This window comes from Pogona vitticeps, chromosome 9, assembly GCF_051106095.1.
Source record: "Pogona vitticeps strain Pit_001003342236 chromosome 9, PviZW2.1, whole genome shotgun sequence".
NCBI lineage: Eukaryota > Metazoa > Chordata > Lepidosauria > Squamata > Agamidae > Pogona > Pogona vitticeps.
In genome coordinates this window covers 8535167-8607255 of record NC_135791.1, presented here as the reverse complement: position 1 = coordinate 8607255, position 72089 = coordinate 8535167, and the positions used below count along the sequence as shown (strand labels likewise).

At 44.0% G+C, this 72089-nt stretch overlaps 2 protein-coding genes and 1 long non-coding RNA gene across 3 annotated transcripts in view; 1 reads left to right on the top strand and 2 right to left on the bottom strand.

Annotated features, from left to right (window-relative positions):
- ASAP3 (ArfGAP with SH3 domain, ankyrin repeat and PH domain 3) overlaps positions 1–23520 on the bottom strand; it is a 56163-nt gene extending 32643 nt beyond the window's left edge. The window contains exons 1-4 of the mRNA XM_072980261.2: positions 23306–23520; positions 5978–6050; positions 4274–4419; positions 3633–3707 (exon numbers count right to left, since the gene is read on the bottom strand). Coding sequence (XP_072836362.2) covers positions 3633–3707; positions 4274–4419; positions 5978–6050; positions 23306–23431 — 420 coding nt within the window. The 5' untranslated portion in view covers positions 23432–23520. The remainder of the gene's footprint in view (positions 1–3632; positions 3708–4273; positions 4420–5977; positions 6051–23305) is intronic.
- A 12577-nt stretch (positions 23521–36097) lies between these two features.
- E2F2 (E2F transcription factor 2) lies at positions 36098–69290 on the bottom strand. Its single transcript, XM_078380043.1, has 8 exons — positions 68916–69290; positions 67902–68311; positions 53186–53291; positions 52611–52830; positions 50606–50764; positions 49377–49491; positions 44628–44775; positions 36098–41749 (listed from the first exon to the last, which is right to left on the bottom strand). Exons 2-8 carry the CDS (start codon positions 68181–68183, stop codon positions 41502–41504), a joined length of 1278 nt encoding a protein of 425 aa, XP_078236169.1. The 5' UTR covers positions 68184–68311; positions 68916–69290; the 3' UTR covers positions 36098–41501.
- On the top strand, positions 50758–52374 carry LOC140701944 (uncharacterized). Its single transcript, XR_012080965.2, has 2 exons — positions 50758–50866; positions 52126–52374. It is a non-coding gene; the product is annotated as an uncharacterized LOC140701944 (long non-coding RNA).
- Positions 69291–72089: the final 2799 nt, after the last annotated feature.

Sequence of the window (72089 nt, the reverse complement as noted above, 5' to 3'; positions counted from 1 at the left end):
TGCCAAGGCCTTAGACAACAGACCCTTTCAATTACAGCAAGATGATATTTCCACCGTTTCAACGTCTCGAGGAGAAATTTACCGGAGCTGAAATGCCAGAGGCTGGAAATGTGAATCTTCTCTATGCACTTTGATTTTTGTGCACCTTAATTATTTCTGAAATGCAAGACCATTCAGCCAAACGGGCAGAAAGGGGATCTGTCTGGGAGGCCCATACGAGTTGGAATGTTGCCATGTTGTATGGAAAACAGGCAAAAAAAAGAGAGTAAGCAGTAAAGGCTTGCCAGAACGGCATCACGATGGTGAATGCTGATGAAGTTTCTTAAAATCCGAAAAAGCAACTACGTTATCAGTCTCATGGCGGTGCTTTTTAAGCTTTTCGGTCAAACCACTGAAAAATGGAATAAGATTGAGTTCTTAAATTAACCATTACATACAACATGGCTGAGGGAAGTGCGGAACACCAAATGTTGTTGGACTACTGCTTCCAGTGTGTCCCTCACCCTTAGGTGTGACAGTTAAGGGTTGTTGGGAATGTCTAACAACATGTATGTATGTATGTATGTATGTATGTATGTATGTATGTATGTATGTATGTATGTATGTATGTATGTATGTATGTATGTATGTATGTGTGTGTATGTATGTATGTGTGTGTGTGTATGTGTGTGTATGTATGTATGCGTGTGTATGTATGTATGTATGTGTGTGTATGTATGTATGCGTGTGTATGTATGTATGTATGTGTGTGTGTATGTATGTATGTGTGTGTGTATGTATGTGTGTGTGTATGTGTGTGTATGTATGTGTATGTGTGTATGTATGTATGTATGTATGTGTATGTGTGTGTATGTATGCATGTGTGTATGTATGTGTGTGTGTATGTATGTATGTATGTATGTGTGTATGTATGTATGTATGTGTATGTGTGTGTGTATGCATGTGTATGTATGTATGTATGTATGTATATGTACGTACGTACACGTACATGTGTACGTATGTACATACATACATACATACATACACACACACACACACACATACATACATACATACATACATACATACATACATGCATGCATGCATACATACTGTACATACATACATACATACGTACGTACGTACATATATATGTTTGCTGGATCCTTGGAGAGGTGACACTCACCACACATATGCTTGATCTTTGCCCTTCTTGGTTTATACCAGTGGTTCTCAAATTGGGATCACTAGAAGTTCTTGGACTGCAGTTCCCAGAAGCCTTCACCACTAGCTGTGGTGACCAGGATTTCTGGGATCTGTAGTCCAAGAACATCTGGGGACCCCAGTTTGAGAACCACTGGTTTATACAAGCAAGCAAGAGAGGACTGGCAGAGTGAGAAAGAATGGCTCAGGGCACAATTCCATCTTGTTAAAAGAGGCAGTTAAAAGGCTTCTTTTGGGGAGGAAACCCACTCTTTGGACCCCACTATGTTGCCCTACTATCCGCCAGTCTCCAAGGTTCCATTTCTGGGCAAGGTGCTGGAGTGTGTGGTGGCCTCTACAGCTCCAGGGACTGCCAATCAAAAAGTTCATCTAGATCCATTTTAGTCTGGCTTTAGATGTGATTATGGAACTCCAGAAAGTTTTGGTTGCCTGTGTGGACAAGCTAAGCTAAGAACTGGGCAGGCAAGTGGGTGCTTATTGGCTCTGGTGGCCCTCTTGGCAGCTTTCAGTACCATCAATGATTGCATCCTTCTTTCTCTCCCTGGGATGGAACCTGGAAGGACTTTCTCGGTTTCAGTTCTTTTAGGACCAAGAAAGCTATCTTGGTTCTAAACCAGTGCATGGGATCTTCAACTGACTGGAGGAGAGTGAATAAATTGAAGCTTAACCCTGTCAAGACACATGCTTTAGTTATACTCTTCCTGGATCACCGTAACGCAGTCTACGTGGAGCTGCCTTTGAAGGTGGTTTGGAAGCTTCAGTTAGTTCAAAATGATGCCGCCAGATTGCTAACTGGAGCTGGTTACAAAGATCTTATAATCTCCTTGTTACAATAATTTCACTGGCTGCTAGATCTGTTCTCAATCATCCCAGAGTGCAGAACACATGATAATGGGCTCAAGTTACAAGAAGCCAGATTTAGATTGAATATCAGGAAAAACCTGACTGTTAGAGCAGTACGACAATGGAACCAATTACCAGGAGAGTTGATGAGTGCTGCAACAATGGAGACATTCAGAAGAAAATTAGACAACCCTCTGTCAGATCTGCCTTGATCTGGATTTCCTGCATTGAGCAGGGGGTTGGACTTGATGGCTCCCTGCAACTCCATTATTCTATGATTCTATGACTCATAGCCTGCTTCCAGTAGACTCCTGCAAACTACGTCCAAACTGCATAAACTGCTAAGTACAGTGGTGCCTCGACTTACGAACGTCCCGACCTACGACCATTTCGAGTTGCGACCAGCTCCGGCCGCAAAATTGTGCTTCGACTTGCGGCCAGAGCTTCGAGTTGCAAACAAAAGAGGCAGGGAAAAAAGACGGGGAATTCAAATTAGAGGGCTAACTGTTGGTCGGCAAAGAGCTTCTTTGTAGCTCTTTCAGTGCGCGCGCGTCTGCAGAGAGGCTTCAGACTGGTGCTGCTTTCTGCTTCTGGGTGAATACATTTACAGGGTTTTGCAGGATGGGTTTGGGTTTGGGGGGTTATGTTTCTGTGCTGTGATTTTTTGTTTATTTTTTGGTGTGTGTTTTTCCCACCCCATCGTGTTCCAATGGAGCTGGCTGTGTGTGTGTGTGTTTGATTTTTTCCCCCCAGCCCCATAGCATTCCGATGGAGCTGGCCGTATGGGGGGGGGCGTTTTTTGATATTTTTTTCCCTGAGCCACATCGTGTTCCAATGGGGCTTGGAGTGGTGGTTTTTTGGTGGCTTTTTGTTGTTGTTGCTGCTGTTGGGGTTTTTTTTTTTTTTTGGTGATTATTATTTTTTGTCTGGAACGGATTCATCCCATTCCAATGCATTCCTATGGGAAATGGTGCTTCGACTTACGACTATCTTCTGGAACGGATTATGGTCGTAAGTCGAGATACCACTGTACATGCACACTAACACTGACTTGATAACTGCCAGAAAACTGAAGAAGGAGGGGAAAAGACTGAGGCAATATATGAGGTTGAAATAATTTCAACAAATGTGTCAGGGAGTCCCAACTTGAAAAAGTTGAGAAATTCTGATTTAGGACATTTGGAAAAAGGAGAAACATTTAGAAGCAACCACGACGGTGCCCTGGATGTTCCTCCTGAACTCCTGGCCATTTCTCTCTGCTGAAGTTCAGACCTGTGTGTCCTACGCGGTCCAACCTATTTCCTAAACTGGTCTGCTAAGATCAGGGTATAGTGGAGGACTGTGTCTCACTGTGGGAACGCAAATGTCCATCCAGTCTTTGAGATCTGGGCAGGGGGAATCATCTGTTTCCTCATCTCAAGGAGCAAAATGTTAATAAAATGGTTGATTATCACTGAATGAGAGTTGGAACAGAAGTGGCACGTGTACCAAAACATTGTGCCTAATATCCCTATGGCATAGATCTGCCCCCAAGCCCGCTTTCCTGCGCCTCCCCCACAAGCAGCATCTCCTTAAAGAATGCATACCAGCCGGCTTTCTTTAAGCTGCCCTTTCAACAGGTTGTCCAGTGGGAAGGAGACAATATTGTTCAAATTCTGCACCTGAAAGAGACAAAAAATACGATCACTTCCAAACTGCTCAGTGGTTTAAAGTCTCTGGCTGTGGAGCCAGAGGTTGGAAGTTTGATTCCCCACTATGCCTCTTTGACAGGGGCTGGACTTGATGACCCACGGGGCCCCCTTCCAGCCTTGCTGTTCTAAGATGCACTGCTACAAGGGAGGAACTGTATTTGTGGGACTGGCCCTGATCCCTCCACCTGCGAGAGTGGACTCTTCACCTCCCCCAAGAGTCAGGGTGAGATCCTCGACCCACAGATCCCCTAAGTGGAGCCTACAAGCACTCTTGCACAAAGAAGAGAGTTCGGCAGTGTGAAAAAGTTACTTTTCAGAACAGCATGTTTCAGCATCCCCCAACCGAAATTGCCAGTGGCCGTTGACGGCCAGGAGACTCCGTAAGTTGTAGTCCAAGAGTCAACATTTCAAACTCTGTGTTAATAAATAGTCCTCCAACTAGAGGGCTGCCTAATGTATGACAGGATAAATAATCACCCTCTTTTTGAAATGAGAAATACAACAGGCCGTCTGCCCAACCTAGCCCTTCCCCTTACCAGGTTTTTGAAAAGAGCCGTAACTTCCCTGGTGAAGACAGCCAGATTCAAGAAGCCTGTAGAAAGTTCATGATTGCTCTGCGAGAGGTGGTTGTTGCCGAAGCTTTCAAGAGTCTCGGTGTATTGTTCCTCGTTCTCTGCATGTACTAAGGGGACACCAGCATGAAAGACCATCAAAATGATTCTAAATGTCTACTGGCCAATGTCAGAATGCATGTACGCTGGAGAAAGAATTAACTAATTTGGACAGCGTTGCAATTAGCAATCCTGGCATTCTGGGGAAGCATCTTCAAGTCAACTTCGTAATTCATGACATGAAAATGATACAAGACATATTACAGCACTGAATACTTTGCTAGCGTCTCCCTTGCTCTACGTGGAATCAGCAGTACTGCCAGAACTATAAATATAAATCATATGTGTGTTAATTAAATAAATAAAGCATGTTTCACATACTACATATATTAACAGGATGACTTTCTACTCCAGTCCAGAGTCCTGGTCTAGCGAGCCTTTGGTAGACCTTCCCTCCATCGCCTCAGTGGGGACTGTTGAAATGACAATACTTTCCCTGATAGCCTGGTCTACTAGCTGTTTAATCTGCCAAAGACTGGCAAACTTCACCATTTAGGCCTGGTTAACCGATGACTTTTCCTACGGCAAACAAACAGACTGCTTGGTCAACTGTGGGCGTTGGGGGAAGGAGTGTGCCTCTAAATTTGGTGTCTTGGGCAAAGCCCAGTTGTCCAGCCCTATTTATTCTGTGGGTCCAAATTACCTACTCCCACAGTGGCCAGACATACTGAACCTCTGTTAAACCCATGAGAAGTGCATGAAAGCAATCTTTTCCTCTGACTGCCTAAACATGAGGCATTCCTGTTCATAGGAATACCATCTCCATTTAATCCCACTTTAAGGTAAGAATGGAAAAATAGACTTTTCTGAACAACAGCTCCCTCTTGTTGGTTCTGGTATTCTGGAAGCTGTAATCCAAAAGGTAAGTCTTCTGAACTCAGCATACGATAGCAACATGCTCAGATCTTGAGGTTAGCCTTTAATACCCTGCTTTCTGCTGAACTTTTCTAACTTTTGGGTTAGACATGGCTTTCAGGGAACGTTTATAAATAGTACATACTAGGGAATACTATACTATGGAAAGCAGAAAAATGAACATGATGGGCAAGGGAGAACACAGAGGAAATTTGATGACAGCGGATCTCTAGCATAATTTATAAAGAGACTAATATAAGAAAACAAAAGAAGACAAGGCAGCAGGAGTAATGGTCTTTAGCTAAAAACTCCAACCAAAATAAGTATTTAATCGCTGAATGGGAAATATGTGTCATGCTTTGTTCTATCACTGTATAGATCACTGGTTTCCAAACCTGGGCCTTTGGTTCTTGCTGGAACGCAATTCACAAACTCGCCCTCCCCACGTAGGCTCAGGATTGTGAGGGTCGTTTGCCAGCAGCAACCCATACACTGTCTACAGCTTGTAAAAGCTTTTATTTTGGGATTATAATTCTCAGAGTCCCCTCAATCGGTGGCTAGGGTATTCTAAGAGCTGGAGCCACCCCCCTAAAAAAGTAATCTTCAGATTTCTGACACAGATACTAGCCAGCCCCTCTCTGTTCCCATCTGGTCTGCACCTCCCCGCCTTTTTTACTGCCATAAACCAGAATGCAGAGGGAAATATCCACGTACTGAGTCCAGAAGCGTGAATTGCTTTCATATATTTTCTGATCCGCTGGAGAATGGCTTGGTCTCCTTCCAAGCTCTGCAAGGGAAACAAAAACCCACAGAGGTTCGTCAGATTTGCTGGCTTTTGCCAAGGGCCTGGAGGAGGGAGAGGAGGAAGAGAGGGATTGTTCTTGGAGTGTTCATGTCTCTTCGGCAAAATGCTCAAGGCAACTGACTGAATACTCACCTGGAGTGGTGATAGCACAGCTTAACAAATAAAGGAAAGCAAAGTGTGATGCTTATATAGCGCCCCACGGAGCTTAAAGCACTGTCTGGGTAGTTTACCATTTAAACATGCAGGTGAGACAACTGGGTGACCTCTCCAGAAGTTCTAGATTTCATTTCATAGATTATGCAACTTTCATCATCCTTGACCACCGGCCATGCTGGCTGAGACTGATAGGAACTGTAGCCCAAAATATATAGAAGGGAACAGGCTGACTAGATACCCAGTGTGGCATAGGAGACAGAGTGATGGACGAGAACTTAGGAGACCTGAGTTCGAATTCTTACTCAGCCATGGAAGCACCCTGGGGGTGTGGAACTGGTAAGGCCATTTTTAAAATCTTTCAGTTACCTTGAAAGCCCCATTAGGGCTGCTATAAGCTGTATATTCAGCTCTACAGCTACCCTTATCAGAAAGGCAACAACTATACAGTGAAGTGCATTGTCACTAGAGATGTGCTCAGTAGAAACTGACATATTTTCCCCAACATCTAGGTTAGACAGACCCATCTGATAACAAGCTGCAGTGGAAAAGCATGATGTTTGTGTGTGAAGTAGCTTTAAAACCTGGACACTCGTTTCCACTCATTCTCAGAGTTTCAGCAGAAAGATGTCTGTGTATGTCTTGCGCTTGCAGAATTTCAGTGCATTGAAAAGCCAGAAGAGAGGGGAGGGGACCAGGATGACAGCAGGTGCATGCATGCCCTGGGGTTTATCATGCCATTTGGAATAAGCTAGGGAGTGACGCATCAGTGTCAGGACTTGTGAACTATGGTTTGTTTTTTTTTTAAAAAAAATCTCCTTATGGGCTGGCAGTGAGCCTTCCAGAAGCTCCAGCAGCAGAACAATACTTGGAAAATCTCCCCATACCACGTATGCTGTATGTTAAGGCAATGCATAACGCAAGACTGTCTACAGTTGCTGGATACTTTTTGCCATCAAGCCAACCATGATGCCAACCTTCCAACCTTAGCAAATAAAGGATTTCAGTTACATTTCAGTTCAGTCATTTTCACTACCTGCATCTTGAGAAAGAAACTGTAGATATCGGGATCAAATGAGCAAGCCTGCTCAGGACTGAAGCCTATCAGAGAAGCTACAGAAGGGATGTGGAGCGGCTGTCCCTGGAAGACTAGGTGCCAGCGAGATAAAAGCACAACTGCATTCCACAACACAAGATCCTACAAAGGAACCAGAGAGGTAAGAACGAGCCAACTCCATTTCTTTTTTGGAAGAACCATTCCTTCCATCACTTTCCTAATGGTAGACAACTTGAGCAGGCTGCAGATTTGTAAACAGCTTAAGCTGTTTGGGAAAGTTGTTTTGTTGGTCCATAATGCCTAGAATACCCCAGTCATCCTTACTGGAGGATTTGGAGATCTGAAGTCTCCTCCCCTTCCAAGTGGGAATTTTATATAGCTGGGGCCAGCACTGCAAACCCCCTATCCATGGTGACCCCCAGCCTCCCAGATCTTAATAAGAAGCCAGCGAGTTCTTTAAGTAACTTTTCTCCCTTTCTAGAACCTTGGTTAGTTGAAAAGCTTTCTTCCTCTAAAGGAGAAGAATATGTGGCTGCCTGGATATTAGATTCCAGCTCCAATGAGACCAGCCAGCATGGCAACACTCAGGTTCTATATATCCCCAAACTCGGAAAGCTAAAGAGTCCCCATACATGACCTTCACAAAAAAAAAACCCTAGCAGCCTCTCGTCCAGCACAAGACAGGGATTATAGCCTGGTTTATTCACCAGGTCGATGCAACCAAACTAGTACATCATATTATTGTTCTAGTCCAACAATATTTCAAAAGCCATGAATTTCTCCTGTGCGATCTACTCAAATACTTTCATTCTTTGACAGTCTCTACAGTTTTAAAATCCAAGATATCTCCATTAAAAAGAAATAGGTTGTGGGGGAAACCCTTACTCTTTAACAATTCATCAGCAGCATCGATGTTTCAGAAGGAGACCCACCACCATATTGAATGCATTTACAGATGATGATGATGATGATGATGATGATGATGATGATGATGATGATGATGATGATGATGATAATAATAATAATAATAATAATAATAATAATAATAATAATAATAATAATAATAATAATAATAATAATAATAATAATAATAATAATAATAATAATAATAATAATAATAATATTTCGCTGTCAACTCAGTTCCAATCAATGGCCCTTTCTAGGGTTTTCTAGGTAGACAACAGTTCACCATTCCCTTCTTCTGGGTATATTCTTTGACTTTGCAGCTTGCCCAAGGTCACATAAAAGGTAAAGGTAAAGGTTCCCCTTGACAATTTTTGTCCAGTCGTGTTCGACTCTAGGGGGCGGTGCTCATCCCCATTTCCAAGCCATAGAGCCAGCGTTTTTGTCCGAAGACAATCTTCCATGGTCACATGGCCAGTGCGACTTAGACACGGAACGCTGTTACCTTCCCACCAAGGTGGTCCCTATTTATCTACTTGCATTTGCATGCTTTCGAACCGCTAGGTTGGCAGGAGCTGGGACAAGCGACGGGTGCTCACTCCGTCGCGTGGATTCGATCTTGCGACTGCTTGGTCTTCTGACCCTGCAGCACAGAGGCTTCTGCGGTTTAGCCCGCAGCGCCACCACGTCCCCCAATCCAAGGACACATAGGCTGGCTTTTCTCCTGAGAGGCACAAAAGAGAATCGAACTCCCAGCCTCTGTGTCAGTTACCTAACTCGCCGATTTATCCAGTCAGACTACATTCCTCAGATGTGCAAATGTGAGTTATTTTCCTCAAGATCTCCCTCAAACTCTGCCCCAGACTTTTGACAGCAGATGTCAAGCAAGGCAGCTGAAAAGGCTCAAGTCGTCCCCGCTGCAGGACAATCAGCTCAGTGAGGGATACTGAGATCTGAAATAAAGGAGGAGATTAGATCCTCCCTCCCACACGCACACACACAAAGAGAGCACTCTGAGAGGGAAAAAGAGGACATCTATGACTGCACAGAGCCCTCAAGTGATTTTACAGGGTTTCCCTGTGAAAGAATCTAATTTACCCCCTCAAAGCTCCTAGATGCAGCCTTGAATTCAGACCACATTGGTCCCCATGAGCCAAAGAGGATTTCTGCCAAGTGTCGGAAGAATGCCATCTTTCTTTCGGAACTCTCCTTCAGCCTCATCTACTGGGCAGGAATTAAAATCAATTCTCTCCTTTCTTCTGCTCAGCGAAGTGGGAACTGGTTGGTACGACGGGAATAGGGCCAACTGGCAAGGAATGGGAGCCCAAATTGTGTAGCAGTGAAATCTAACATTGGAAGCCATGTGAAGTTTTTAAACATTTTTTTTTTAAGAAGGAAGTCCTCATAGATAGAGACGGACACGCATCTTGGCAGAATGAAAAGCTCAGCCAGCAAAGAGACCACGAGTACATAATGAGAGCCAGAAGTGGCGGTAGAGGATGTTGTTCCTCCTCACAACAAAATCGTCCAAATCCTGACTCTCTTGCGCCACTGCCAACAATCGCAGCCGAACCTAGTGCATCTGAGATTGCTCAGACAGGTTTGGAAATGCAGCAATTAATTGCTGGCTAGTGTCCATGTTATACTAGTCATGTTCCCATGACGTACTAGTTGCTATGAAAAACCATAACAGGAGGAATGCCAGATTGTGTAAAGTGGTTTTATTGCAAACTCAGCATATTCAACAGAGGATCAAAATAAACTTCTTTTATGTGCAGTAACTTTATTCCTACTTTTTACATTAGTTTTTGAAATGTAATGTGGCAACACCCAGGCCTTTTCCCAAAACAGCTCATTACAGGTAACTATATTTCTTGTACTTTGTGTCTTCCAAACGCTGCTCCCAATGCACTTGAGAACATCTTTAGGCCTACTGCGAAACATTTGGATCAGGGCTGGATTATGTATCATCCCATTTTTCATCTCTATACAGTGATGGGTTACGCAAACAGAACTACTGCCTAGGCTGCAAAATCAGTTTATCATTTCCGTAAGCTTATTCTTCTTCCAACATCTCACAGTGCTTCCATGGCACATGGAGGCAAGCAGGGACACTTCACGTTCATGCAGACTCTGTAGAGGCATGTACAGCAGAGTTACAACAAATACCCTGTCATTATCTTAGCCACATCAGCCTAACATGAAAGGCAAGGATGGTTTGCCTCTACAGATGTTTGGACTTCAAATCCAAGATGCCTCAACCAGCATAGCCAAAAACAAGGACATGCGAGAGATGTGGGCTCAAATATTTGGAGGGATCTTCTAAACGCAAAGCAACTATCGCTTCCCTACAGTGAGATGAGGTAAGAGTTGGAGAACTTCAACCTTGGAGCTGACTCTGGTCCTCTAAGCGAGTGGTCCCCAACCTTGGGCCTCCAGATGTTCTTAGACGTCAACTCCCAGGAATCCTGGCCAGCACAGGTGGTGGTGAAGGCTTCAGGGGGTTGTAGTCCAAGAACATCTGGAGGCCCAAGGTGGGGGACCACTGCTCTAAGCAACCCCAGAGGGCCACATCCTTTTCCAAGATACAATGATTTAGGGATTTCGTATTGATTTTCCCCACTGTAAAAAGCCAAACAGAGATCCATTTGTAAGAGCTTAAAACTAAAATACAGCAGCATTTTTGTCCTACCCATTGGACGTAGGGTGCCCTCCGCCTGCTCAGATGTACTACACAAAATGCCTGGAATTATTTCCAGATATGTAAATGCATCCATAAATATGCATTAACAAATGCTATGCAAAACTGTATCTTCTTCGTTGGTATTGCACCTGTGGGATAGCTTGCTCAGATTTGATTATTTCTGTTTACTGCAAATGCTTATTATAACAGAAGACAGAAACCTTCTTTTACAAGAAGACATTTCTTAGCAGTAAAAAACATTACTAAGTATTGCAAACTGCTGATTCCAAGGGGAGTTGAATGGTTAAGGAAGTCAATAGAATCCAAAAAATCTCTTACTGAATATGACACAATCTATGGTTACACAGATGGGACATGGTGACACTGTGGGTTAAACCGCAGAAGCCTCTGTGCTGCAAGGTCAGAAGACCAGCTGTCATAAGATCAAATCCATGAAATGGAGTGAGCTCCCGTTGCTTGTCCCAGCTTCTGCCAACCTAGCAGTTTGAAAGCATATAAATGCAAGTAGATAAATAGGTACCACCACAGTGGGAAGGTCATGGCGTTCCGTGTCTAGTGGCGCTGGCCACGTGACCACGGAAACTGTCTTCGGACAAACGCTGGCTCTGCAGCTTGGAAACGGGGATGAGCACCACCCTCTAGAGTCGGACACGACTGGACTAAATGTCAAGGGGAACCTTACCTTTATGGTTACACAGACAAAAACTCATTGTTTTGTAATGATTCACACAATATTAATGTCTGTGGAAAAATCAGATCAAGTTTGTACAAAGATGCCTCACATTTCTACTATTTTGGTTTTTCTTACTTTACACTCCATTTCTCAGAGTGTAATTGACATAAGTCTGTCCATCCAGAGATGGATGGATCACTCCAAATCCTTCTACCTGCTGCAAAGTTCCATCCTGCTTCCTGATGGCACTGTTAGAATCGAGTCTTTATGAAGTAAGGGAACTATTTAGAGGAGCAAAATAGAAATTTTGCACTGAGAGCTGCTCTAACCATGTATGTCTGTTCCGTTGGAGCATCACCTGAAGGCTAGTCGCTGGGTTTCCGTTGTGAAAGAGATCTTGATTCTAAAACACTAAAAACCCACATGATATCCAACTTTTATATTGATTGCTTTTTCTCTGAAAGTAAAAGAGGAGGCAGAGATGGGGCCAAAAAATTAACCCAGGTCTTCCGTGCATTGCACGTGGCAGCTGACAAAACATTTCCTTGTTTACCTGAAAGCAAGAAAGCTAGATAGCAATCAATCAATCAATCAATCAATCAATCAATCAAGTGTATCCATTTTACAGAAGGGCAGATGGTTGAGTCAACCTTGAGCTGGCTGTCAGAATCTGTTCATATTATATGCTAACTGAGAGCAGATTTCTGGCTGCAATACTATAGTTTAACCACTGCGCCGTGAGGATCTTGTCAATATCAAAATACTGTTCAATATCAAAATACTGATATTTAGGTAATGTACAATGGTTAGGGATGAAGAAATTATTGATTTCCACTTTATCAACAACAGTAAGACTGCTAATAGCAAAAAAAAGAAGGTAAAGCATGAAATCCCTGAATTGTACAATGAGATTTGAAATATAACTATTAATGATAGGTTAACATGTGACTGTTACATAAAAAGATTATTTACCTTTTCAAGAAACACAGCAACTTTGGAGAGGATAAGGGGCTTTGGAACATTAATTGAACTGAAAGTAGTCATATTGGTCAGGGTGAAGGGGTGCACTATGTTCTAGTTAAGGAAATCAGCTTTGTTGTGAATATTATATCAAACTGTTATTGTTTATTTGTTCATTGTTACTCTTTGTTTTATATATGTTATAAAGATATGTCCAGTAGTGGTTTGTTGTTGTTTTTGTTGTTGTTGAAAGAAAGAAAGAAAGAAAGAAAGAAAGAAAGAAAGAAAGAAAGAAAGAAAGAAAGCCAGCCAGCCAGCCAGCCAGAAAGAAAGAAAGAAAGAAAGAAGAAAAAGAAGAAAGAAACAAAGCCAGCCAGCCAACAAGTAAGCAAGCAAGAAAGAAAGAAAGCCAGCCAACCAGCCAACAAGCAAGCAAGCAAGCAAGCAAGCAAGCAAGCAAGCAAGCAAGCAAGCAAGCAAGCAAGCAAGCAAGAAAGAAAGAAAGAAAGAAAGAAAGAAAGAAAGAAAGAAAGAAAGAAAGAAAGAAAGAAAGAAAGAAAGAAAGAAGGTAATTCAGCACTCAGGATGAGCAGACACTGGTCAAGGGCAGTACAAGACATATGACATTTCAGAGAGCTATTAAGTAGTACGCTTTATTTATTTATTTATTTATTTATTTATTTATTTATTTATTTATTTATTTATTTATTTATTTATTTATTTTTCATCTTTCTCTCAGTACAGTGCCCTAAGATGGTTGCCAAATTGCAATCATGTGCAACATGGTAAGCTGTAGTTTATTTTCATTTAAACTATGCTAATACAACTATGGTGATAGTTGCCTATATTAGTTTAAATTACCATATGCAAATATAATGCAAAATGACTCTGTTTTATTATTCCTGATCCTCTTTGCCCTTTTTGGTCATGTCTGTCCTCTTTGCTGGCAGTAGTGATGGCCATATCAAATCCTAATTCAGGACTAGAGATGGGCATGAACTCATCTTTAATTAGGACCAACATAGTGGAATGCACACAGATTAAAAGCAAGTGTTCTAAGACTTAAGCAGTCACATCCCTGACCTAGAAAGATGGATCTGGTAGCTTCCATTTCTCCTGCATTCATTCTTTTTCTGTTTCCAAGTTTTCTCTGTTTAGAATATGATGAATTTTGCAACTGGAGCAAATTCTAATAAAAAAACAAACTGAAATAAAATCTTGCTTAACTATCATTCAGCACCTGAGTTTGGCATTAGAAGAAGATTGCAGCCTCATCAATATGATGGCCAACAGAACTTCTGATTATTACAGCAAATGAAGGCAGGCATTTCAAGAGCTAGAGCTTCTCGCAGTCAATATCTTAATCAAGTTTGGGGTGAACAAGATTGCATGTAGTGACACAGCAGAACAAAGGCTTGCATGTTCAAAGTACCAGGAGTTTTTGATTAGCAGGGAATCAGACATCATCTACGCGTCTCCCAAAATTCGGTGTCCTCTCTGAGTTTAGCTGTGGTGTGGGTATTGATTTTCCCAACAACAATTCATTTTAGACTATCCCGATTCTAATACAAAGCATGTTAGGGTGATCAGATCTTGAACTAGAAATTAAGACCTATTAGCTTCACAAAAGCCAAGGTCCTGGTGGAGACCGAAACGGCTGAAACTTCTTTCTTGACATAGATCAACATATCTGCCTGCATTTTTGGACTCTTTTTTGGGGGGAGGTGGCTATCAGAACCATCATAACAAGCTCCTGCATGGCAAAATTTAGCAACACAACAGTGACTGAGATTTGTATTCTCAAAGGCTTTCACAGCTGGGATCTGATGGCTGTTGTGGGTTTTTCGGGCTCTTTGGCCGTGTTCTGAAGGTTGTTCTTCCTAACGTTTCGCCAGTCTCTGTGGCCGGCATCTTCAGAGGACTGGAGTAGGAACTCTGTCCATGCTCTGTTGCTGTTTGTTGGATAGTGACAGAGATATTTTGGCTAATTAGGGGCACGCTGAAAGCTGTTCAGACTTAGGAAGAACCTATGCCCCTGGGATACGAACATGACAGCAAGACAGCTCACAATTCCAAAGCCAAAAATCTTTCACAACAGTTTCTTATATGAAATGGATTTCCCAGATTGAGTACTGATACTAATGACGAGTGTCACAGTAGACAATCCCCATCTAATTGTAGCATCAGGAAGACAACAGGAGAGGGAGCCCTTTTTTCTAGTCCCTGATTTGTTAACGGCGTGAAGTCAACCAAGAGAGAATGTCAACAGCAAGCTTAGAAGTAGGTCAACAAGGGAGGAGGACAGCAAGAAGCAAAGTCCTGTTTGGCCATTAAATGGCAGGGAGCTGTGATTTCTACAGGACTATGTCAACGACTCCACAGGACTATCATGGGGCCTGATAAAAGCACAGCAAACGTTAGAAGTTTCAATACAGTTGGCATACCAAGCATGTGCCAATGTCTTACTGAGCACACCGGTGCTTTCCTGACAGCGCACAGAATTCCCGTGTGTAGAAAATAGCTTGTTGCAAGACTTCTGCTACACAATTAAGCCTCTAACATGCTGCATTTTGCACGCTCAAGACAATATTTTTAGCACTGATCCATTTTGATGCTTAGTAGTGCCAGGCTAACATTAGTAATTAATTTAAACTAATGGACATGTCCCAGTTAAAGGGGATACAAGTGTACTGTATTACCTGTAGAGGACAGATGGAGATAGCTAATACCTTGAAATTAAAGGCTGAATATGAGTGATTTGATTTCAGGTAGATTACAGGAGGCTAGGATGATGCAATGAATAAAGAATGACTCAGAAGATGTGAGTTCAAATTCCTGACCAGCCATGGAAACTTAGTTTTACTCCCTAGTAAAAAGACTCCTTAAATGTCCGACATAGCTCTAAAACCCTACTAGGGTCACCATAACTCAGATGGGTGACCTGAGGGCACATAGCAACAACAACAACAACAACAACATGGGGAGGATAGGGGACGAGAAGAGCAAGACAGAAACAGATGGCAATTGCAGAAACAATGGGACCATCACATTAATTTCTCATATAATGCTCATTATTTTACTATAGCTACATTTTCCACGCATGAAGTGAGGAGTGACAGATGTTCAAGCTGGATTCAGAAAAGGAAGAGGCACTAGAGAAGTATATATGCAAATATATTTTGACTACCAGAATGTTCCATAGGTAATCATACTGATTACAGTGAAGCTTCTGACAATTCTAAAATAAATGGATATGGTACAACATTAGATTTTCCTGATGCATTTTCAGTACAACCTGTACCCTGGGCAAGACCCTACTATTAGGACAGAATATAGTGAAACAGAGTGGTTTCCCACGGGCAAAGGTGTCAGACAAGGCTGTATTTTACCTCCCTATCTGCTTAATCTATATGAAGATCATATAATATGGAAAGATATATTCAAATCAGATAAAGGATAATAAAAATCCATGGATGAAGCATAATCAATTTAAAATATGCAGGGAATGCCAAATTACTAGTAGGAAACAGCTATTGCTTGAAACAAGTCCAAATAAAGGTTAAAGACAAAAGTGCAAGAACAGGATTATGACTAAAAATGTAGAAGTAGGGATGTGCACAGTGAAAACACTCATGTTCGATTCATTTTGGGTTCTTTTGGGGGGGCTGGTCTTTTTACTCACTAGTCTTTCTCTGGTCTTTTATTCACGGGTCCTTTATGTGTGATGCGAAATGGACCTGCTCTTTCAGGTCTTTAAATTTCATTGCCATCAGTTCATCCCCACTATAAAAACTCCAGCCTAGACCTCTCCTAAAATCTCAAAATGTGGCTGGGAGGAGGACAGAATGCCTCAAGGAACCCCCTTGATAAGTCCTTCAAAAGTCCGGCACTCACCTCCACCAGAGCTGCTCCAAAGCCTTCTGGACATTTTCCAAAAGCTGTCCCACATAGAGTGCATTAGTGTAATTGATCCGGGATGCAACTAAGGTGTGTGTCACAATGGCCAGACCAGACGTTTTCCAGGAGTGGGTGCACCTGGGCAAAGGCAGTCTTGGCCACTACCAAAACCTCAGCATCCAGGCTCATTGATGAACCCAGGAGCACCTCCAAACTACACACCTGTGTTTTCAAGGGGAGTGTAAACCCATCCAGCACATATTGTATCCCTGTTCTTTGATCTGCCTTTCAACGGACCAAGAGCGGTTCTGTCTTGTTGAGTTTATTTGCCCTCATTCAGTCTATTGCTGACACCAAGGTTATTTATCTAGAACTGAAGCAGCTTCCTTGTATTTACTTAGAAAGATAGAATTGGGTGTCATAAACACACGGGGGACACTGAACCCCAAATGTCCATACAATCTCTCCCAGTAGTTTCATGTAGATGTTCAATAGCATAGGGGACAAGTCCCCCAGACCACTTCTGAATTCTCCTCCCCAGGAAGGACAGAAGCCACCTTAAAACAGTCCCTCCAAGGTCCAATGCAGAGAGATGGCCCAAAAGAATACAGTGGCCAAGGGTATAGAAAGCTACTGAAAGGTCCAGCAGAACCAACCAACAGGGACGCACTCCTCCTGTCCAGTTCACAGCATAGGTGGTCCACCAAGGGGACCAAAGCAGTCTCTGTGCCATAACCAGGCCTGAAACCAGATTGAAATGGATCTAGATCATTTGACTCATCCAGAAACCCCGGGAGCTGAAAAGTCGCAACCTGCTCCAATCCTGTACCCCAAAATGTGCTCAAGAACTCGTTCTGAGCTATAAATACTGTCTTTCAATGATATAAGTCACCTTGGGTCCTTTTTAAGGAGAAAGGCAGGATAAAGCTATTTTAAATAAGTTCAATAAATCAGAATGTAACCTTAGAGACTGGCCAGTCATTATCTAATATACTGAGATCCCAGGCGGGAATTTCCAGCAAGGGTCTTACTACTGCCTTCTTTAAGCATGCTGGGGCTGTACTCTGCTGCAAGAAGGCATTCATCTCTCATCCTCTCCAATTCAGCCAGTCCTTCTCTGGCAGCTTTTATGAGCCAGGAGGGGCAAGGGGTCCAGCAGAGATGTGGCAGCCTTCCCCTCTCTAAGTCCTCAGGCTGCAGGAACTGAAACGTATCCATTAACACAGGGCAAGCAGGGGCGGTGGCTACATTCACATGAATGGGATCAACTACAGCTCTGGCTGACTCTGTGCAGACACAATGGGGACAGTATGTATTCCTGTACATTTGGATTCATTTTCCTGGCTACTAAGGAGGCCATCAATTACTGCATCGTATGAGTGTAAGTGCAAGGATAACTCCTGTTCATATATAAGACCCAACCCTAAATGCTTTTCATCACTTACACTGTTTTGTGCTGTATGCCCCTCCGTTTAGGGTAAAGTCATGACAACAGTCTTATCTCTCAGCTGGAGATTCAGGTTCACTTCTGTAATATTTTGTGTGCTGCTTTTGAAATGCTCTAGCTGCATTACATTCACTTCTCCTGCAACAGAAGACTTAGCAGGATTTGCAAGCTATGGAGGGCTGGGAAGATGTAATGATGTCCGAGGTGCCTGCAGTCCTATTCATACCTGTTTGTGTACCAAATCAATCTCTTGTGAGATCTGTGTAGAACAAACTTTTTAAAAGCAGCTTCTCAGGTTTTGTGTTCTGAATCAGAATCCTGATAGGATTACATCTCGAGATGCTGGGAGCCAGGGATTTTAAAAAGCAGGTTTTCCAACTGCACAAATGTCAGGTCAAACTCCTCCCCAAAAACAGCCAAACACAGATCTTCAGGATGAGGAATTGCTGGAGCAACTCTGACAGTCCACAGGGCTTGCAAACTTCAAGTACAGATTAACATAAAGACAAGGATCTGGCCTAAACGAAGAGGTGGCTTTAGTATGATTTTGCCAGTTTGATTTAACTATGGAAACTAAACCCTTCCTTACTCACATAGCTTGTGTGACACGACACTGCCTGTAGTTTAAGCTTTTACCTAACAGATATGCATAACCTATTTTCTTTTTCCTCTACTTCTATATCCATTTCCAACTGCATATCTGTGTCTAATTGTAGCGAGGAAAAAAAAACTGATGGAAGGTAGGTTCATACTGGCAAATAAAATAACATTTTAAATTGAATAGAGATAATAACAAGAGACATAATGAAGAACAATACATGTAAAATTAAACAGAAAAATATCTTGAGCATTTACATCTTGTATTCGTGAAGGCTTTCACGGCCGGGATCTAATGGTTGTTGTGGTTTTTTCGGGCTCTTTGGCCAGGTTCTGAAGGTTGTTCTTCCTAACGTTTCACCAGTCTCTGTGGCCGGCATCTTCAGAGGACAGCACTCTGTTGTCATCTTCCGGCATCTTCAGAGGACCAGAGCACAGAGTGGTGTCCTCTGAAGATGCCGGCCACAGAGACTGGTGAAATGTTAGGAAGAACAACCTTCAGAACACGGCCAAAGAGCCCGAAAAACCCACAACAACCATTTACATCTTCTTGATAATGCAAGCGAATTCAGTCGCCTGGAGAATGCTGAGTAGGAATCCAGTGTCTGCAGAACTCACAGAGTAGAGGTATGCAACTAAGACTAGTACTATCATTAAAGTGAAGAAACTGCTTTAGACAGCAGCTTTTGGATAATATGAAGAGGCAACCAATAGTTACATATGTCAGTGCTTCCCAACCTTGGGTAACCCAGGTGTTCTTGGACTGCAACTCCCAGAAACTCTGGCCAGCACAGCTGATGGTGAAGGCTTCTGGGAATTGCAGTCCAAGAATACCTGAGTTACCCAAGGTTGGGAACCACTGACTTATGTGATTGAGGGGTACCACAATTTTAATTACTAGGGGATGGATAGAAACAGGTCTCGGAGGGATTTCTGCTTCATGGATCAAAATAACTGACTTGGTTTACATACAAAAGCACCTTTATTTTCATGGAAAGAAGGCCTCAAGCAGAGCACAGAGGTTAAGTGAGGTTAAGAAATCAGCTGCTTAATCTAGAATGCAACGCTTTGTTTGGCAAGGAACCAACTTTGAATTTGCTCCAAAACAGAGATTTCTGTTGAATGCACAAACCAATGGGAGCTCACAGACCTACCATATACAAACATACTTCTGGGCAGCCCATACTTTCACATCAGAAATATGACAATAGCTCAGTGGTTTAGGAATCAGTGGTCCCCAACCTTGGGCCTCCAGATGTTCTTGGACTACAACTCCCAGAAGCCTTCACCACCACCTCTGCTGGCCAGGATTTCTGGGAGTTGACGTCCAAGAACATCTGGAGGCCCAAAGTTGGGGACCACTGGTTTAGGTAATCCAGCTGTGGAGCCAGAGGTTGGGAGGCTGGGAGTTCGATTCCCTACTGGGTCTCCATGAGAGGGGCTGGACTTGATGATAGCATCCCTTTCAGCTCCGCAGTTCTAAGATGATGATAACTGGGAATAGGGAATTATGTTTTCACTGTTATTGTTAAGTAACTGGGAGTCAGATGTTTTGTAGATTTACAAAAGATTACCTAGAGTTCCAGAAAAACATCTACGTCTACCTCATTGACTATGCAAAAGCCTTTGACTGTGTGGACCACAGCAAACTATGGCAAGTCCTTGAAGAAATGGGAGTGCCTGACCACCTTATCTATCTACTGAGAAACCTATATGTGGGACAGGAAGCAACAGTTAGAACTGGATATGGAACAACTGATTGGTTCAAAATTGGAAAAGGAATACGACAAGGCAAATAGAAGGGGAAGATATGGAGGCAGTGACAGAGTTTACCTTCATGAGCTCCATGATCACTGCAGATGGTGACAGCAGCCACGAAATTAAAAGATGCCTGCTTCTTGGGAGGAAAGCGATGACAAACCTAGACAGCATCTTAAAAAGCAGAGACATCTCCTTGCCGACAAAGGTACGCATAGTAAAAGCTATGGTTTTTCCAGTAGCAATGTATAGCTGGACCATAAAGAAGGCTGACCGCCGAATAATGGATGCTTTTGAATTGTGGTGCTGGAGGAGGCTCTTGAGAGTCCCCTGGACTGCAAGGAGATCAAACCTATCTGTTCTGAAGGAAATCAACCCTGAGTGCTCACTGGAAGGACAGATCCTGAAGCTGAGGCTCCAGTACTTTGGCCATCTCATGAGAAGACAAGACTCCCTGGAAAAGACCCTGATGTTGGGAAATGTGAAGGCAATAGGAGAAGGGGACGACAGAGGATGAGATGGTTGGACAGTGTCATTGAAGCTGCCAACATGAATTTGACCAAACTCCGGGAGGCAGTGGAAGACAGGAGGGCCTGGCGTGCTCTGGTCCATGGGGTCATGAAGAGTCGGACATGACTTAACGACTAAACAACAACCACCTAGAGAACTACGAGTTCTGAAATCTTTTATCTACTTCTATTATATAACAGTAAGGCCCCCCCTCCCCGGTCAACAAACACAGACTTGCATTGCAATACAAAGGGTGCCAATGTGGTGCAGAAAGTAGAGCACAACAGGGACTTTTTGGACATACAAGCTCACATTCCTGCTAAGCCCCCATTGAAGAAAGCCACCACTTTAGTTAAAGACAGCATGGTTTCAAAGTCAGGCATTCAACTCCCGGAGGGAGGAAGATGTCACAGAGATGGGAGAGATGTCACAAGTGAGAGCCAGAGAAAACAAGCCAGCCAGCCAGCCAGCCTAGATGGATGAGTGAATGAATCAATGATTGATTGATGCAGCTCTTAAAATTATTAGCCGCCTAGAGTGGTCCTATAGACCAGATGGGCGGGATACAAATCAAATAAATAAAATAAAATAAAATAAAATAAAATATTAACCTTCCATAAGTAGCAAAAACAATACATGACAGAAAAGGAGTTAGAATTGAAAATGTAACTTTTCAGGTACAGTCACGTAGTGACAAAAAGAACTAATATAAAAGCAATGCAAAGAAACAGTGAGGAAAAACAAGGTTTCTCTGCCATAAGATCCAAGAAATTAAAAGGAAATTTAAATCTAGATTAGGAATGCTGAAAAATCAACAGGGGAGCATATCACCTGATCAGGATCAAACCAAAGGGGAAAAAAGTAAACAATACACAGAATAACAATACAGAACAGACACAAGCATGGTAGATTCCTTTGGAGAAGAAATCTGTGATAAACTGGCTGTCCAAAATTGCAAAGTGAAAGCAGGTCTTAAAGAATCAGAAGAAACAGATTACCAGGAATAAGTGGGATACCAATCAAGCTATTTCAGGCCACAGAGACTTGTGTCTTGAGAAGAATATGCTAACCAATATGGAAAATAAAACAGCCCACATACTGAAAATATTCAATACACATTTTAATCACCAAGAAAAGAGACACCAAGGAGTGCAGGAAACTACAGGGCTATTGCTCCATAAGATGCCCTTTTGGATTTCGACACTTTTAAACAGACAACTGAAAATGTTTGTGTAGTAGCCCCTGTTAGCACACAGGTACATGATCCGAGAACCTCGGTAGAGGGGACCTCTCCTTGAAGCGCACACCTAGTGGGCTTTTTTGCCGTGTAGGCGTATGGAGCGATTTTTGTTGTTGTTTAGTCGTTTAGTCGTGCCCGACTCTTCATGACCCTATGGACCAGAGCACGCCAGGCCCTCCTGTCTTCCACTGCCTCCCAGAGTTGGGTCAAATTCATGTTGGTTGCTTCAGTGACACTGTCCAACCATCTCGTCCTCTGTTGTCCCCTTCTCCTCCTGCCTTCACACTTTCCCAACATCAGGGTCTTTTCCAGGGAGTCTTTTCTTCCCATGAGATGGCCAAAGGATTGGAGCCTCAGCTTCAGGATATGTCCTTCCAGTGAGCACTCAGGGTTGATTTCCTTCAAAATGGATAGGTTTGTTCTCCCTGCAGTCCAGAGGACTCTCAAGAGCCTCCTCCAGCACCACAATTCAAAAGCATCAATTCTTCGGCGGTCAGCCTTCTTTATGGTCCAGCTCTCACTTCTGTACATCACTACTGGAAAACAACATAGCTTTGACTATGCGGACCTTTGTCAGCAAGGTGGAGGTCTCTGCTTTTTAAGATGCTGTCGAGGTCTGTCATCGCTTTCCTCCCAAGAAGCAGGCGTCTTTTAATTTCGTGGCTGCTGTCACCATCGTATGGAGCAATAGCATTGGCTAAAAACTTAATCTCATACTCCGACCTCATTCCCTACCTCTGTTCCTCCCGCAACTCCTGAAAGAGGCGGCAGAAGACGCCCAAGAAAGACGAAGCCCCCGTTAAAAGACGCAGAGACGGAGAACGCTCCCCGTGCTCTCCATCCCCCTTGGGTGCGCCCGAGGTTGGTTCCTGGCTAGAGCCGGACGAGGCTGAAGTCATGGCCCTGCTTTACACGAAAACTCGCACAGAACAGGAACCGGGAGCTCCGAGTTCGATTCCGAGCCCTATCCATGGAGGGCGGGATGACTTTTTTTTTTGGGGGGGGGGGGATAAACCGGTTTTAGGAAGAAACTCTCCGGCCAGGTGCGCGAGTAGCCGCCTCCCGGCAGGTAGGAGGAGAACCAGACGCCTGCGCCCACTTTCCGACGCGAAAGGGAAAGTGTGCGCTGGAAGGCAGAAAAAGTTGAGCCGAGTTTCCGAGACTTTTGCAGCCCTTCGGTAAACCGGGCGGCGCAGGATCAGCTCTCCGCTTCCTCCTCCCGTCCGATCTCTCTCTCTCTCTCTCTCTTCCTCCCCCCCAAATCGGGCCCGCCTGCCTCGAACCCCCTTTTTTCTCGGCGGTCTGTGTGTCCCCCCCCCCCCCGGCTCGCGCGCTCACCTCTTCCAGGGCCACCACTGCCCCGCGGCACTTCTGCATTTTGGAGGTGAAGCTCGACGCCGCCGGCGCGCTCAGATCCTCCGCCGTCACGGCCACGAACTCCGAGACGCTGATCTGCTCGGGCATGTTGGAAGAGGGACGTTACCTTGGGGGGGGGGGAAGCAGGAGGAGGAGGAGGAGACCAGCAAGCCGCCCTCCTCCTCCGAGGAAGGAGGAAGCAGACGCGGAAACCGAGAGCTTGGGGGGGGGGGGAGAGACACAAGAATCTGGGGGAAGCCGCCTCCGATGTGTCCGCCCCGATCTCCGGGCCACCGCCGGTCACATTTCCCGGCTTAAGCTTCCCTCCGCGCGCAACCGACGGGCGAGCGCGCTTTCCCTCCCGCGCCGTCCTCCCTGTCGATCTGCGCGACACACGGGCTTGCATGGCGGTCACGTGAAGATCGTGTTACGCCGCGGCCCGGGGAGTCGGATCGGTTTAAAGGGCAAGTGCCTCCGATTCTTTTCACACGCACACGCACGCACGCAGTAGATCGACTTAACCCTAACCCCGCCTATCGCCACAAAGTAACCGACCCGTATCCCAGCCGAACAGATTCAGGGCTGTGTTGACGCGAACGAAAATCCACACAATGGAAAAGTTACTTTGGTGACTATAGTACTCAAAATCTGGGACTTTTCTTTCTCTTTCTTTCTTTCTTTCTTTCTTTCTTTCTTTCTTTCTTTCTTTCTTTCTTTCTTTCTTTCTTTCTTTCTTTCTTTCTTTCTTTTTCTTTTCTTTTCTTTTCTTTTCTTTTCTTTTTTTTGGTCTTCAGTGTTGGAGGCAAAAAAAAAGTAACTTTCCAAGCTTTGAGGAAAGTTCTACTGAGGTCAAGGTGGGGGCTTGCTCTCAAGTTATGTAATGTTTCTTCTAATGATGTTTCTTCTAATGATGATCTGGGGGTTTGAACTCCCATCTTCGGGCTCTGCAGCCACATACTGCTGAGCTACCCAGGCAGCTCAATAGCTTCATTAGACCTCTAAAATAGATACGGTGTGATGACCCAATGCAGCATTCCATAAGGCAAGTCAAACAAATAGGGGTGTCTCCAATTCAAAAGCTTAAAACTTTGAAACTGGATCTCCTCAGATCAATACCATCTGCTCTTGCTGTGTGCCAGATATTCTGGTTTATGAATGTAGGATATTGTGTTTTCTGTGCCTATGATTCAAAAAGCCAGGGAATGACCTGATATTGTGCACAGTATCATATCGGAGTTGCCAGCAGGAAGAAGGATGCCAAGTTTTACACAGCAAAAGGCAGCCTGACTGTTGACAACACCAAGGGCAGCAGTCAAGATGGTCTACAGGATCCCCTCTTGAGCTCAAGACTATTCACACTAAAGTGTGGCTGTTTTAGCATTAAGGCATTCTTCCCATAAACAACATTGTGGTGGTCAGATTGGCTTGAGAGGGTGCAGTGACAAGGGACCCAAGACCTGGTGAGCACTGATCAACACTTTGTGCCGAAGCTTGGTGGGAAGGTAGTATCCAGCTCATCCAGATGTGACCTTTGGTTTACTTGCACTGAGTCAACCTGATGGTGTACATTTGTCAGGATACATGGCTGCAACAGCATACATGATGCTCTGTGTATTTGTAATTGCATTAGTTCTGGTAGCAGATGATGAGCTTACTCATCTGCCTCTGGGGCAATTTTGAAGCATGATGATGTATCCAGGTAAAGGGGGAAGGTCCCTCCTCCTTTCCACTCTTCCTCGGTTGATGCCAGTTTCATGGTGATGTATTTTTGGGCACTGGAATCTGTTATTCTCTTTTGTCATAGCTTTGGCAGTTGTGGTTTGAAGCGTGAAGACAGATTTGAGGGAAAGAGGGAAGGGACAAGCAGGGGATTGACCCAACCTAGTGGTTTCTCTTACGGGAGGTGAGGCAGAAAACTCCTGCATGGGCTTGGCTTGAGGATAAGCCATAGATTCTCCACTCCCTGGTGGCAGGTGGGGCCACATGGTGGCATAAACCCACATGGTTAACTGCAGATCCTGCCACCTGGGGTTACCATCAGACAGCAGGTGGGCTGGTTGAGTCAGATCCTTCCTCTATGTCAGCACCACGTCTATTGGCAAGAGCAAACAATAAAAGTTATCGTCTTTTTACTTCTAATTCTGTTTCTGTGTGTGTTTATTTCTATTTCCTCACCCCTGAAATCATTTAACTCAGCTGACAACTTTGAAAAAAAAATATGTTTAGTGTTATGTCAGCCATGGTAGATGAGGAATACCACATGGTTCAAGAACTACTCCTTTAGGTGCATTTAGGTGATAATGAGGTGGGTGGGAGAAGAGTGTGTTTGATGCGCCTTATATTGACTTATAATAGCTCTCATCAAATACTTGAAAAATCATCATACAGAGGAGGGAACATTCTGTTCTCTATCATCCTAGAACGCAGGACATGTAATAATGGGCTCAAGTTAAGGGTAGCCAGATTTCGGTTGGATATCAGGAAAACGTCCTAACTCCTCCAACAGCACGGCAGTGGAATCAATTGCCTTGGGAGGTGGTGAGTGCTGGAAGCATTCAAGATAAAACTGGATAACCATCTGCCAGATCTGCTTTGATTTGGATTCCTGCATCGAGCAGGGGGTTGGGCTAGACTGCCTTATAGACCCCTTCCAACTCCATTATTCTGTGACAGCAGGCAGACAGCAACCAGCTACTTGTGAGAGCCGTATTAGTACAAATGGAAGTAGTTGCTTTTTAAAAGTGACATTCCAAGGTCTGGGTGTTACAAGGGAACCAATTCAACAGAGTCAAAAATTTCACAACTGTTACTAAGGGCACGGTTACACTGACAATAAGAACTACTTTTGAAACAGGTTTTGAATAATTAAACTCAATTTGAAAATTCCCGACTACATGATGCACAGCAAAGCCCCCCCTTTTTTATTGCAAAGCAAGTTTTTTAAAGTGGCCAGTGGGGACTTTTTAATTTAACACACTTGTGGAATCAATTCTTTATGAATCACTTTGGGCAATGTGAATGTTCCTGTTGTATTAAATACTCCCTTTGTGGAGTGTCATGGGTTTCCAAAATCATGTAACTATGTCACTTAAAAAAAAAATTAAAGAGAGGGAAATGTATAGATACAAAAGGATGCCTAAAAACTCTAATACTGCACAACATTCAAAACAAATGAGAAAAAGAAATTTGCAGTCATTGGCGATGCACCGGGATCAGTGACAATGGAAACTGCATGGTTTGCAAATATGTTGGTTAATGAAATGATTTAAAATCCCATGTGTAGTTTCCCAAAGTAGTTTTAAGCCCCTACTTTATATCACAGTTGTAATTTTCAAAGTCAATGTGCACAGCAATACAGAAACTATGTGACTGAAAATCAATTTTAAATATGTTGGACCTGAAATCAATATAATCAGCAATGTAACCATGCCCTAAGTCAGTTGACGAATCTGTTCCAGGAGTTGGGAGGGTGGGTTTTGGGGGGTGAACTGTACTTGCTTTTCTCTTTTACACAATGTAGTAGAAAGAAGTCCACATTCACTGCCACCCAGAGTGTACAATTCCACAAGGCTGCTGCTAGGAAAGGGAAGGGAGACAATTTTAGTGGATCAATTATTCCGCTGCGTACTTTGCTCTTCAAAGCACAGCAAAGTATGCTGCTTATATACCACCTAAAGTGCTTAAAGCACTCTTTGAGTGGTTTGCAATTTAATTGTGCAGGCTACACATTGGTTCCCTCACCTCCCAGCAAGCTGGCTACTCAATTTACTGACCTCGGATGGATGGAAGACTGAGTGAACCTTGAGCCAGTTACTTGGTATTGAACCCTGGTATGAGCAGAGTTTTGGTCGCAGTACTGCCTTTTAACCACATAACCATCAAAAATAAATAATAACCCAGTGGTTATTGTTACCTTAATAAATAATAATAACCCACCACGAGGTTCGTCCTGTACCATGAAGCTCTTCAGCCTTTTGATGGTGACATTTTCCTTTCCTTGGCCTGTCTGGGAAAGTCAGTGAAGTAGAATTGGGCAAGCGAAAAGCTGTAACGAGTAAGCGCGTAACCACTGGAACAAATGTTGCAATGGTTAGCGTGCCAAGTAATGTCAAGCTGAGTCCAGATGATTTTTTTTTTTTGGCATTTTCATGTCTGGGCCTCTCCTTTAGCTTCCAGAAAAGTTTTATAGGCTGAAGCACATTTGAGAAGCAGGAAGTGTTTGAACGGGAGAGAACAGATCAGATTAATATCCACTAACTGTGGTTTCTTTGCTTCAGTAGAAGTGATGCAATTGGTCTGGAGTTGCTTCACCCCCCCTCACCTCTCTCCTTTTGTTTACCCTTTTCTGACTTTCTCCCTCCCTCCGGTATTTCGATTTCCTGTCAACTCTTCTGCTATGACTTTCTCCCCTATCTATCATGTTGTTTTGTCACAAGTCAATGATGCAACAGCACCAGGAAGCCAATTATTTTATAGCTTAACACAGACTGTGGCTAAGGTTTCATGCAGATGGCGCATTGGCTCCTCAAATATACCTGACTGTGTGCTGATGATATTGGAGTTTTCCCCCCATTATCCTGACAAATACCTCATGAACTATCCACTGTTACAAAGAGTGACACAAAACCTGGCTCAGTGAATTTTTAAAAATCCCTTCATCCTGGGACTTAGTAAGCACTTACAGATAGTTTAAATGTTAACAGCAATCCATAAACAAACAAGCAACAAACAAACAATATAGGATATTTTTTAAAATAATGGTTTCAAGAGTTTCTTCAATGTTTTCCAAACAGCTGGGGTAAAACACAGCTGAATTCCAAAAGGGATTGGAAGTGGAGTGAATCCAAAGGCTTAGATGGGAAGTTTTGACTGTGAAAGCAAATATATTAAAAAGGTAAGGGTTTTGTCGCATCGGCAATAAGAAGTGCTGCTGAATGGGTTTTTTCCTAAATAAAATCAATTTGAACAATCCTGGCTACGCAATGCACACAGAAGCTTTTTTTTCTGAGCAATTATGTATTTTTATTGGAAAACAAGGTATTTTACTGGGCTGGTGAAGGGTTGTTTATTTTAACACAGATATAAAACTGATTTATTTTTCATTGGTTTGGCATATGTGAATGCCTCTGTTGGTATAAACGTATCTGCTGCCTTCCACAGCCACACAGTTCTGGTATGGGATTGTTTTTAATTGTTTAAAATGTTTTTCCAAGGGGGATAGTGATAGTCTGCCAGAACAGCAGAAATTTAGGGGCCAGCAGAGAGAGAAAGGGGAAAAGCCCTGTTTTTTCAAGCAAAGGTCCTGATATTGTACCTTTATCTGGTCAGATTCACTTTGTGAAGGAAGAGGGAGGGCTTCTCCCCTTTCTCAGATGGCTTGTAAATTTCCACTGTCATGTCAGATTATCACTGTCCCCCTTGGATTTTTTTTTTAAATTAAAACAAGCTCACAGCAAAAGGGAGTGGCTGTGGAAGTCTCTCTCTCTCTCTCTCTCTCTCTCTCTCTGTGTGTATGTGTATGTGTGTGTGTGATGTGCAGAAGAAAAAATGCAACTGTTCTAAATGGATTACAACAACGAAAACATTTCTGTAAACATGCTGGTTAATAAAATTATTTAAAATCTCAGGTGTAGTTTCCCAAAGAGATTTTAAGCCTCTACTTTATATCGGAGTAATAATTTTCAAAGTGAACGTGCACAGTGATACATAAACCAGATGGCTGTAAACCAATTTATTTTAAAAGAGCTGAACCTGATAAAAACCAGCAGGGTGGCGGAGACCAGAGAATATCCAGCAGAACGCCATTTCTAAAGGGCTACCTCAAAGTTTCCCCAAAGAACTGGCATGAAAGACAGCTGATTTCCAAACAAGATTAGGAGTAAACATCCAGTGACAGATTCAAACCAGAAATTTTAAATTTCTGTAATAATTTACTTAAAAAAATCAAAATCCAGCACGGGGGATCATTTTTAAATTATCCTTGGAAAATAATCCTTGGAAAGATGCTGATTTTCTGGAAAGGGAAAGATAAAGACAGGAGGAGAATGGAGAGCCAAATAATATGTCTGCCTATGGCAAAGGCTTTGTGCATTACCCAGCAAAAATAAGTTCAGAAGCTTATAATCACTTCATTTTCAAATATCTTTCTGGAGAATCAAAGGCATGGTTTGAAAAAGTCAATGGATGCACTATTAAAACACACAATTCTTTCATTTCCACACAAGATATGTTGCTGGTCTAGCCATTGGGATCTTGGCCTAACCATTCAGATATCAACCTAGATGTCCATGGCCCTTGTGCTGGCATATCCACGCAACAGGATTTGGGGCAAGATTCGGTAGACATATGGAAGTTAATCCATCCTCAGTGCAGAGAATTTTCACTTTGCTCTCATAGGCACATCAAGATGAGGATCAGTCACAATCTGATGAAGTTTTCAATCTCACAAAGATTGGTCATCTACATTCTGTATCTACATTCCTGACCTGGTCAGGTTTGACTAGGCTTGCATTATCAGGGATGTTTACATTCTTTTGGATACAGAACCCCCCCTAGCCTGGAATTTACATTTCACTTCTTAGCCTTTTCCTCAGCTGTGGGTGTGGGAGCATGCCACAGTTACACCAAGTATTACAATGCTTTGATCTCCTTCAATTGTCAGCCTCATCTCCACACAGCACAGAGATTGTTGGCGAAGGGTAACAGGAGGTCCATTCGTCTGGGGGAGGCTGCTAAGGATTTCAGCTAACCCTTCCTACCTGTGCAATGGTCTGTGTTCATGAAAGCTTCCTTTTTTTAATGTGCAGGGAGGTGTAGCCAGGGTGGTGTAGTGTTGAACTTGGATTCAGGAGATCCAAATCATCATTGAGCCAAAGGTTCAAATCATCTCCAGCCAAACCCTTCACTGGTAGCCAAGAGGACAATCAGCAGAAAACGGAATGCCTGGTGAAGGTTTAGGAACCAGAGGGCTGAGAAAACCACCTCATGCTTTTTAGGCTGGGCAGATCATACGTGATTCAGAGATGGTCCTTTGCAGAGACTGTGATTCCTAGAATTCCCTGGTCAGTGCTGCTGGGGATGTTGGTAATTCTAGTCTTGCTGTAACTTTTCAAAAGTCTTTGCCTTTGGGTTATGTAGGCTTCCTTAGCTGGCCATCACTCCTGGATAGCTGAGATACAAGGATGCCCTGGGTTTGCATAAGACGTTCAGATTTTCCATAGCTCAGCAGCTTGGTTGTGCAGTGAGGGGTGGGGTGGGAGAAAAAGAAAATCCTTCTTTTTGATGGTTGTTGTGGATTTTTCGGGCTCTTTGGCCGTGTTCTGAAGGTTGTTCTTCCTGATGTTTCGCCAGTCTCTATGCTCAACAGAGCACGGACAGAGTTCCTACTCCTGTCCTCTGAAGATGCCGGCCACCGAGACTGGTAAAACATCAGGAAGAACAACCTTCAGAACACAGCCAAAGAGCCCGAAAAACCCACAACAACCATCAGATCCCGGCCGTGAAAGCCTTCGAGAATACATCCTTCTTTTTCTTGCTTTCTCTCCAGCTCCTTCCCCCCTTGCACATCTTTCTATGAATGCTGCTGCTTTCCAGCGAAAGCCCTCCTTTGAAAAGAAAAAAACACCCTACCACTGTTAATGTATTGCAGATGGAAATTCCTGTTTTAGAGCGATGTGGATGGGAAATCTGAGTTATGGGAAGCCATGGGACAGCTAATCTGGGTTTACAGCGATCACCGCACAAACCCTTCAATTCATCACATTCTTCTGGAAGCAGAAAACGAAAACAGCTGTGGATGGGGGGGAGGGGAACCCTCTGAGTGAGGAGAAGAGGGAAGGCAGCACTGTGGGGGAAATCCCGAGTGCTTTCTGTCAGTCGCCCGCAAGGATTGTTCATTCGTACGGAAAGGGAGTCAAGAGGCACTTGGGTTGCAGGGGAAAACTGTAGAAAACTTTCAGCCAAGGGGATCTGGAAGGTTACTCCACAGCATTTCCCCCCCCCCTCCCGTGGTCATGATTCCAGATAGTTGCCTGTGGTTTCTTAATTGAGACTCATCCCATATGTCGTCGTAAACTGGGATTCTGTGTTGCAGATAATAAAATAAAATCCAGCATTTTGCAATGGTCGTGTATAAAAATACGTGGCCGTTGCAAAATGTTGGCTTCTGATTTTATTCCCCTTTCCCCTCCACAGCAGCTTCCAGAGTGCAAATTAGAACTCAACTCCATGCACAGCCATCCCAGGCTGTAAATAGCTTCTGATCAGACATCGGTGGGAGACCTTGCTAACCATATAGGAATGCTGAAGGCCACATCTGGCCGATGAGTTGGATGGAGGTCCTCCATCACTAATTCAATGAAAATGAATATTTACCATATGGGATCCATTTGGCTGCGGGCAAACTCCATGGGATGCCAAACCCTGCTGTAAGTATTCAGAAAGTGAGAGCAAGGAAAATATGAAGCTTCTTCTCAGCAGCAGAGAAAGTGCTGTATCGACATCTGGACAGGAGAAGCTGATTAAGAACAGCTTTTATTAAGAAAGTTACATTCAAGAGAGAAAAGCCTAAATCCTAACTATGACCCATGAGACATGTACCTTAGATTAAAAGGCATATGGGGGAGGAGTAACAGCACATCTACTCCTTTGAGACACAGGAAAGAACCTGAGGGCCTAACCCCACATGGGCCATTGGAATCATTTAAATTCCCTTCTTAATTTCTACAGATATATATTTATGCATAGTCACATGGCATATAAATCACTGGGTGTGTTCACATGGTTGTCTTCTTTTGAGATATTTCTTGAACTCTGCCTACCTGATGACATCGGCTCATTTCCCATCCTGTTTCAGGAGCACGCTGGTCTAAAAAGGCTTAATCTATTGTTGAGATTGAGATGTATTGCTAAAGCAGCACCTAAATTCATGTAAAAAGCTTTAGAAGGCAATATTGGGAGATGATTTATAGTGCACGGTTTCCCTTGGCAATTGTTCAGTTTTAGGGCAGTTTGTTTCTCAGAGGACATTAGGCGGGGTATTTCTCCACGTTGATAAGGGAAGGGACAAGTGCAGATGAAGCAATGCAGTAGTAAACTCTTGGAGAGAATACCATTACATCGCTATGCACTTGGAAAAAAAATGTTTTTTTAAAGGGAACAAGTGTAGTGACCATGCAGTGCCAATGGTGCAAAAAACACAACTGGGTGCAAAGTAAATCACACATGCCAAATCGATGGGGATAGAGGCGATTCAGGGATCAGATCATTTTAAAAAGCCCATGTTAGCAAGGTTGGGGAAAAATTGGTTGACCAAATGAATTGACCTTACCCATGTGTCACGTAAACCAAAATTTATAAAATGATCTAATTAACAGCAGAATCAATATAACTGCGATTCTTATAGTATGTGTGATTACAACCTGAAACTGGTAGGTAGATCCTGAGAATATCAGTCTAACAACTAATGTAGGAAGAAGTCAGACTCAGATGGTTCACCTACTTCCACCCCCCTAACACTTGCCATGTCTGCAGCCGCCAAATGCAGATTTCTAGACTTCTCCTGTGCATTGTCCATGATGATAGAGTTCGGGGTGGATGTTTGAAGAGGATCTCAGTGTCTTTCCTCCTGGACATTGTAAAGATTATATATTTTAGAAGCAGGTGGAATAAAGAAACGGCCTGTCAAGGCTCTCTGATTACGTATGAGAAGGAATGGGTGATGGGAACAATCACTAGGGATGCTGCCTGGTTTGGATTCTTTTGAAATCTGTGGCTGACAGTTTTTGTATAATGATTTCCAAGGCTGCAGCCATGCAAATGTATCAGATACATTGACATGAGGATGTGCTTGCTATATGGTCAAAAGATGGTGATGTGTGAGAGTCATAGTAGTCTTAACGGTCTTAATTGTTGGCAGATTGTGGTTGTGGTTGCAGAATTGTTGGCAGATTGTGGTTGTGGTTGCAGACAAAAGAATAGGAGATTATGGTTTCACAGTAGCGCCTGTCATGGACAGTATAGCTGAGGGTGTTGCAGTCATGCTTATCGTCACAGAAGGATGTAGATGGTGCAAACAGAAAGGATGGTAACACAGTAGTGTTTGGTTTCTGCACATAGCTATATATTAGCGGGACAGCCCCAGTATATTTCAAGATAGATATGACAAAGCAAAGGTCACTCATATACAAATAAAAGAAAGTTAGAAGGTAATAAGGATTATAAAGATTATGTGGTGGTGATTCACAGAGTGTGTTCATTGTTTTGACTGCGCTGGAGAACAACATGGTGTACACAAGCGACAAGTGCAAACTGGTTACACTGCTGGAAGGAAAAGCGAAAGAACAGGAATGGCGAGTGGTTGTGCTATCACAAAATATGACGAATACATAGACAGAACTCTCAAACCCCAGCAGCCAAGAGGAAGCATTGGAGATGAAAGAACGGCAAGACAAAGCAGGGGTTGAATGCCATTAAAGGTTTCAGAATCAGACAAAGCAGAGGAAGAGAGTGTTGAGGAGAGGATGAATGTAGAGTTGGAAGCACCATGGGCAAGGGTCACAGGAACAAAAGAAGAAGACACTCTTCACCAGTGGAACTACAAAATCGTTTTCAGATTCTCGAGTCTGGCAGAGAGTATGCAGATGAAGACCTACAGGAGACCCCATGGAGCAATATGAGAGAAGCTGAGGTCAACTAAGTAGAGGCATTGAACCCACCCCTTACAAAAAGGTGAGATGTAATGCGAGTCTCCTTGCATGGGACTGAAACTGAAATATGCCGGGAAGATCCTTGGATTCACCAAGTATAGCGTCTCCCTGGAGCACAGAAGGATTGCCATTGCTCATATAATCCCACTGATAACATACCCCTTTCTTCTCATCCACGTTGGGACCAATGACAACATCAAGAGGAATTATAAAGAAGTCACATCAGACTTTGAAGGTCTGGGAAAGAAAGTCAAGGACTTTGAGGCCCAGATAGTCTCCTTCCTTGGCTATCTCAGTTCTTGGAAGAGGAGTAGAAAAAGAAAATACTACAGCTGAATTACTAGCTATTAAGATGGTATTGATGTGAGGATTTGGATTTTGGGAACACGGGCTACAATTCCCAGAGAATGGACTGCTGTCAAGCCATGGGTTTTACCTCGCAAGGACTGGGAAGAATGTGTTTGGCTACAAGAAGAACTTACAGGAGGAAACTAAGCCAAAAAGCACAGTCTCCAATGCCTATGGAGTAATGTTAGGGGTATGAGAAATAAACAATAAGAACTAGAACTCTTAATTCAGGAGGTAAAAAGGACTTGACAGGGCTAACTGAAACTTGGTGGAATGACTCCCACAACTAGGATACATAATCGAAGGATATATGAATTGTTCAAAAAGAACAGAAAGAATAGAAAGAGTTGGGAGTCACACTAGTTGTCCTGTCAAAAGCATTTGAATTAAAATTGCTGGGGCAAAACTAAAAGGAAGACGGTAGTTGGGAGTCTACTACTGACCACCCAAGAGGGGAGAATATGCAAGTATTTCAACAAACTGTAAGTAACTCAGAGAGGCATAATGGCCCTTCCAAGAAATTCCTGGCTTGTGTTGCTGATACGATGTTATTGTTATCTGCTATCATATCAGAACTGACTTTAAATGACTCTTAACGGGGTTTTCAACATGAAGTATTTAAGAAGTAGCTTTACCTGTTCAACCCTTCAGTGAGTTTCCACGGCAGAGTTGGGGAATCTCCTAAATCCTAGTCTAGCCATTTTAGAACAGGGGTAACCCTGTTCATACGATAAACAAATACCTGAAAGACCTGTTATATAGAGGGCCAATCCCTCTGCTCTCATTCATTCCAGGGTGCAAGCCATGTAATAATGGGTTCCGGTTACAGGAAGCCAGATTTCAGTTAAGTATCAGGACGAATTTTGTAATGGTTCGAGCAATATGACAATGGAACCGGTTATCCTGGGAGGTGGTCAGCACTCCAGCATTGGAGGTATTCAAGAGAAAGATAACCATCTGTCCCAGGTACTTTAACTTGGGTTCCTACACTGGGCAAGGGGATGGACTCAGTGGTCTTATAGGCGCTTTCCAACTAAATTATTCTGATTTTTATCCTCCTGTTAACAGAGACATCACCATGCTGGCAAAGGTCTGCATAGTCAAAGCTATGGTTTTTCCAGTAGCGATGTATGGAAGTGAGAGCTGGACCACAAAGAAGGCTGACCGCCAAAGAATTGATGCTTTTGATTTGTGGTGCTGGAGGAGGCTCTTAAGACTCCCCTGGACTGCAAGAACAAACCTATCCGTTCTGAAGGAAATCAACCCTGAGTGTTCACTGGAGGGACAGATCCTGAATCTGAGGCTCCAATACTTTGGCCATCTCATGAGAAGAGAAGACTCCTTGGAAAAGACCCTGATGTTGGGGAAGTGCGAAGGCAGGAGGAGAAGGTGACAACAGAGGATGAGATGGTTGGACAGTGTCACTGAAGCGACCAAGATGAATTTGACCCAACTCCAGGAGGCAGTGGAAGACAGGAGGACCTGGTGTGCTCTGGGTCCATGGGGTCACAAAGAGCTGGACACGACTTAACGACTAAACAACAACAAACATGACATTAATGAAATCAGAGTATCAGTGGGTTTCATACAGGAAATTTCCAATCCAGTGCAGGTGCACTAGAGAGTAAGTAAACAAACTGAAAAAAATTGGAAGCCAGCATTTAGAAAGTTTTATAATTAAAAAATGAATTATAATGCACAAGTATTTCAAATCAAACTATTCAGTTAAAAATGTTTATTTTTAATTTTTTTGTTGTTCTTCACCAAAACACACCAAGTGCCTCAAGTTTAAACCAAAAACAAAATGCTCCCCATCATCTTCCATGCACATCTCCACCCACAAACGTTAAGCAAAACATCATAGAAAAAGCTCTAGAATGTTCTTTTTTTAAATACTCGGTTCTTTTACAAACCAAAGAGAAAAACCATGCAGCAGAACAGTGTCAAAATTGGTTCCCATTATAAATACAGTGCAATAATTATATACAGCTTTTACAACAATAAGACAGGATCCCAGCTGTACTGCTGGGGCAGGATGCATTTTGATGGATTTTAAAAGATGACTTGCAGAATAAGCCCTGGGAAAAAAATCAAATCAAGCTTTCCCTTTCTGCAAACGTGCACTCAATTAAGACAAAATTAAGCTTGAATTCATTTTTAATGGAAGCTCAATTTGTTATTAAGATTTAGCTTGGAAAGCTGGTACAAAACAACACAGCAAAACAGGAAGTTCCAAAACAGCTAAATTTGATAGAATTCTGCAGAACATTGATATTATGAACAACTCATTATGCTTCAAACCCAGTACTCATGTTCCTATGTACAAAAAAAAAAGATTTCGTCATTCATACAAATAAAGTCAACCAATACAGGTCTGTTCAAAAAGCTTATTTTCAAATGAGTATTAAACACATAGCCCTTAAGTATCCCTTTGTCACATGAAAGGGATTCTCTCTTTTACAGCTCTCCTCCCACAGCACCCTGGCATGTCTGCTCCAGAATTATCCATTTCTTACATTTGGAAAAAAAAAGATGACTGACACGAGACAATTTCAAAACTGCCACTTCCCAGATGTTTGAGGACTACAGTTTCCATCAGCCCCAGCCAACAGGGTCAATGACAAAGGGCAATGGAAAGGGATGTTTGCATAACACATGGGCTAAATCAATACGTGACAAATCACTATAGCTAGGTTGGCTTTGGCAGCCAAGTGGCCGAATCCAGCTCTTTGAGGGATGGCATTTGGCTCTCTGGCGCTGATCGCATGATCACCAGTCTTCCTTCCATTGTGGCAAGCTGTGAATGTGGAAAGCAAGTGGCAAAGAGAAGGAAATGATTGATTTAAACACTGGAGCGCAGCAAGACTCAACAGCATGTGTTCCGACTATTTGAGATATCTGTCCGTATCAGAGATCTAACCATGACACTCCTGGTGGTCTGGGCAGAGATACTGTGTCTGTCCATTACAAAGCTGATTTACATTTTTGGTATGCCCTCTGTGCATGCTTTAACTCCTCTTGCCCCACTGCCAGGGAGAAAAGGGCTGACTTGGATCTCTCTGTGGGAGGGGAACAGGAAACAGGGAGATGTAAGCAAAGGGCTGGAAAACGTATTGCTAAGAGCCTTGGTTAGTGCCGAAACTCAGGACAAAAAGAGAACTTTGGTGAGGATGCTTCCAAAGGAAACATCCCAGGCACATTTGTTGAGCCTCTTCCTGAACTCTGTTATTCCCCAGTAGCTCAAAAATTAATCCTTGTCCAAATCACGACACCCAACTCACCTTTCGAAGGGGGGGAAAATGAGGCCACCTGTATAAGCACATGTATTGTGACAGTACTCAGCCGCACAATATAGGCTCCTTAAATGAGCATTGTCTTCAAACAGAGCCTGAGTTACCTTTTTGGACTCCTATAATTCCCCAGCCATCACGGGGGACGAGGGGCTCCTTTAAGGTAGAATTCCTTTTCCAAGTTTTAGCTCACCTAGCTCCAAATAAAACATTTCTGCAAAAAAATCAAATTACTGTTTCCAAGTGAGCCCATTTCCCCCAAACTGTGACAGATAGCAAGCAAAGGGATATTTATAAGGGGGGGAATTAAACAAATCATAATCTAAGAGTTAGGACACATTTTATTTACGCTTAGAGGTGGATCGGAAGCTACATCTGTGGCGTAACAGGTCTGGTCAGCAGCCACATGATGATGTGACGTCGTACTTCAAAGTATTTCCTGATTCACCTCAGAAGAAAACTGCTTTTGTTTCATTTTTGCAGGGCTGAAGTAAAGAAGTAGTGGTGGGCAACACTGAACAGCTTTTTTTTTTTTAAAAAAAAGAAGATAAATAAAATAAAATTAGCAACATTTTCAAAAACTTATCTCCTCTCCCCAAAACAGCTGCCATTGATGATTCTGATGGATGGAAATAAACATAACCGTAAGATATAAATAAAAATACATTGTAGGCTTTAAAAAAAATACTGCATTAATTGTTCCATTAATGAAGCCTTCCTCAATCTAATGCCCTCAAAATGTTTGGGACTACAATGGGGAGATTATCAGCACCAAGGAGGCAACTGAGGCAGAGAAAGCCATTCCTTCTTGAACTCAACTTGCTCACAAATGAACATCCACTCCCACTTGTGGCGATTTCATGCTACAGCAAGAGTCCTGGATCTCAAAAAGGAGGTAGGCAGAGCTGAGGAACCTTTGGTTCACCAGATGTTTTGGATGTGGTTCCCACCACATCTTGTCAATGATGGCCATAGGAACAGTAGGCCAAAACAACTGGAGAACATTTCCCTTCCTTATGGATCGTACCATTATAAGCAGCTGGCGGGTACTCGTATGTTGACTTTTCCCCCAAACCACAGATTTTTTACATTTGGAAATCTAGCATGCCAGGAGAAAAGACTAACATCCCCTTCTTTATTTTGTATTTCAGGCACAAGGATTTTTTTTTTTCATTTCAGTTGGGAGAGGCATTTAATCACAATGAATCGTACCAGAAGCCAGAAGTGGAATATGTTGGGCTCAAGTTTACTGGCTCTTCATTTCACCTGCATCCAGGTAAGGTCATGAAGAAGCTGTCATCTGAACTATGGCATAAACACCTATACATGAAATCCAGGAAAGATCTGAAAATGAATTGAACTTATTCATGAAATTCAACGCTATGTGTGGTTGGGTATATGTGTAGCTTAAGGGGCAAGCCAACAGAAGCTAGAGGGGAAAATATCCTTGTGGCAAGTTGACAGGGAAATAGGTCTTATCCACGCTAAATTTAGAATCCCAGTACGTTTCCACACAACGCTCCTTAGTATGAATGCCAATTGAGAAGAAGACCTCTGATTAAAGTCCCACCAACATCCGAATTCTAGCAAGGCTCGTATCCTAGGAAGCAAGGACGAAAGCCAAACGCACGACATGTCCAGAGCAAAGATAATGCTATTTAAAGTAAATCCAAATGAGATTTTAGAGTGATAGAATTTAGGTAGAATTCATTAAAGTTGATTGCATGAAGGCTCTGTGTGTTTGTGGTATGTAAGAAAAGGGCATTAAGGCGTGCATCCGCACCATTTCCAAAGCTGGCACAGTATTTGGTCAGAAGCAACAAAATAAACGAAACCCCTCTTCCCTGAGAAAATATATATTCACGTAGAGGGATTACAGAAAATCTGGATATGGTGCAAATTATAGGGCAGCCGCTAAGTCAGCAGTCCTCCATCTCAAATTCCTTTCATACCAGACCCCTTTCTCTCTTTCGTGCCTTTTAGTAGAACTGGCTGCTTGGCTTGACAACCTTTCGCTGCTACCTTCCCCAGACCTGCAAAGCGGGGAAAGCTCACAGTGGACTGATATCAAGCATGTTTTATATACTGCAAGAAAAACAGGAGTGTATTCAGGTTGTATGAAATCCATCAGGAAGGGTAGGCATGGAACTGTAGAACTGTGTATGTTTCTACAGTAGAGAATTTTGGGAAGAGAAGAGACCTCATTGGTCCAATTACTGGGTTAAATACAAGAGACCACCAGCCATACAGCTTGTTTTCCATGGACAAAATAAGTATTTCTCTGAGAATTAAGATATGAGCCCAGTAGGATTTAGGGGATGAGTCAAAAACGCCTGGATCCATCAGAATAAAAAAAAAAATCAAGTCTTTAAAAAGTGCATTCTTCAGCCAATACTATCTGGAGTGTATTGGTTTGGGAAATACCTAAGAGATTCTAGTAGACTGTTCTGGATCACTGAATAAGGGAAACCAGTGTGTCACAGAATCGTGGGCAATTAAGACATTACTCTCTGCAAGAAATTAACCCCTGTAACAAAGCTAGTGTAAGAAAGAAGGCCTGGCGCATTACACAGAAGCTAGAAATGAGCCAGTTAACCAAAAAGAACTTCAGTGATGAAATGAAAACAGACAAGTTGGCCGTCTGAAACAATCTAATTCCAAAAGTGCAGCTTAGCTCCTTATATGCAGATCTTAGCCAGGAAATACATACAGCTCAGGAAGAATTCAGCCTTCTTCTGCTTTGTGCAAAATAGCCCACCTTGTCTTGTTTCACTCACTCTGTGAAACAAGAGAAAGTTCCTTCTGTTGCGGCCACCCTACAGCCCTTCTGATCTGGTTGGACCCCAGCCTTCCTCTCCATAGTGACACCGACTATGGCTTAAGGAGTGTTGCAGTCCATCAGCATCGGCAGATCTTGCCCCTCACGGCAAGAAATACAGAACCAAAGCATCACATGAAGCAATCGCATTAGGAAACATGTGGCCTTGGCTGTTTCAAAACTAGGTCATGCTGGGAATTTTAGGTTAAACCGGGACAAAACAAAAACTCTTTAGGGAGCGCTTGCTATTCGAGAAACCACAGAGGCCAGTTCTACAGTAAGAAGGTTCACCGAATGGGAGTGATGCCAAAGGGACATCATGCTATACCATAATTAGTTAGAGGGGAACTGGGGTGGCAAGAAAAACATGCCTTTACCAAGCAGCATTAAAACCCCAAAAGCAGACCCACCATTTCTGAGACGGACCGCAGGGACTCCTTACCTCTTTTGGCTTAACAAGTTTCTTCAAAATCTAGAAATCATCCACAGGGCCCTTTGTTCTCTGGCTCATGGGGTAGGCAACCGGTGCCCTCCGGATATTTGGGACAATGACCCCCACCGCCCCGAGGATTGGCCAGCGGCCATGTTGACTGGGGCAGATAGGAATGAAAGTCCAAAATATCTGGTGAGCGTCAGGTTGCCTCCTCCACCCTACATTAAGAGTCCAAGGGTTTCCAGAAATATCAGAGACGTTTCTTGAGGTTATTATCCACCTGCACCACAAATGGGATGGAGGAAGAGCCATCCCGAACCCACAATATGAACCTGAAAGGAAAATGACAGCAGAGACTTCTCCAAGGCAAATCTGGGCACGTTTGCTTGCGTCAATGGCCACACAATGTCCTTGGGTTGTTTCAGGTTTAATGGAGTTGAAGAGAGCTACTGGTGGGCCTTTCCACAGCTGCTTTACTACCAGGCACAAACGCAAGCAGAGGCTGCAAACCGAACACTCAGGCTCTGGCATGGAGAACAAGTTATTCTTAGCACCATAAGAAGACTCAGAAGCCATCCTGCCTTCAGTTCTTCAGCAGGTCTCCCAGATCATAGGCTTCAAACAAGTCACTCACACCCTCGCCTTCTTCTAAACCCCACAGGTAGTCCTCTTGGTCAAGGGGAGGAGAGAAGCTAACAAATGGTCCCATCTCGTTGTAGGAAGCTGACGGGAGCTGGTCTTCTGTCTGCTGCAGAAGGTGTTGAGGCAGCTCGAGAAGGCCATCTTCACCCTCCGCCAGGCAACTGGAAGACTCCGGCTTCACCGGCTCGGCTGGGGGAAGAGAGGAGAAAGACCACGCTTGAACACAACCAGAAGGCACCGAGGGCTGGTATTTAACAACAACAACAACAACAACAACAACAATAATTTATTGTCATTGTAAGTATATACACATACAACGAAATTCACAGACACCCAGAGACCAGACACATGCACACACATAAAATTCCCCAAACACTCCCCACCCACTAAAAGTCCCCCACTAAAAATACAAACATCTACACCGCAGGCCAAGTAACACAGTCCAACTAACTATTCACTACTGATGGTCTTTAAGCTCATTATTAATTGCAATTATAGCTCTGGGATAAAAACTATTGAGAAAATGTGTGGTCCGAGTCTTAATTGTTCTATATCTTCTGCCAGATGGTAACAGTTCAAAAAAGTTATAAGCAGGATGGGAAGAGTCTCTCAGGATGCTGTGTGACTTCCTCAGACAGCGGGATGTGAAGATGTCATCCAGGGTTGGTAGCTGGAGCCCGATGATATTCTGGGCAATTTTAATGGTTCTCTGTAGAGCTTTTTTGTCCGCTACAGAGCTACTCCCAAACCATGCCAGAATGCCATAGGTTAGGACACTCTCAATGGCGCTACGGTAGTATGACAGAAGTAAATGCTGAGATATTTGTGGGGAACCTGCCAAGGCCTACAACTAAGCAGGGGAGCCCATGGTTGACCTCCCCTAATTCTTCTCCATTTGGCAGCTGCTGACTCTATGAGCCCATCTCGTTGCTCCCCTGCTTCTTGTCCCAAATCCACACCTCCAAATGCAGGGATGGTGAAGATTACTGTTTCCAGGCATATTTACTGTTTACTAATTACAAAGCAACTCATTGGATGGTGGGCGAGCATCTTTCCCACAATATCCAACCTGTACAATTCCCTCCTCCGGCACTTGTTGTCTACCCATTGAGGTTTTGCATTCAAGATAAGAAATATTGAAAAGAAATCATACTGGTGGAACTCTGGCTAATTATCTAGCTGCAGAGCCAGGGGCTGGGAGTTCAATTCTCCACTGGGCCTTTTTGACAGGGATTGGACCGAAAAGCCATAAGGTCTCTTCCAGCTCTGCAGTTCTTAGATCAATATATAATTTTTAGTGGTGGCTCTTGTTCTGATGCTTAAAGTAGTTATGGTCATCATATATTCAAGCTAATTTAGCACAAGGGTGCTGATGTGCTCAGATAGTCACCGGTTCAGGATTCTATCACGTCACCATGATCCCTACCTTATTTTGTTTACATGCAGGAGCTATGTTTCAAAAATTATCTACTAACATTTCAAATTACTGCATTTTCCCGTGTATAAGACACCCCCATGTATAAGACGCCCTCCACTTTTCTAATCCAAAATTAGGAAATCTAAGTGGGACTTAGCAAGTGTAGGGGGAAAGGGATCAAAGCGCTGCAGGATCGCTTTGATCCCTGCTTTCCCCTCCACTTGTTTTTGTTCTCTCCTCAGCTTACTTCTGTGTATAAGACGACCCTCCATTTTTAGTCTAAAGATTTTAGACAAAAGTATAGTCTTATACGTGGAAAAATACAGTACACAGTCCACTCAAATTGCATATTCTATCATCTTGAGACTAGACAGTCTCATTTCCTTGCATGTGCAGACCAAGCTGGAGCACGTCATGTATTTTCTGCTCTTCCTTGGGCCAAAAAGACTTCTGTTGGAGAACTTTACTAGGTTCAGTGAGGACAAATGAAGCCTTTAAGAGATCAGGATAGAACCACGTATCTGTCAACTGGTGATCTTCGTGGGGGGTTTCCAGGGAGCTGAGTCCGAACCACATGGAGGAGCAAAATTGGAGAATCACTGTTCTAGAGAAGACAGGAGGACATGTCTTCACTGACTGCTTACCAAGGTGAAGATTTCTCGAGACGGCAGCAGGTGGCTCCACTGGATTTGCTCTTTGCGTGTATTTCTGTAGAGCACACCCTACCAAGGCCACAACAAGCACCTCAGGCAGAAGATGCTAACATAATATTCAGCTTTTCGGTTTTATACAAGGAACAGGTATCGGGCACATCACTGTCATTTGCTTCAGACAGCAACATATCTTGGGACATGTGTGAGTCTAAGAAAGACTTTAGAAATGTTACTTTTTTGGACTGATGGTCTCAGAACCCCTTGCCAGCTGATGGTGGTGCCTCTGGGGAATTCTGGGACGTACACTTCAATAGGTAACATTTCCAGCCTGATGTAAACAGGCATGACATCAATCAACCAGTAACTTCCAAGACTCCACCACTTATCACCCTCTCTTTGATTTAAAAATAAAGTCTGGATGTGGGTTAATGTTCTACAATGCTGCAGCGTGAAGAGCACTAAATTGGAATCAAATTAGTCGTGCTCCGCTTTGCGATTACCCCGTTCAACGACAAATCCGCTTGACGGTGAGTTTTTTGCGATAGCAAAACGATGATTCCAATGGGCAAAAACTGCTTTGCGATGATCGGTTCCCTGCTTCCGGAACTGATTTTTGCTTTATGATGATCAAAAACAGCTGATAGTCGGGTTTCAAAATGGCCGCTGGCTGAAGAAAATGGCCCCCCGCTGTGCTTAGGGATGGATTCCTCGCTGCACAGGCACTGAAAATGGCCGCCTCTATGGAGGGTCTTCGCTGGACAGTGAGTTTTCAGCCCATTGGAACGCATTGAAAGGTTTTCAATGCATTTCAATGGGCTTTTTTATTTCGCTTTACGACGTCTTCGCTCTACAGCGATTTCGCTGGAACGAATTAACGTCGTTAAGCGAGGCACCACTGTAGCAGTGTGTGCCACCACGACCAGGTCAGCGGGAAGCACAAACAAACTCCCCCCCCCCAGGTTCTCAGGTGTTGAGGCCTCCCATCGTTCAGCTTTACCTTTCACGGCCAGATGGCTGCTGCTCTCCTGGTGTGGTGGAACTGGAAGGCTGCTCTCCTTGGCTGGACTCTCTTCCAGAATTTCTTCCGGGCAAAGGTATACCTCAATGGGACCATTGCTGCTTTTAAGATGGAGCTGTACATTCTCCTAACGAGAGGAAGGAAATGTGATTGGACCGGAGCACAAGCCACCACCTTGCTACCTGTCTGGGCACCTCTCACTCAAAACGAATACCTGTCCCACCCACACTTCTTATCCTGGGATGCTACGGGTGGTGTCCCCGAGGGAGGCCCAGGAATCTGCCACCAGAAACTGGGCCTTCTCTGCAGTGGCTGAATCGTTCTGGAACTCCCTCCCACTAGAGGAGTGACTCACAGAATTATAGAGCTGTCGTAGGGTTGGAAGGGGCGTTGGAGGTCTTCTAGTCCAACCCGCTGCCCAAGGCAGGGGACCTCATACCATCCCTCCTTGGTTTTAGGAGACAACTTAAAACTTGGCTGTTTTCACAAGCCTCTTCTAGCCTTTTCCCAGATTAATCTAGTTTTGAGTAATTGTATTTCTGTCCCTGTGAACTTGTCTTTGTCTGTCGCCCGTTATTATTTTATTTTGTATCTTTTTTTAAAAAAAAAAAAGTTACTATTTTCCTCTTTTGGTATTAGGGATTTTATTTTTAGAGATTACAACGGTGCTTCGCTAGACAGTTACCCCGCATGACAGTTTTTTCGCTAGACACTGGCTTTTTGCGATCGCTATAGCGATTCGCAAAACAGTAATTCCTATGGGGGAATTTCGCTGGACAAGGTTTGGTCCCTGCTTCGCAAACTGATTTTCGCTAGACGATGATTTTGACAGCTCCCTCCGTGCTCGCAAACAGGTGTTTTCGGGACCTAAGCTTCGCAAGACAGCGATTTAAACAGATGATCAGCAGTTCGCAAAGCGGCTTTCCAATGGCCGATCTTTGCTAGACAACAATTCTTCCCCATTGGAACACATTAAACAGGTTTCAATGCATTCCAATGGGGAAAATGCTTTTCGCTAGGCAATGATTTCGCTAAACAGCAATTTCAGTGGAACAAATTATCATCGTCTAGCAAGGTTCTACTATACATTTTTTGCGTGGTGCTTCATTTGAATTTGAATTTTTCATTTGAATTTCTAATGTGCTTTGCTTCTGGTATACAGTGAGAAAGCTGTGCTGTTTGCCATGCCCTTTCTGCTGGAAGGAACCTGAGGAGATGATAAAAAAAAGGATTCCAACCCCCCCCCCCCCCCAATATGTCCTTGGACTTTCCAACAAGGAGCCAATAGCTGATATAAGGGAAAACTCCTTTGTTCTCCAGAATGCAATAATGGGATACATGCATTTGGGGGACACACAGAGCCAAACGGGAGGACCTTCAACTAAACCTATGGCAACCCAAGGTAAAACACAGGTAATGCTTGTGAGATGGTCTTATGGCAATGTAGAAAAAAGCATCTTGCTGGTCAGTGGGAATAAATCAGCTTCTCTTCCACAGCAGTGTTAATATCGCTGATAGCATAGCCATGTGGAATCTCTTGGGGAAGTTGAATCTGTTGACTCTGCGAAGACTGAGGACTGGACTAAGATCGAGGTCACCTTTGGAATGGTGAAACATCTTGACAAGAAGACAGGTGAGTCTGTAACAATGAGGAAGCAGTACTCTTGAGGGAAGCTATTTCACCTTTGAGCACAGGTGAGGGTCTTGTGACTCAAAATGTTCCCAAAGAGGGCATCCTGCTGAACTTGACCGCATAGCCCTTCTTGAACAGCAATGAGAACCTACAGGTCAGTCAGTGATGATGGAGCGTCAAGTTGAAATGTGGCACAGAAGACAGAGAAGAAATCTCAGATTGCGGTAAAGGTGGAGAGGAATCAAAACAGATGTTTAGTGAGTTGTGAAGATCTCTTCAAGAAAGAGGAGGAATTGTTCTTAAGTCTCCACAAACTGACATTTGGAAATGGAAGGACGGTATCTCATTGATTTCCATAGTAAACAGGTAATTGCTGTCAAATTCAGTATCCAGTCCTCAACCTAGAATTTTCCCAAATTCGTAGCTAGGCAAGCCTGTGAAGGATGACTGCTCCTGAGGATTTAAGCAGTGAAGACTTAAGGCTTAAAGTCTGCCACATAGTGAGAACAGTTGAAATGGTGGCCAGTCAAACAGTGTGAGGCAGCCTAGTAGGTGAGGGTGATGGATTGTCAGGCGGGTAATGAAGAAAAGCCTCTTAATTCTCCTAAAGAAAATGCTGATGTCACCACCATAGTCTGAGAACCATTAATATGCACTGCCAACAAAATGGCTGACTGCAGCACTTTCGCGCGATTTCCTTGCTTACCGAGGCAGCGAAGATGGCGGCCGTATGGAGGATTTCCGCATAGCATTGAGTTTCCCCCCATAGGAACGCATTTAAGGGGTTTAATGCATTCCTATGGGGTTTTCCATTCCGTATAGCGATGATTCCGGATAGCAACGATTTTCCTGGAACAGATTATTGTCGCTATGCGGGGCACCACTGTACTTGAGAATACTTTCTACCTAGAAAACCAAGAAAAGGGCCCCAATACGTCAGAATTGACTTGATGGCACATCATCATCATAAGAGGTGATGAGAGAGTCTGCACTCCTTGCCTGGTTCATAGGCATGACACTTAGTGGCCTGTGTTTTATGCTAAGGAGAAGTCTTGTCCCAGTGTCAGAAGTAATTTTGATGATACACCTGGTACAGACGTGGAAACAGTGATCTCCAGAGACCACAGTCAATACTGGTGACTAGAGATGGGCACAAACTGCTGGTTCAGAGGTTCATGCTGGTTTATCAGCCAACCAGTGCTCAGTGCTTCAAAGCCCCGCCTTCTCTGGCGGGTGTCGACTTGGAGGCAGCAGCCTGGCTTCCCTGCCCCGCCTCCTCTGGCTGCTGTCTCTGAGTGGGCGGCCACTGGGGGAGGCAGGGCTTTGAAGCACCAAACCTGTGTTCTGCTAATAAACGAACCGGTGGTTCGTGCCCATCTGTACTGGGGACTAAGTGAAGAGGTGGTCAGGTGTGGAGATGCTTGGTGCGAAAGACCACATTGAGGAGCGTACCCATTGCCAAAGAAGGTAGCTTCTCAACTGAAGGTCTCTTGCAAAATGTAACAGAGGTGGCATGAAGAGGCTGATTCCATTGACTGGGCTGATGGTTCATGGGACTTTCCTCAAAGATTGGCTGCAGGTTAGAATGCTTTGCTTAACAGAACTTCAGCGCAATGGAGTAGGGTGCAGAAAAGACGTGTTTCCCCCTAGGCAAAAGAAGAGAGCTAAAATGTTTGCTGTGGGCACAATCTTTCAGTTCTTCAAAACGACCGTAGATCCAGAAGACCACACAAAGCCCACAGAAAGGGAGAGCGAGGACAAGAACAAAAATAATCTATAACGAAAGACAGGAGGAAAATTAAAAGGTGAAAGAAAAATGCTCATGTTGAACTTATGAAAGAAAAAAGTTTCAGATGTGTTGCTCCTGTGGCCATCAAAACGGAATTGAGAGGCTTGAGCCGCGCCGAGGTCACGTCAGACGGGTGCAGGAGGGTGGGAAGCAAATCTCCCACCTAAACAGCTTTGCTCCTGAATATTCAGAGCATGGCTCCATTCGTTTGAGTCACAGAGACGATGCTGAAGAACCATACATTCTCCAGTTCAGACAAAAGAAGTAACAAGTGACTTTTCTGTTTTCAACTCCGGGCTGCTTGCTAGAAGATTCTGAAAGTCGCTGTCCGAAGAAGTAACGATCCATGCTCTGGACTGAGGTGAGCAACCGGTCACCTTTTAAATGTTTTTGAACAGCACCTCCTTCATCGTCATCTATAGTGGCTACAATTGATGGAAGCAACATCTTGTGAGTTAGTGTTCTTCCAAGCCTGCTCTCCAGGTAGAAGAAGGTGTGTGTGTGGGGTGTTGGAATCAAGTTATAGCAACCCTAACAGGGCTTACAAGGTACATGTGAGATATTTAAGGAGTGGTTTTACCAGTTTCCCTCCCCCAAGTGAGTTTCCACGGCCAAGGAGGGATTTGAACCCTGTTCTCCAAAATCCTAGTCCATCACTTGATCCACTACACCATGCTGTGCAAGAGATGAAAAAATAAATATAGTGGTGCCTCGTTAGACGATGATAATCCGTTCCACTGAAATCACTGTTTAGCGAAAAGCATTTCCCTATTGGAATGCATTGAAACCTGTTTAATGCTTTCCAACGGGGAAGAATCGTCGTTGTCTAGCAAAGATTGGCTATGGGAAAGCCGCATTGCGAACCGCCGATCAGCTGTTTAAATCATTGTCTTGTGAAGCTTAGGTCCCAAAAACACCTGTTTTGCGAGCGCGGAGGAAGCTGTCAAAATCGTTGTCTAGTGAAAATCGCTTTGCGAAGCAGGGACCAAACAGTGTCCAGCGGAATTCTCCCGTAGGAATCACTGTTTTGAGAATCGCTATAGCGATCACAAAAAGTCAATGTCTAGTGAAAAAACTGTGATGCGGGGTTACTGTCTACCGAGGCACCACTGTATTTGGGTGGGGAATCTCGTATTTTGGACAACAGCTTCCAGAATCTCTAATAACTAACATAATGGTTGGGGATTCTGTAATCGTGAGTTAAAAATATCTGGAAGGCCACAGTTCCTCACCCCTCAACACCTTGTGTCACTAAAAGGAAGGCAAACGGTAACCCAGTCCACACCCGTTGCTCAGCGTTGCTCACCTCACAAATATCTGGCACCTCTAGCCGGGTTTCTGGTGGGGCTCTGACCACGATCACCGTCTGCTCGTTGAAGTTGCTGATGGCGCGAATGTCCTGATAGGTGACATATGCTAATGTAAGAGGGGAAAAGACGTTAAGGAAACACCGCGAGAGATCCATGTTGCAGATCCACTTGGGGAAACCTCTCTTTACTTGAGAAAAATAATGCGTTTGACTTTTTATTTCTTACTGTTAAAAAAGGCAACTTAAGAAACAAGGAGGCAGGCGAGGTACCACAGCACATGTGGGCGTTCAAAGCTTGGATTATCTTTTCTGGTAACAATTTCCAGAATCTCCAGCCAGCAGAGCAATACAGTGGTGCCTCGCATAACGAGTGCACCGTTTAACAAAGAATCCGCATCCTCACATTGCGATGGGGGAACAGCTGTTCGGCGGTTCCAAAATGGCCGCCGGATACCCAAAATGGCCGCCTGAACATTAAAAATGGCCGCCGGGACACCCAAAATGGCCGCCGCAACATGGGGAAACATCAGAGACCGGTGAGTTTTGGGCCCATTTGGAACGCATTAAATGAAGTTTAATGCATTCCAATGGGTTTCCAAGTCCCACTTAACAATGTTTCCTCATAGCGAAGGTTAATCCGGAACGGATTAGCCTCGCTATGCGGGGCACCACTGTACGTTCTGATTAGAGAGAGGACTTTTTGATTCCTTGGATTATCAACTCCATAATTCTCCAAACTGGGACTTCTACCAGACGGACACTTAAATGTGGCTCACCTGGGAGGAAAGGCCTCAGCTGGAAGGCTTTGAGGCTGAACTAGGCCTAGTTCTGCCCAAACTTCCTGTTCCTGCTGGAGTGCTGGCTGGAAGCTAGGCTGAGCTCAGCCTCCAAGCCTGCAATTTAAGCCGAGTCACATTTAGGTTTTATCTGTCAGGCAGAAGTCCCTGAATGAAGAATTATGGTGCTGTAGTCCAAGAATGGCCGCCTGGAGTAGTCCTCACACGACCAGATAGGCGGGATATAAAATAAATAAATAAATAAATAAAATAAAAATAAATCTAAAACTCCTAGCCTAGGTTGCAATCCAAAAAAGGCTTCAAGCTCTTCCTTGCTGTTCTGCTGCAAGAGGACAAATCTCGGTGATTTGGGGGCTAGAAAGCAACTCTACACAGGAGTTGGGTAGGATAGCTCTAATTTCCTTAATATCTGTCCTATTAAAAGGATATCTCTGATTAGTTTCATCATCTGTCAAATGTTTTAACTGAAGTGTACACTCGCGAATGAGCTTGTCTAGCATCCTCTCTGTCTTGGAGATGTCCTTCAGCTCTTGCTGCAACGAGTGCTGCTTCCTGGTCACAGACGAGTCCTCGAAAATTCCTGTTCCCCTGGGTAGCGAGTTCAGGAAATCAACAATAGAACAGATTAGTGCACAAGCCCACTTGAAACATCTGAACCAACTTTATGTCGAGAAATCGAGGCACTTTGGAGTAAGTAAAGAGCAAAGTAGATTTTTTTTTAAAAAAGAATGAAAGACATTGATGTGCATAGTGGGAAACAGGCCAGAGGGTGATACAAACCAACAGGATCAAAACAGGAAAGATAAAAAAATAGTATTTGTATTGAAATGTCTATGGGATGGGCAATTGTGGTTCTTCAGATGTTATCTGGCTTACAGCTCTCTGAATTCCTCTCCGTTGTCTGTGTTGTTCAAAAGTGATGGGACTTGCGTGTCTAAATCACCTGGGGAGCCAGTTACCCACTCCTGCTACAAATGGCACATGTACTGTATTACCCACAATCTTGTGCTCATAAAAACTCCACACAGCTCTTAGAAAAGACCCGCCATCTCTGCTTATGATGGACCACAGGTCAGTTGTTGAATCATAGAATTGGAAGGGTACTTCATCTAGTCCAGTGGTTCTTAACGTGGGCGATAATGCCCCCCAGGGGGCGATTTCATTTTTCAGGGGGGCGGTAGAACAAAAAGGGGCGGTGTGGGGGCGCTGGAGCAGAAGGGGGGCGGTGTGGGGCGCTAGAGCAAGCCAAACCTGTGAAGATGGCTGCAGCCTTTTTACAATGTGCATGAATTTATATTTTCCTCCAATCTTAATTTAGTTTCAGAGTTTTCGTCTTGAAATCTTTAATTCCTGCATTGTGGTTTGTTTTTATGCCCTTTTAATATTTCTTTTTGTGTCTTAAAATTCGCTTGCAACTAAATCATTAAATGTTACTTTTTGGGGGCATTTCATTTTCTTGGAATTGAATTTTGTTTTCAGGGGTCATTGGATTTAAGTGTCATAAATAAATAAATAAATAAATAAATAAATAAATAAATAAATAAATAAATAAATAAAATATCATCACCGCGGGGAGGGGGGGTGATGATAACTTCCTCAATGGCTCAAGGGGGCGTTTCTTTCAAAAAGGTTAAGAACCACTGATCTAGTCTCACCCACTGCACGCAGGCATTTCAGAGATTTTCCACAAACAACTGTCTAACTCTACTTTAGGACTTCTGCTGGGGGACCCCATTCATTATAACTGGATGTACCGTAAAACAGGACAAAAGTTTGCCCTATTTTATGCTAAGTACAATAGAGCTAGCCCTTTGACGATCCTCTACAAGCAGTGATTTTCCAACTGAAACAGAATAAGGCCCTCAAATCTCACTCCGTCATCAAACTGGAAATGAACAAAAATTTACTTCTGCTTTTCACTTGCCATAATATTTGCATGTTTTCTGTAGGTATTGAATATTCTGGCATCTTTTTTGGGAGTGAGGATAATCAAGCACGTCATGAATCTGTCCACACAAAAACTGATTTCCCTAGACCTTGGTGTGATGGGAGACAAAAAATCTCATTATTACACAGTTGGTTTCTATTGTTTCTGCTTTTTTAAACTTCTGTATATTTAGGTCTGTAAAATGGCCCAATTTCTTTTTTTAGAAAGTAATCTCTAATAAAATGGTCTTAATGACTACTGGAATTCAACCATCATCCATTTGTAGTGTTTAGACATCCATATGTTGGTTTTAAAAAGGAAGACAGATAAATTTGCATAAAAAGACAAACAGACATGCATGTGCGCTTCTCTAAATTCAGGAACTTTCACTGTGAAAAAAATTGGATGCCTCCAAACACCACAGGGGTCTGAGCTATCCTGTTGTGGGAGTGAGCAGCCTAACTATTTCTCACATACTGCTCTGTTGTTTCGCTCAGATGCACTTACATCCACTGAATGTTGTTTTTGGACTTCTTACGAATGAGCTGGATCCCCTCCAGTACATTTGTGATATCATAAATACGTCGCTTCTGGACATCCAGCACCTCAGCAGCCTGGTTCAAGTCGAGAACCCCATCCTTTGACTCGCTGAGCAAGTGAATGAACTTCTTGGTTAACAGGCCGAGTGACGTGTCATAGCGGGTCTTCTCTCCCGGTGATTTGGGGGCTAGAAAGCAGAGATTTGTCAGTACATGCACCAAAGTTAGACTAACAGAAACCCAAATTTTCAGCACCCATTTTTATAAAACAAAGGGGTCCTTAAATACCTGAAGCATGTATGCCAGTATTCAATTTGCTAACATAGTACAGAAACTAATAATGCAGATACACATAGGTGCTTATGTACTGCAATTTGTTCTTTATATACTGTTTGTAAAGATATTCTTACGCTCCAGTTTCTTTTACTGGACATGGCTTACATGTCTTCATGTTAATTATTCTTGAGGGCCATAAATCTGATTTTTGGACAAGACAAGAAAGGTGCATGCAAAAATAAAAATGGAACTTCTAGCTGCAGTTACTTTTAGGGCTTGGAATGTGAGTGAGCATCCGTCCTTTGCCCTTCGGGGTCCGGAATTCCGGGATGCAGCGCTGGCCTGCTCCTTCCAAATCCAGTTTCCTTTTGGCCTGGGAATCCGAGACAGAGAAAGAAAGAAAAGCCAAGCCATGGTAAGATTATAGACTCAAGATGAGGAGGAAGAAATTGGTTATTAATAGTTTTGTATTTCTCATTAATACAGAAAGGAGGACTATAAGGATGATGGGATTCCCCTATCAGAAAAGTTACAGTGTTCCATTTAGGGGAAAAAGGTGAGTAAAGACAGACTTCATAGAGATTTACAAAATTATTCATAGTTTGAAGAAGAATTTTAGGAATAAACTTTTTTTTTTTGCCTTTTTTCAGTAGAAGATTCAGGCCAGGTTTTTTAAAAAGCACTTCTTCACACAAGACATGGATAACCTGTCCAATGCACTAAGATGTGATGATGGTTACCAAAAGGGATGGCTTTAAAGGCATTCGAGAAATGCACAGAGGTTAGAGCCATCAACATAGACTAGTCACCATTTCCACTTGACACCTCCCATATTAAAAGCAGGACGCTGTGGAATATGGGATAGAGAGTGCAGCTGTCCAGATGTTCTATCCTACTGGGCATATCACTATAGGCAGAGAAAACAAGAACATCAGCAACACATCTTTCAATGGCTTAGTATATTTGACCAGGTTTCATCTAATAACTAAATGACACTGTGTTTACTATGAACCAAGAATTATTGGAAGTCTGTACTTTCACTTTAAGTTCAAGTAAAAAGGTTTTCCCATTGATCCAACAAGGCGTTGCAATCACCAGATTTAATACCTGTTTCCAGGCTCACCTCACCAACTGGTGATCTTAACCATTGAAGCCTTTCTAGAGCAATGCTAAGCACACCTACTCAGAGGTAGACATATTTTGGATTGCAGCCCTGATGACTTAGGATCAGGATACGCGAAAGACTGCCTCCTCCCCCCCTTAAGAAGCAGCTTAAGGATTAGAGTCTGTAACAGACCCTTTTCTTATGTCCTAGCACGAACAGTGATATGGCGGTGAGCATAAGAAATAAGGGGCTTATTTGTAGTGGCCCCTGTAGAATGGGACGTGGTGGCGCTGCGGGTTAAACCGCAGAAGCCTCTGTGCTGCAAGGTCAGAAGACCAGCAGTCGTAAGATCGAATCCATGCGACAGAGTGAGCTCCCGTCGCTTGTCCCAGCTCCTGCCAACCTAGTAGTTCGAAAGTATGCAAATGCGAGTAGATAAATAGGTACCACCACGGTGGGAAGATAATGGTGTTCAACTGTCTATGGCTTGGAAACAGGGGATGAGCACCGCACCCTAGAGTCGGACACGACTGGACTAAATGTCAAGGGGAACATTTACCTTTACCTTACCTGTAGAATGCCTTTTCTGGGCATATCTACCAGACCCCTGGTCTTCATTTAATTAATTCATGCAAGCTTTTCATTCTTTGAGTGGACTTTTAATTCTTGATGTTTGCTGTATTATACCACTCTTTGCGTTAGCTGCTAGGGATGTGATATCACAACGGCTAAAATCTAACAGTGGCATTTACACTGTGGAAGGCTGATGACAATCAGTTGTGGCATTTCGGGGAAAATTAAAAGTTCCTGACTCCCTAACAAAGTCCTTGGGATCTTTTTCATCATGGGAGGGAGAGTCTTTAACCTTCTGAAAAATCACCACTGGCAGGATGATTCTACTAGTAGCAGCTATGTCTGGAAATTACGCTTTTCAGCCATAGTTGCATTTGATTGTTTCCTGCTCCACAAATAAATATACAGAGGCCCCAAATCCTGTTGCTTAGTGTACTAAATCACACAGAATCGATGGTTATTTAGTGAGTCAACACCTCTATGAGTCTGATTGATTGGAATGGAGTTAGACTCTAACTGCAGTTCTAGCTGCAACTTACTTTAGAGTATGCCCATTTAAATCAGCTGAAGTTACTGAGCCATAGACTCACTAAATCTCCATTGATTCAGCGAGTCTATTCAAGTGTGATTAAGCACACTAAGCAACACGATTTGGGTCAGGAAATCCAATTAGTTGTTTTGGCAACAAAATTATGGGCAAATAAGATTATCAGCAGCCAGAATGTCACTAGCTGATGTCAAGTAGAACCTAGAAGGCACTTCCCAAGAATAAACTGAGCCCGTGAGCTTGTGGCATATTTTTCAACCAAACTGAGAAAGCAGGCAATGTGGTTCCGAGCATCCCCTGGAACTCAACCTTTTCACATCTGGATTTTTCCTTACATTTCTGAACACAGGCTTCTAGCCCTTGTAGTTCAGTACAGATACAGGTGAAACAGTAATATCAAGGGGAAATGTCAGATACCTGAAGAAAGGATATTCTGGTACCTAGAGGAGTAAGACGTCAGTGCTTCCTTGCCTAGCAAATTCGCTTTATTTGCGTATCTTGTACAGGTAAAAAAAAAGTGAGCTTACCAAATGTAGAATTCAGAAATTCTTTTTTTTTTTTTGACATTTCATATGTGTGATACACATCTCTCTCCTCCACCCCCAATCCCTCCTTCCTGTAAGCAGTTCCAAAACACTTGGTACTGTACAAGCTAAGATAACGCTTAAAACAGAGGTGAGCAAGTTTGACAAGCCCAGGGATAAAATTCACACAGCCCCACTGATCTACTGCCAGCTGCATCCCCTTGGCATGGGTGTGTTCCTCCAGAAATTTGGTGGCGGATTGTGCCTTACGACTTCCATTGAGAAAGCGCCATTTAAAGCTAAAACGGACTTTTCCAGGTTGCTCCCAAATTGGGTGGTGCAGCTTTAAGGGGCGCCTTAAGAGATTTAAAAGCCTTTGTGGGGTACATTCAGTCCATGGGCCGCCCATCCGTTTGCTAGACGCTTGTAGCATCTTCCTCTTCGGAGGGGCAGAGTTGGGGGGGGAAGGCGAGGCAGAGAGTTTATGCAAGACAGATTGTGTTACAAACCAAATTCTGTAAGTCCGTAGCTTTCAGTCACAGCCCGCCACAGAAGGGCAGGAAGGAAAAGACAAGAGGGGCCGTATGTATCAACATATGGTAGGTCATTTGCCGTAACCATATATATGAAGCAATATATGGAGAAAGACTGACAGCAACAACAAGGGAATCCAGCAGCACAAAGCCGTCAGTTTTCCAATTGCTTCCTGCTCGCTTCCTGCCCAGTGGCTGGACCAAGCTTCCCTTCCCCGCCGTTCTGTTGAAGTGCTTCCTTCTTGCTACCGGAGGGGGGTTCGGGCAGAGTCCAGTGGCAGCGGCAGAGAACTAGGTCTTCTACTGGAAAGAGACCCCATGGAGCCAAGATGGACATCAGTTGCTCTTGTTCGAGGACACACCTCCCTCCCTCTCAGACTAAGTCATGGAATAAGTATATACCTTAAAGATGTTTGTGTGGGCATGCATGGAGATGCAATAAAAATATTTAGCATATATGACTAATGCAAAAACAGTCTCATGCAACACAAGACAACAGTTTCCTCCCAGAGAATATAGACCCAACAAACACGCTGTTTGTGTTCCAACATGCTGATCACCCTATCTCCTGAAAAGGACAGAAGCTGATCCCACAGCTATAAATACTCAGCTATCCAACAAGCAGCAACAGAGCACGGACAGAGTTCCTACTCCTGTCCTCTGAAGATGCCGGCCACAGAGACTGGCGAAACGTCAGGAGGAACAACCTTCAGAACACGGCTAAAGAGACCGAAGAACCCACAACAACCATCAGATCCTGGCCGTGAAAGCCTTCGAGAATACAATATAGATCCCACTTGCTTGTTGCAGTAGCAGTATTCTGGGTCACATCCAAGAAATACAACACACAAGGGCAGGCAAGCATGAAGCTCATCATAGGATGCCTTCATTCCTACCACCAATCCCTAACTTCCAGCATTTCAGAGAGCCACCCAATCACAACTCCCTCGTAGGGCATAAAAGACGTCTGCCAGGTAAAACAGGAAAAAAACAACATGGCGCACACTCAAACTTTTAATCACTTTGAGATGAGACTGGACTGAATCTGTCTTTCCTTAAACCTGTGTGACCAGTTGCAACCAGCAGAAACTCTGTCACAGAAATCCTAAAGTCTTAGAAATGATGACCCTCTTTTGCATCGCTCCCCAGCGTTCAAGGCACCCCACATCCACAGTGGGTTTGCAATGGGATTTTTTTACAGAGAAGCTGGCCATCGTAGAGAATTTTTGCCAAAATCCAATCACAAAAGAAAGGCGCATAGCCGTCTCCACTGGCCGTCTGTCCTCCGGGGCGTGTGTTCATGCAACCAAAGTATGACTCGTGATGCAAAGGAGTCAGCCAGAGGAGGTGATACGTTTGTGTAATGCTCTTATAATAGCAATTCAGCAGGCAAGTAGGATTCTGGCCTTTGATTTCAAGACTGATTCTGTGTCCATTCTAGGTTTTTTGGTTCATAACCAAACAAAAGTAAAAGAAAACCTTCAAAAACAAACAAAAACGTACTTCATATTTGCAGAAAAATACGGCACATCATGTTGGCAAGACGCATATAATACAGGTGAGTGTCTAACCTTCCTGGGTGACGCCTGTGTTCTCAGCATGACTATTGGGTGTAATGCTCACTTCAATACACAGCCCAAACTTCAAAAATCAACTTACACAGGAAGCACCTGCCAAACTGAATATGGTCACCACAGATATCTTTTCTCCTCCCGCCTCTTTCTAAAGACTCCACAGATAGCAGACAAGGGGCCGTCGCCATGAGCCTTATGCTTTCAGTCCCCACCTTCCTCTGAGCAGAACATCTGTCAGTCACAGACGTTAGTAACAGGTGGCTTCAACAGTACAGGCTATCTGTGGGGGGGATGATGGTGCCCTGTCATGATGACATGCCAAACTTACTCTTATAGGGCAAGGCATGACCAAAGGGCTGTCTATGCCCTTGGTTCCCTGTTTTTCCCAGACATTAGAAAAGTTCAGTTGGGAGTTTGATTCCTCCACGGTGCCTCAATGGTGGCTGGACTCTGTGATCTATAGAGTCCTTTCCCACTCTGCAGCTCTAAGATAATTATTCTTGTTGTTGTTGATTAGACATGTCCTAAATGGCCCTCCTGTCTTCCACTGCCACCCCGGACTTGGGTGAAATTCATGTTGGTAGAAGAAGATTATTATTCTTATGTAGGAACAAAGGTATTTTTTTCTTCTTCGAAGGAATAACAGTTTCTGCCAGTAACTTCTAAAAGTTACAGTGGTGCCTCACAAGACGAATTTAATTCTTTCCGCAGTTAATGTTGTCTTGCGAAAAATTTGTCTTGTCCCATAGGAGTGCATTGAAATCTAATTAATGCGTCCATATGGGCAAAAAAACTCAGAACAAAGTCAAATTTGGTTTACAAAGGGTTTATTAAGTGCTCTTTAAAGCCATACATATTGTGCAGATTATTTAAAAAATTTCAATCAAAAAAAAAACTTTTTAAACATCATAGAAAAACATTTAAAAATCAGCAAGGATTATCCGTTCTGAAGGAAATCAACCCCGAGTGCTCACTGGAAGGACAGATCCTGAAGCTGAGGCTCCAATACTTTGGCCATCTCATGAGAAGAGAAGACTCCCTGGAAAAGACCCTGATGTTAGGAAAGAGTGAAGGCAAGAGGAGAAGGGGACGACAGAGGACGAGATGGCTGGACAGTGTCACTGAAGCTACCAACATGAAGTTAACCCAATTCTGGGAGGCAGTGGAAGACAGGGAGGGCTGGCATGCTCTGGTCCATGGGGTCACAAAGAGTCGGACACGACTTAATGACTAAACAACAATATTTCTTCACCTGAACAAATAAAAAACTGGATTTTTGGAAAGAGCAGCAAGAATGACACTCTGATCACCGGGAGAAAGCACCAAAATAAGGCATGCAGAAATGCTACACCTTGAGATAGAGCATGGGAAAGCTGGCTTTTTGAACTAAAGCTCTCATATTTCCCTGTGCAACATCTAACAGCCTAAACAAACACACATTCATGCACTCTAAACCTGAAATAAAGACATCCTGAGATGTTTATTTTCATATCTGTAAGTTTAAGCAACCTTATTTTAATGCCAAGACCCTCAGGATACCAACATGGTGTGCCATCACCCAGATCTATGCTTGCCTATACATCTTGCAGACTTTAAAAAAGTTTTTTTGCTGAAAGAAAAAAAAGATGGCAGTCGTCTTTCAGAGTGTGCTCTACATTTGCCACCCTGCAAGTTCATTTGCCACCAGCTCCTTCTGCAATTAAAGTGACTGATCTGGACAGCTTCCTCTAAACACTGTGCAAAAGTCACATCCTCTGAATCATCCTATCTGAGCAACCCAGAAGGGGAGTGAATAGAATCAATAATGATTATCTTATGAAATGTCTATTTTTAAGCATTAATCATACAGTGCGTATTTATTTTGTTGTCATTATTAAGTAATCCTGTTACCAATTCCTTTGTTGATCATAACAAAGTAAGAATCAAAGCACAACAGTGAAAACGAAAACAGAAAGGGGAAAAAAAATAAGACCACCCAAGAACATGGACAACATTCAAAGAGACCTGCTGTATGGCTCTAATGTCCCAAAAGTTAGCCAAAACAAGAACAGAGCCACCCCAGTGCCTTAGCCTTGAATGTCAGCACTAACCTAGTCACCAAAGGAGAGAATGGAATTGCAGACAACTGAGTCAGGAAGTGATGGGGGAACAGATGCAAGCCCTCCATGGTTGTTCTGTACTTGGCAGAGAAACAGAGGCCGACCCCAGGAAGGAAATTCCATTCTCCACATTCAGCACCAAAATGCAGCAGGGTGTCCTCTGCCAGCCCCCAACAGATCAGAAGACGTTTTTGAACCTTACCAACCTCCCTGAGATTATTCTTCAACCAGAAGTTGGGGTCGATCGCTGTCATTAACTGCCGTGAGCACCGTTTCTGGAATTATAGCCCAACACCTCTGGAGGGTGGCAGGTTTAGGGAAGGAAAAAGCAGAAGGTCTTAGCTGCAGTACATATTTGGATCAGCAGTAGCTTTTTACACATGGGCAACGACTGCGGAGACATCCACCAACCGTTTGTGATCTCTGGCCCTTCAAATACTTTGGGTTTCAACTTCCAGAACCTCCTAAACTGAAGAATGAGAGATGGGAGATGAGCAATTAATTCTACATCTCTTCAGGTGCAACCTGAGAAGGTCACATCTCTAACTAACCCTCCATAGTCATGGTCTCTATTTTGAATTTTGCATATTTATCAAACTGGCCAAATCAACTTTGGACTTTTTCTGCTTCCCCTTCCCGCTTTGCCTGATGAAGAGATCAGAAAACTCCAAAACTCACTTTTTTATTTTCGTTCTTTTTAAAAAAATATATTTAATAACTCAATAAAAACAATAACAAACTGTGCTGTATTTCACAGAGAGGTCATTTTAAAATTTGCAAAATCCTGTAGATACTTTTACTTACATTAGCAGGAAAAAAACCACATACAGAGCCCTTCTTAAGGGCAAGATCCAAAGATGCAGAGCTTGCCCAGAAACTAGACAAACACCCTACAAAATATGGAAAGAAATTTAAAAAAAAACAAAAACAACTTTAGCTATTTTCAGAATTTCAAAGCAAAACTTTGTTATTCCTGTAGTATAACAAGATTTTTTAAACTGCAATAAGGGAAGTGTATTTTCCGAGAGAGGGACAGTGTCTCCAACTCCCAGAATTCTCCAAGAATTCCCCAGACAGAATTCTGGAAGTTCCATTACAAAGATGCCTATATTTTGCTCACCTGGACCAAGGCCTATCTCCAAGGCCCTCACTTCTGCTTGGTAATGTACCAAAATGGTACATCTGCCATGAGGTTTCCTGGGAACTATAGTTCTTTGGGAGGCACTCTCTCTATAGCCTAAAATGCAATGAGACTATGAACCTGTCCACACTGGCAAAGAGTTATGGTATATATAACCCTAATGGCACTGTTTAGCAAGGGGAAAAAGACCCTGTCTGCTTGAGTTTGGTCCATGATCCATCCTTCCCCTTTAAGAGTTGCTCCGCACCTTTCTGTCCCTTACCTAGAGCATGCATTCTATTTAGCATGATTCAGAGCCCTGCAGGCGAAGAGCAGCCCAGGAGGCTGAGCCCGGGCTTATCGTGGCATGGTGGCTGTGCAGTGCCCTGAAGGCTGGCGTTGACTCTGCCACTGCAGCTTCAGGGATCATTTTTTGTTGTGGTAGTGGAAGCAGCAGCAGCAGCAGCTGCTGATGCGCTACTGTGAGCCCCTCCAGCCCCAGCACTACTCCCAGGTTCTCGCCTCCACTGATAAGCTGTCCTTAGCTGCTGTTACCTTACTAGCGAGTAAGCTGGAGTAAATTGGGCAAACCTTGCTTTGACTCTAGCGTGGGAGAAGAGCGTAGTTGATCAGGCTGCACGGGGGGGTTTGAAGAGTTGTGTCAAATGGCACATCTTTTCTCCCCGCCCCTCAACGGAACCTCTGTCGCCCGCCCCGCTCTGCACCCAAAACGGTCCATCTGGACAGGCCCTAGGACTAACATCAAGCGAAACTTCCTTTTTTTCTACATTAACAACAGGAAGCCAGGCCCGATACACCCGAAGTGTCCAAACAGACCACACTGTGCCTCTTGAAAATAGGAGGTTTTGTACCTTGAACTTGGCATAGCAAGTGTGTTACAAAAACTGCCACAGAATTGCAGTGTGTGTGAGTTGGCAGGAAGATTTTATTTCTCAAATTCAAAAGAAACGATGAGATTTAAGTTCAACAGTGTTTCTGTTCCTCCTGCAGAGACATCTCAATGGAGGAGGCCAGCATCCCAAAGATTAGACCAAAGCTAACCCACCTTCCAATGAAGTCAAAGGTGCAAAAGGAAGGAGGGGTTTAAACAGCGCCGAACATGTCCACTGCGAGAAAAAGGGGCTCTTAAAGCAATGTGGAGTACAGGCACACAGAAAGAAAGGAGAAGCAGGTGAAGCTCTCATGGTAGAGAATGTATCTAGAGAAGTTGGCAGTCAATGGACCACAGCTTAGAAGCTTAAACATCCTTCTGAGAAAACTCCTCAAATCCTTCAGCCAATATACCCAGTGGTCATGCTGGCTGGAGATTCAGGACGCTCAAACCACATGGGGAAAAAAGTTCTGACATTTCAACCCTACTAAGACCCAAATACCCGTGCTGAGGTTCTTTACCAAGACCTCAAAAATGGAGGAGAAAAATGCATTGAGTGCAATCACTGCTTATATCAAAGCCCACACCTGTCAGAGAGCATCAGAAGCACACCAGAGAAGCTACAGAAATCTGAGATTCAATTCAGCCCTTGGGAGGACAGCAGAAACGAACGATTCACTGGTCTTGAGAGGTAGAGCGATGACTCCAGGCTTTCCTGCCAGTTCTAAGTATTTGGCCAAAAACCTTCAGCAGGTACCCCCAGAGGGGCTTAGGCATAGAGGCTGCAAAATAGCAGACCACCAGGAAGCTGAGAAAATGTATTTAGATAATATTCCATAGGCAACTGCCTTACACCAAGTTAGACTATTGGTCTGTATAGACTAGCATTGCCTTCTATCTACATACCAACAAACTGGGTTTCAAGTAAGATGTTTCTTTTAGCTGCACCTAGAAATGCCAGGGATTCAAGCGGGGAGGTTCTGCAAGTCACACATGTGAACCAACAATGAGCGATGGCCTTTCGTCTAGAAATTGGTCCAAAATCCAACTGCGATCTTTACTCTAAAGTAATACTCTGCTTTTTGTGGCTCTAAGGAAGTGAATGGAAATGAAACAAACTTTCTTGTGTACTAGCCGTGCGCTCATCCCCGATCTGCCAATTCTTATGTAGCCAAAACAGCAGCGAAGAAAAAACTGTTTGGCAGATGGAAAGCTGCCTTTTATCCAGCAAGAAGCTTACACCATGTAGCTCAGAACAGATGACACTGGTTGGCAGCAGCTGTCCTGTTTCAGGCAGAAATCTCTCTACTGTCTCAGACAGAGGTCGTTCCAATCCTAACTGGACATCAACCTGCAGACACAAAGCACGGGCTGCACTTAGCAAGCTATGCCCCAACCTTGTCCCTACTTTATAAGCTGGAAGGTATGTAATTTGCAGTTGACTTGGGAAGGAATAGGCATTGCACAAGCGTGCAGCAATAGAACGGCCGCCAACTCTACAGGAGCAAGAGAAGAGTCCAAGAGAAACACAGATGAGTCCCCTGCTAAGCTCTGAGATGCCCTTTCCCACTTTGGCGACAGTAAGAGAAAGCCTCTGAATGTCTGTAATTTCGGACCAAGAGTGACAACAGCTTTAGTGAACAGACAGTGCACTTGCTTCGCAGGCAGGCAATCCCCCGGTACAATCCCTGGCATTTACAAGTGGGGAAAGGAAAGAGAGACGCTGCCTGTCAGTGTAGGCAACGCCAAACGAGACAAACCTATTGTTGGACTCGGCATCAGGCAACTTCTTCTGTATCTATGCAAACCAGACCCGTATTCCAAATTACAGTGGCTGGAATCTTGCTTCATTTACAGGGGAGAGGCAGTACAGTGGAAGGTCGGTCAAGGGAAGATCACATGCTTTGCATGCATACGGCCCTGAGTTCAACTTCAGGCATCTTCAGGAATTGCTGGCAAATCCCCCTTCATGAACTGTTCCCAGCATACAACATGCTGTGCGAGGTGGGTCTGACACTTCCCATCTTCCTACTGAAATTATCCTTTATTTGGTGCGATTTTGGCTATATGATAACCAACAGTTGGGAAATACATTCTACAACAGAAATTTAGAAACAGCTATTTTTGTTCCTACTCATTCCTAGGAATCATGAGAATTAGACCTGTACTTTGTTTTTAATAGAAAACCAAAGCAGTAGAATGATAAAGTACATGCTTTGCACACAGGGAACACCTGTGTGGGTACCACACCAAACTGCCATTTGTGCCCATCTCTAATCTCCAGGTAGGGGTTGCAATAGGTCCTGTCCAAAATGCTCCAATAAATAACATCAATGTCAAGGGGAACCTTTTACACAGGTAAGATGACAGCCGAGGTTATTCTAGGACAAGGCTGTGGAACCTGTGATCTTCTGATGTTGCTGGACCCCAGCTGTTACCAGCCATGCTGACTAAAAGGACCACTCTTCTGATTCACTTTGAAACAGCTTCCTATATTCTTTATGTTCTGCTCCTGGTACTGTATCCGTTTGGCCACAGAAGGAAATACAGTTGGATTTAGTCAAACCATTACCATCCTAAAATCGCCTACCAAAGTCAAGCAACAGCTGCAGAGTTTTGTAGTGTGGTTTTAAATGGCACAATTTATAGAACAGGCGCCCTTTTATAAAGTCCAGACCATACAAATGTCAAAGTACGTAGAAGGTATATTTGCAAGACAACCCTATAATCCGAAAAAGGTCCCAGGCTAAAGATCTGAGGGTCACTGTCCCTGTTTCTCTGATAAGCCTTTATCTCGAACTACACAGAAGGGACATGGTGGCACTGTGGGTTAAACCGCTGAAGCCTCTGTGCTGCAAGGTCAGAAGACCTGCAGTCATAAGATCAAATCCACACGACAGAGAGAGCCCCCATCGCTTGTCTCAGCTCCCGCCAACCTAGTGGTTCAAAAGCATGCAAAATGCGAGTAGATAAATAGGTACAACCTTGATGGGAAGGTAAATGGCGTTCCGTATCTAGTCACGCTGGCCATGTGACCACGGAGGATTGTCTGCGGACAAACGCTAGCTCTATGGGTTGGAAACGGAGATGAGCACCGCCGCCTAGAGTCGGACACAACTGGACAAATTGTCAAGGGGAACCTTTTACACAGGCAAGATGATAGCTGAGGTTATTCTAAGACAAGGCTGTGTCTTGTGATCTTCTGATGTCACTGGACCCCAGCTCATACCCAGCCAGGTTTGCTAATGGTGGCAGATGATGAGATGAGCAATTCAAAAGCATCTGGAAGAAAACAGATTCACTCTCCCTAAGCTATAGCTTGCCATCAAACTGGAAGAGGAAATCCTGGTCGGAGCCAGGATCTTAGTCATGGTTTGGGAAAAAAAACTAATTTTAAAGAACTCCAAGAATACCTCACTTGGATCACCATATGTTGGTTAGGAAATTCTGAGAATCATAGTCCTGGAGGCAACCAATGGCTTACTTTTACTACAGTTTCTCCAATTCAGGCCTAATAATACAGAATCGTAGAATAAGGAAGTTGAAAGAGGCCTATAAGGTCAATCGGGTCCATCCCCCTGCTCAAAGCAGGAATACAAATCAAAGGATATTTGCCAGGTGGTGGTCTACGTTTCCCTTGAATGCCTCCAGCGCTGGAGCACTCACCACGACTCAAAGGCAATTGGCTCCACTGTCTTACTGCTCTAACAGTTTTCCTGATATCCAACAAAAATCTGGCTTCCTGTAACTTGAGCCCATTGTTGCATGTCCTGCACTCTGGGATGTTTGAGAACAGATCTTGCCCTTCCTCTGAATGATAGCCTTTCAAGTACTATTTGAAAAGTGCTATCCTATCTCCTCTCAGTCTTCAATCATAAGGCTTGGTTTCCAGCATCCTTGTTGCCCTCCTCTGCACCTGTTCCAATTTGTCAGCATCCTTCTTGAAGTGTGGTGTCCAAAACTGGACACAAGATAAGGCCTAATCAGTGCTGAATTAGAGGGGAAACGACGTGGGATTTGGAGACTATACTTTTGTTAATGCAGCCTAAAATAGCATTTGCCTTTTTTGTAGCCACATCACAGTGGTGGCTCATATTCAGTTTGTAATCTATGATGATTCCCAGATCCTTTTTGCTCGTAGCATTGCTGAGCCAGGTATCTCCCATCTTGTAACTCTGTGTTTGGTTACTTTTTCCTAGATGCAGTACTTTGCACTTATCCCTGTTAAATTTCATTCTGTTGTTAAATTTCATTCAGTGCTCAAGCCAATCCAGATTATTCTGTTTCTGTCTTCCAGGGTACTCGCTTGTCCACCCAATGCTATACAGTATTACTATCCACTTCTTCCAAAACCTGCACCTTAGGAATGTGGGATATTTATTGTGCTTCTGTATCCATGATTCAAAAAAGCGAAGAGATGGCCCAATATTGCTGCACAAGATCATGTCCGCATTGCCAGCAGGAAAAAGGATGCTAAGCTTTATGTAGTAAAGCGCAGCCTGAATGTTCACAAGATCAATGGCAACAGTCCAGATGGTCTACAGCAGAGGTCCTGAACCCCCGGTCCGTGGCCCGGCACTGGTCCGTGGCCCGAGCTGGACCACAGCCCCTTTGCGCCTGCACACGCCAACACACACAACTGCTCCCCCACCCTTTTGCCCGACGCTGGAAGCAACCCCTTACAGTGGTCTGCCATTTTAATATGTCATGCTATCTTCATCACTGGAAGGCATCGTGAGACATTCATTCAGAAGTGGCAGCTTCCAATTTCAATTCAGACAAAAAGAAAATATACTTCAGCTAGGCCACAGAGCATAATCAGAAGCAAAAACGGATTTTAAGAATCATCTCTTTTCTTATAGAGTATCTCTTTGTTTGATCATGCCAAGGAAACAATTCCTGCTTTCTGCATCCATCATAATCTTGCTGTGCCAAAGGAGGCACATAAGAACAGCCCTGCTGGATCAGGCCAAGGGCCCATCTAGTCCAGCTTCCTGTATCCCTCAGTGGCCTCATCAGATGCCTCTGAGAGCCCACGAGACACCTGTCTCCTGATCCCCCTCACCTGCATCTCACATTGGGAGGTACCTTCCTTTGAAGCCTGGAGATGATACATCCCCATCATGACTTGTAACTGGTGATGCACGTTTCCTCCAGGAATCTGTCCAATCCCCTTTTCAAAGCATCTAGGCCAGATGCCGTCACCACCACCCTGTGGCAAGGAGTCCCACAGACTAACAACCTGCTGGGTAAAGAAATGTTTTCTTTGGTCCGTTCTCACTCTCCCAACACTCCATTGGAGTGGATGTCCAGGAGCGGCGGCTGTAGCACTCACAAGTTCCTTTTTGGCTGAGGGCTCCATGGAACGTGCCGACAACAGATCGAGGCTATGTCAGCCCAAGTCAGAATTTTAGAAGAATAGGATTTGGACCAAAGGCAAAATACTGTATTTGTAAAAAGGGGAATTCACTGGGATCTGAGGCTCAACTGCAATAGGAAAGCAAAGCAAACTATCTTGGAAGTGTCAGACAGAAAGTCCCAGGCAAAGACATTTCCTTCCTGATTGTCTCAAATCATGATTTATTTTCCCCCCTTACACTTTTTTAATTTTAGAGATGGCCTTTCTTAGTCATAATTTCTGCAAGAAGCAAAAGGGGAAGGAGGTGCCAGCTTGGTGGTGAAGCAAAGCGCAGGAAAGTTGAGAAACACATGTGCTTTTAAGCTCATCTCCTGGGGCATTCAATACAAAGCACCTCCTTCCCTCTCCCCCCCCCACCCCACAGCATCTATCTACCCCCATATATTGCCTCTCTACTCATGTTCCCATAAAATCACCATAATATTAAGAGTCCTTTGCTAAGATGCTTCTTGCAGAACCCTGCATGGCTTCTGGATCTGCTCCTTTAGGTGCAACACAGAGCCCCCCCACCCCCACCTCCAAGACCCAACCTCCTAGGGAAGACATAAAAAAGAGCCACAGGGTCCAATCCGGTGACTTAACCAAGAAAATCATTACCGGCAATTTTCCAGTGGAGGCGGATCTCATGGCTTTGATTTCGGGTCCATGGGGGGTGGCGTAAAGGCAGCTGACCCGGGGCAGCGGGGCCACCACGGCGGTCTGCGGGTAGAGCGGCGTGAAATAAGCGGCCGGCAGAGCTTGCATCTGCCCCGGGGGGCTGCCCAGGTTGGAGGCCGCCGGGTCGGCGGGGCTGATGGCCGGCATGACTTTCCTCGGCGGGGCCAAGGCCGGCCCTCCGCGTCCCGGCCCGGGCGGGCCGGCTTTGGGGATCCTCAACATGGCCGGGCCCCCGGGAAGCGCTCGGACCTGAAGCCAGCGGGACGGGGGTCACTCCAGGCCTTGAGCCGAGGGTTCAAAACCGTGCGGGGAGCCATGGGAGGCGGCCATCGGGAGCAGCCCTGGAAGATCTTTGAAAAGGGGGAGAAATCATTGCAAAAAATAATAATTGAAAAAATTGAGCAAAAGGGGAATATGGAAGGGGGGGTGTCGATCATGAGCCCCCCCCCAAATCTGTTTCCACCCAAGCAAGTGAGCAGGGCTTATTTTTTCTGGACGAGAGCCACACAATACCTACAGATAGATATTGTAAGTTTCTCTAAGCGGCTCATGATATAACAGGCTGGAACTTGGATTTTTTTTTTAAAAAAAGCAGCAAAATGCAAGCTTTGCACGCCGGCTTCAAACAAAAGAGGCACAACACGCTGACCCCTCCCCCGGTTTTCTGCTCCGCAGAAAAAGCCTTGGGCAGCCCAAACCCGGCGGCGAGGTTCACAGATCCGAGTCGATCCGATGCAAATCTTGGAAGGGGGAAAAAAAAGAGGGGGGGGATCCAGAGGCTCGGGAACAAAAGCACCGGGGGGGGGGGACTTCTCTGCAAAAAAAAAAAAAAAAAGGCTGCAGGAAAAAAACCTCCCCTTTCGGGTTTGTTTTTTTTAAAAGATCCAAAAAAAGAGCGAGTTTGGAAGAGCCACCCAGCGAGTCCGGGGCCCTGGATCTTGTCGGGGGCCCCACCCGCCGGTCCTTCCCACGAAGCTCCCGCACAATCGCAAGGCTCGCCCCCGCGGCGCCTCGGCCGGCCCGTTGCAAAGGTCCCGGCCAGCCCCGGAGCGGCCCGAGGCGAGGATGGCTCCGGATTGGAACCAGACAGACCCGATGGCCGCCTAACCCTTTCTCTTCCCGTTCCTCCTTCTCTCGCTCTTTTTTTTTTTTTAAGCGCCAAACTACGTGCCGCGAAATTCAGATCTCCCGCGGAAAACCCCGCGCTCCCATTGGTTGGTGCAACAGCGCCCCGACCCCGCCCACCGGATTTGATACATTTGATACAGGCAAGGAGCGAGGCCCGGGGTTCCATTCTTAAAGGGGACGCAGGCGGCGCCGGACGCCCTGCCCGGCGCTTCCATTGGCCTTCGCCTTCAAGGGCGCCCTCCCCCCCTCTCCTACGTGGGCGTGGCTATGCAAATCTTGACCCTGCCATGGTCTTCCTTTTTTGACCCGTTCCTGCCCGGGTTTAAAGCGGCCAAAGGAGGGAGGGAGGAATGGATGGATGGATGGATGGGGTTGCGAGGGATCCTGTCCCGTTCGGGGCGCCCCCTGTGCTCGCTTCTGTAGTTGCATTGCAAGCAAGGCGGTCGTCGTCTGAAGAGGAAGCTGCGTGAATAAAGAGAGCCCGAGAGAGTGTCCACACGTGTCTTTTGTGGATAAAACTCCTGAAACTTGGGCTTCCAATTCCGTCTGTTGGAAATAGGGCAGTTTTGGACGCTATAACGTATTTTAATGTCTCCAAAGGAAAGGCATCTTACGAATGTTCACAAGTACATAGGATAATTTATGTATATACCTTAGTCATTTTTTAAATTAAAATGTTCAGTAATGTACAATGTACAAAGCCATAAAATGATTATAAACTATTAGAGTATCCTACATAATAACAGTATAAAATGATAATTAACATAACCTGAGTTGGTTTTCTAGGTGAGACATTTAAAAAATAGTTTTACCAGTGCCACCACCAACATATGTTGATGGCAAATGATTATTTACTTGATATTATATATATAATACCAAGAAAATAATCATTTGCCATCAATGTATGTATTTGTGTGTGTGTGTGTGTGTATGAGAGAGAGAGAGAGAGATTACAGCTTTATGTATTCCTGCTTTAACAAATCTTTGTCATTTTGTCTATATATAGTACATAGCTGTTTTCCTTGGCAGACTGGGATCTCTGTCTACAGCTACTGCCCTGTTTTGCATGCCAAATATATATTGTCTATATTGTTGTTAAGTCATGTCCGACTCCTCGTGACCCCATGCACCAAAGTATGCCAGGTCCTCTTGTCTTCCACAATTTGACCAGAGTTTGGTCAAATTCATGTTGGTCACTTTGATGACACTGTCCAACCATCTCATCCTCTGTCGTCCCCTTCTCCTCTTGCCTTCACACTTTCCCAACATCAGGATCTTTTCCAGGGAGTCTTCTGTTCTCATGAGATGGCCAAAGTATTGGAGCTTCAACTTCAGGATCTGTCCTTCCATTGAGCACTCAGGGTTGATTTCCTTCAGAACGGATAGGTTTGTTCTCTTTGCAGTCCAGGGGGCTCTCAAGAGTCTCCTCCAGCACCACAATTCAAAAGCATCAATTCTTCAGCAGTCAGCCTTCTGTATGGTCCGGCTTTCACTTCCATACATCACTGCTGGAAAAACCATAGCTTTGACTATGCAGACCTTTGTCGGCATGGTGATGTCTCTGCTTTTTAAGATGCTGTTGAAGTTTATCATCCCTTTCCTTCCAAGAAGCAGGCGTCTTTTAATATTGTGGCTGCTGTCCCCATCTGCAGTGATCATGGAGGCCAAAGCAGGTAAAATCTGTCACTGCCTCCATATCTTCGCCTTCTATTTGCCAGGAGGTGATGGGACCAGTGGCCATGACCTTTGTTTTTATGATGTTAAATTATCTGTATAGCAAGCTGTAAACTACTTCAGGTAGATCTGGCTGTTGGAAGAATGAGATGTTATGGGGACAGTCTGTCAAGAAAGGTAACCATTTCATACCTATACAGTCATGTCCCGCTTTATGATTACCCCATTTAATGATGAATCCGCTTGACGGTGAGGTTTTTGCGATCGCTTTTGCGATAGGAGAATGATGTTTTGAATGGGGTTTTTCTGCTGTGCTATGATCGGTTCCCTGCTTCGGGAACCGATTTTCACTTTATGACGACCAAAAACAGCTGATCGTCAGGTTTCAAAATGGTTGCTGGGTGTACAAAATGGCCCCCTGCTGTGCTTAGGGATGGATTCCTCGCTGCACAGGCACCGAAAATGGCCGCCCCTATGGAGGATCTTCGCTGGACGGTGAGTTTTCAGCCCATTGGAACACATTGAACGGTTTTCAATGCATTTCAATGGTCTTTTTTTTCGCTTTACGACGTTTTTGTTCTACAGCAATTTTGCTGGAAAGAATTAACATTGTCAAGCGGGGCACCACTGTAAGATGTTATAGAAAGCTTGGTTATTAATGTATGTAGTGTAGGAAGAAGCCTTGATTTTCACAGAGGCACTGGAACTTGTTTAGATAGCCAGTTTCTCAAGAGAGGTCAGCTTAGCCTTGCCATTCCTTCATCTTTTCTCCCAGAAGCATCTCTATGGCAGCCGAGCCCATCTTTCCTACAGCTTTTTCTCCACTTTCTTCTTTGAAGTAATTAACAGCTTATATATACATGTCATGGGTTCCTACTCCAGAGGCTGAGGAAAGGCACTGATAGCCATAAAAGATCACGCTTGAAATAAAATTGTTAGACTTTCAAGTCTTAAATTATTTTATGCTGTCCCCCCCCCCCATTACCAACTTTCTGAGTTGGACTAAAATGGCTACTTGTTATGGTAACTTGTAACAAGTTTCATATTTTTAACCATATATTCCTTACAAATTGAGACAATGTATTTAGCCGTCTCTTTGGCGCAAAAAGTTTTCTTTTGTTTGCATATACCCATAAGAATTTCTGAGGTATATTTTGCAGACGGGTGGAATTTGAGGCCTATGTTTTTAGAATTCCAACTACCATGATCCCTCCTCACTGATTGAGCTGATAGAACTGATGAGCATGACAGTTCGAGAACGCTGGGGGGGGGGGCACAGATTACACATGGTCTACTAATGGATCTCTGGACAACTTGCAATATATC

Excerpts from the sequence above, each read along its gene's own strand:
- E2F2 (XM_078380043.1), bottom strand. The coding sequence starts at position 68,183 with ATGTTGAGGATCCCCAAAGCCGGCCCGCCCGGGCCGGGACGCGGAGGG. Across the intron at positions 53,292-67,901 it reads CCTCCACTGGAAAATTGCCG|GCCAAAAGGAAACTGGATTT; the intron begins GTAATGATTTTC and ends TCGGATTCCCAG. Across the intron at positions 49,492-50,605 it reads GATGATGAAACTAATCAGAG|ATTAGCATATGTCACCTATC; the intron begins ATATCCTTTTAA and ends TTCCCCTCTTAC.